The sequence below is a fragment of the Panthera uncia genome, chromosome B1, assembly GCF_023721935.1.
Source record: "Panthera uncia isolate 11264 chromosome B1, Puncia_PCG_1.0, whole genome shotgun sequence".
NCBI classification, from domain to species: domain Eukaryota; kingdom Metazoa; phylum Chordata; class Mammalia; order Carnivora; family Felidae; genus Panthera; species Panthera uncia.
The window spans coordinates 74,001,996-74,074,084 of NC_064811.1; the positions used below are offsets into that span (position 1 = coordinate 74,001,996).

The following is a 72,089-nucleotide window of genomic DNA, read 5'->3' on the forward strand; positions in this document are numbered from 1 at the left end:
TGTTTTTTCTCTGCGTAAGCCTATGACCTTTATCGGCAGTTGTCTTAATTCTTTAAGGTTGGCACAGTACATTTAGAGAAAGCCTCACATTCACTGATGGCTGCGAATCAGCTTAAAGCAAAGCGTAGAAGCTTAGATTGTAGTCCATCCACAACAACAACAATAAAGGAATAGGAAGTAAATGAAGCGACCAGTAATGATGAGGCAAGGAGAGCTTTGTGAGCAGTGGAAGTCAGTGAGGCAAAATGGACCATTTTCCTCCCATTGATACATCTCCTTTGGTTTTTGCTTGGAGCTGCACTCAATTACTAAATAATCCTATGATTCCTTTTCCTTGCCTTGCCTCTTTTTTTTTTTTTTTTTTCCTTTCCTTTCCTTTTTTCCTTTGTCTTTTCTTACATGGTGTCATGGAACATATGACTCCATAACAGGGTTTAGACAAAGGACAGCAATGTCCCTGTAACATCTAAATTTGAATCACCAATTCTGACATCCTCCAAAATCCTGGCATGTGTTGAACTGCCAAACTGATATCTTCCTTTACATATGGATATAATCATCTAAAATTTATGGGATCAAAATAAAACACTCAATATTTACCTTTGAACATGTCCCTCCCCGTGTTTCATCTTGGTAAATGGAAATTGGTTTTTAGGCCAAAAAATCTAGGAGACCTTTTGGGCTCCTCTTTTTCCTTCCCCCTAGCAGTTGGTAGCATCATATCCTGTCAGCTCTACCTTCAACAGACATTCTCAGTCATTCCATTCATGTTTGTTTCCACTATGACCACCTGAATCCAAACCACATCATTTCTTATTTCTAATATCACTTCCTGACTGATCATCTATATCCTGCTATTGTTTCCCTCTAAATCTAATCTTCATAGGGTAAAGGAATATTATTTTTAAAACATAAATCAGGGCATATAAGCCTTCTACATAACCTCTATCTTTGAAATTCTCCAATGGCTTATTTATTGTGATATAAATCCAACCTTCCTGCCATGGCTTAAAGGGCCCAGTTCTTCTACTCTTTTATTGCTTTTCTGACTTACAAATACTTTCTCTTTTCTCTGCCACTACTTTTCTGTCTTACTATCCTGATTTCTAAACTTGCTTATGCCTGACAGTTTTGCATTTGCAAATCTGTCTGGTGAGGATGCTTTCCCCCCAGATTGTTTTTGTCACCTGAGTATCAGCTCAAATTATACCTACTTTCTTTTCACATTTGTTAATCTGTAAAATTATGTTCACAACTTATTTAATTTTTGGTTTACACGCCTAGCTAAGGTATAATTTCAATGAAATCAAGGACTTTTCTTCTTTATTTTTTCTTATATTCAGTGCCACAAGAATGTCTAGCACACAGTAACCACTAAATGTTTGTCATTTGAATAAATACGAATTAGTTTCAGTTTCACAATTTATTCATATAAAAAGTTTAAAGCCAGTGCTGACAATCACGCCAGGCATTGTGAGAGGACATTTGATGATTCTAATAATGTAGCTAGTGTTAAGGATGATGCCCAAGCAAGTGAATGCCTGCATGATACATTTATAATTCAGTTATTAGAGACTTTCAAAATAGATACCCAGGGCCAAGTGAGTGGCTCAGTCAGCTGAATGTCTGACTTCAGCTCAGGTCATGATCTCCTGGTTCATGAGTTTGAGCCCCACATCTGGCTTGCTGCTGTCAGTGCAGAGCCCGCTTAAGATCCTCTGTCACCCAATCTCTCTGTCCCTCCCCCACCCATGCACACTCTCTCTCTCAGAAATAAACATTAAAAAAATTAACAAACAAAAACGAAAACAAAATAGATACCCAAAAGTACTCCTACAAAATTAAATAGGTAAGTTTAGTCATTGCTACTGCCCCAGAGCTCCATGATGCTGGGTTTTATAACAGTCTTATATTAAAGAACATAGTATAAAACCCACATCACAGGCAAGGGAAACCTAAAGAAACATGACACTTAAATGTGGTATGCTGGATAGGATATTAGAACAAGAAAAGGGTATTAGGTAAAAACTAAGGGAATCTAAATAAATTATGGACTTTAGTTAATGCTAATATATCAATATTTGTTTATTACTTATGACAATTCTCCCATAGACAAATTGTTAATTGTAAGGTAAACAGTCAAGGTAGGGCAGGGATGGGAGGGTGTGTAAGAATTCTCCATACTATTTGCTGCTTTTTCTGTAAATCTTAAATTCTATAAGAAACAAAGTCTATTAATTTAAAAAAATCAATTTCTTGCATACTTGCTGAGAATAGCCTTAAAGAAAATATTTCTCCTTGTAAATATTGTGGTAGCACGGTTCTTTAGTCAACTCCATTCTATATTAAGCCATCTTTTGCCATTTTACAGAAACAAAAATTTACTAATGATCTTGCCAATTAAATTGTGTGTTTCACATTGCATAATATTGTAAAGAATAAACTCTTTTAATGATGGTGGCTATAATAGTCTGGATTCTCCAGAGAAACAAAACCAATAAGAAATATAAATATATATTTATATTTATAATATCTCTATCTTAGATCCTCTCTCTGTGTTATATGTAATATATATTATATACATAATATATCTGTCTAAATTTATGCTAAGTAACTGGCTTTTCTAGTTATGGAAGCTAAGTAACTTGCCATGATCTGAAGTCGGCAAGCTGGAGATACAAAAGAGCTGGTGGTATAGTTCCAGTTCAAGTTCAAGTCTGAAGGTTCAGGCAGAGAGAGGTTCTCCCTTACTTAGACTTTTGTTCTATTCAGTCCTTCAGAAGATTGGATAAGTCCTGCCCACATTAGAGAGAACAATCTGCTTTACTCAGTTTGCTGATTCCAGTGTTGATCTCATCTGGAAACACTCACACACACACACACACACTTAAAATAATGCTTAACCAAATATCTCAGCACTCAATGGCTCAGTAAATTTGACATACAAAATTACCCATCACAGTGACTATCTGGGAATTGTGAATTAAAATGAAATTCAAACTTTCACTGAAAGCTAGACTTTTGTAGCAAGACTAGTGAGTAGGAGTTTATTTTGGCACAAGCCAAGTCAGCACCCAGTGTATTATGTTATAACTACTTTCAATTGTTTTTTCCAACACTTGCCCAACATTTCGGTTAAGAAAAATGAAATAAAATAAAAATAAATATTTAAACACAAAGTATATGTGAGTAGAATAAGAATGTATTCTCTAATAATTTCCATTTATGTGGAAGAATTTTCTAAAATAGTAGAAATTTTCTGAAAGGAAATAAAAGGTTTCTTTTTCTTTTTTTGCCATGTGATTTCAAACTAGTGGATAAATACAAATTGAAGAGATAATATAACTTCAAAAAACAATCTATAACTTTAATATTGTATTTACTTACATTTAAGAGAAAAGTCTTTTCAGATGGGTTAACAGTTTGTTGAGTAGGAATGCAAGGCATTGTCTAGAATTTTTGTTTTTAATATGTTTTTGATACATTGGCTAACTTTAAAACTTGGCAGACTATCTTAAACTAGCTGGCATACTATGCATATCTACATTCTGTGAGCCATATCCATTGATTTATCATTTCATACATCCCAGATCATCAAAAACAACTTACCTTCTCCATCCAATATTGGTTCAAGGACTTAGTAATCTAGTTTAACTTGCACATTTTCACACACCACATACTTTCCTTTTCCATAATGGAGGGCAGCCAGAATTTAATTAGATCACAGAGTTCACACCACAGGATATACAGTCTTTTAATTAGTAGCATATATTGTTTCAGATATTTACCTAGACACAATCATTAACACTATGAACAAATCACACAGAAGCCCAGAGTGTTACTGGAAGCATATTTATTTATTATTTATTGTTTTCATTTACAAAAGTACATCTGCATTGTAAGTTATTAGGAGGATATAAAAAGAACATTATTTAAATTAAACGTCTTCTAACACTAATACTAAAGTACTAAATACAATTACATGGTGAAATGTATGTGTTTCTTAGGACTTCGCAACTGCAGACAGAACCACAAAATTCTATGATTATCTTTTTTCTAAACTAGATTATTTTTCTTTGTTTCAATGAGACATCATGCACAATTTATCCTTAATACTATAAAAAAACATCTAAAACCTTACACACACAAAAATAATTTGAATCTTTTCATTCTTCCTCCAAAACATAAACAGATAGTTTTTGTTCAGTTAAAAATGTCCATGTCATTATCATCTCAATGAATGTTTTGTTTTCGCATGATCTATCATCCTTTCAACTTATTCGATTGTAGAAGTATTGAAAAGTTCGTTTTTATATGTAGAACAGAACTATTGCATTTTAACATCCTATTCATTTCATAAAAGAAAAGAAAGGCTTGCAACTGAAGCCCCTAAACACTTCTATAACTAAAATGAAAAAAAAAAACAAAACAGTAAATGGAATCCCTTTGAGATGTGACATAATTGTGGAAAAATGTAAAAGGTACCATCTTCAATTTTAAGATGCAGAATTTTCTTTGGTAAAAACAAATATTTCTGTGTGTCTCAACTTGGAGTAAATTGCAAGATACCAAAATACAAATGATTTAAGAACAATGTTACATAGGAAAGACTATAACAATGCAATCAGTATTGGGGACATTGTGTAAAATGTTCCCCAAACTGTAATGGTTTATTGATGTATTTTATGTCTATTGCTTATTAGTTATTTAAAAGAGGACCAGTTGAATTGATTTTTTAGGGGAGAAGGTAGAAAAATGTTTATAGAAAATAAAACAAAACAAAAAAGATTTATTCAGGAAGTTTTTATAGGAGCATCACTGCCAACATTTTTTGTATGATGAACCCCCCCCTTTTTTTTTCTCTACAGAGGTATTTGAGAGCTATGAGTTCAAATTATTTGCAGGTTATGAAGGAGAAGATGAAGGCATTAAATCAGAAATCCTCATATTTTTGGTTTATTTCAATTATGTGGATCATATTTGGAGAGTGAAAGTGATTTGCACGTTTATTTTGATTTGGTTTGATTTTCTCTAAAATAGAGATTTTTTTAATTTATTTTATTTTTTTAAATATATGAAATTTATTGTCAAATTGGTTTCCATACAACACCCAGTGCTCATCCCAAAAAATGCCCTCTTCAATACCCATCACTCACCCTCCCTTCCCTCCCACCCCCCATCAGCCCTCAGTTTGTTCTCATTTTTTAAGAGTCAAATAGAGATTTTTTAATGGAAAAGAGAGAAGTTTTGTATGATGTTTGTGTTTAAGTGTGTGCTTTAATTTAATATAACTCATTTTTGTAAGCACAAGGAAACTAAACAGCAGATTTATTTTTCAGAGATGCTTCTAAGCCTCATATTTGTTAACTTCCTTTTTACTAGCAGATATCATTAATGAAACCCTCCATTTGAACACATTAACACATTTATTTTTTATTCATGAGTATATTATTTAAGGAAAACTGCAACTTGTTTCACTCAAACCTGGGAAAAGATAAAATAAAGCAAATAAACTAACATGCTCATGCAATTCTAAAAATCTTTGCCAACATTTCACTATATTTCAAAGTTGTAGGAAAACCTTGGTGTTCTACTATTCTCACAGTGAGGTGTGTGTACTCATTTTTTAAGTAGCCATTTTTTGAGTAGCAGACACACGGTACTATGCAACTATTAATTTAGGTTGGCTGTTGAGTCAACTATTACAGACTTTCAGTTGGGTAGGTTTTTTTTTTTTTTTTTCTTTTTGTTGTAATCTATGGAATATGTCACCCGTTACTAAAGGTAAATGTTGACTGAGATGCTAGTGTTATCTTTGGAACATTCAAATCAATTTTTAATAGTAATTAGCAAAGATTACAATTATTCTTGGCTGCAATACTTTAGGACTAAAAATCTTTCTTTAGGTATCATGTTCTATCCACTTTCCATCACGATATAAGCATAGCAACAATTTACCATCTTTTCAAAGGAGCATATGAGAAGCTCAATGACTTACACCATCATGTATCAACGATTTCATTTTATTTCACTCTAGCTTTTATTAAGGTATGATTGAATAAAGGTGTATATTTAGGTTGTACAATCTGATTTTTTAAAAGATGTACATTATGATGATTTAATATACGTATACATCTTGAAATGCAACCAAGTTAACACATCCATTAGCTCACCTCACATAGTTACTTTTCTTCTTTTGGGTGAAAATACTTAAGATCTAATCTCCTAATGAATTTCAAGTATACATCATTTTTTAATAAAATACATTGCAATGTTTTCCTAGGGTGTACCATTTTATGACCTCAGGTGTAATGACTCATCATGAAGAAACAGGAAATAATATAAAAAGGGAATCTGAACAGACCAGTGGATGGCTAAACCTTTGTAATCCTTTTTCACTTTTACTTGCTGCACCATTTTCTTTAAACATGTTTCGTGTAATGTCCCTTTTTGTTTGATCTCTAAAGGAATGTGGTCTCATCTATATGCCATAGTATAGCTGGATGTTTAACCCATCACTGTTGTGCTATTAAACTGTAAGCACATTGTTCAATTTACTTTTGCAACAATTGGGTATGCATACATCCTTACTTTGACCTTTCTTAGATGAGACATTTTGCTGAATGGGTTGTGGGATGTGGTGAAAGCCTGGTACAACCTGCAATGAGGAGGAGGAAAGTGGAAGAGCAATATTGTGTGTACTGGAACGTGAAAAGCTTTAGCCATTAGAGAATAGAAAAGAACAGTTTCTTGAGGAAGGTCAACTAAGAGAAAGTGTGCATGCTTGAATAGAAACCATGAAAAGTTGTTTTGGTATAATAACATTTGCATTGGAATCCTTGCTGACTTGTTTAGTTTTGTTTTGAACCTTTAAATCCATCAAGAGCACTATAAAAATATTGGTCATTTATACCCCTTTTAGCAGGGCCCAAGCCTTACTGATATTCTATAATGCTTTGTCTTTTAAGTAACCCTTTTAAGTACACTCTAAGCTTACATTTTCCTCATGATCTGAGGGTCATGAAATGCATTGAGCCAATAAATTATACTTCTGAGCTTTCAGTACTTTCCATCTGTAGATTTTAGCTCCCTTCACTGCTAAGGTCTTGAGTTTGGCTAAGGATCATCCCTGCCCTAACCTAAGTTCAGTGCATTTCCATTTCCAAAAAATGCATTCCCTTTGAGTGGATATACACATCTGAAAGTGTAGACACACTGAGATTTTACACCACTTACTGAATGTGTCTTGAGTAGTCTGTTGTTCACTGAGCTGTGGCCTCTCCATTTATGTTTTGGTGAACCGTTTCATCTCATAATGATTGACAAAAGGTGCACAAATGACAGTGCTGACCCTGTCCTAAAGTCATTAAAGGGAGAGAGCTTCACGCTAGATAGTTTTAGGTTTCTTGGAATGTTCCAGAAAATAGTAGGTAAAGATCTATAAACAATTAGGCATTGGTGAAAGTCCTTCATCATTACAAATGATATCATAAACACAACATTAGATTGGGGAGATTGGCAAACACTTTTATGGAAATTATCTGCAAGCAATGTTCTTTGGGCCTACTATGACCTCAGGGGATTAGCATAAAGTAGAAGACTATTTGCTGACATACTGTGTCTGTGTGTCACACACACATTTCCACAATGGCTGTGTTTTAACAGTTTATTTGTTCCGTAATTCCAGCTTCTAAAAAATGCAAGCCTGTTGTTCCATGAGCATGCACATATTTGAAAGCGTGCATGAACAAAGACTTTGAGAATTACTGGCCTAGGGCATCCAAATTGTCATTAGCCTACTTTACAAGGGATGTTAATCAAACATTGAGTGGGATGAGATAAAGATAATTAGCCAACAGGAATGTATAGCTAGGTTTCTGGCACAATAAAGAATGTAAGAAAAATATTTTGAAAGCCTAGGGTGTTTTTTTAAACAAATAAACAAATGTCTAAAAAATAATACAGCAAAATTATTTTTCTTTTGTCTGGAAATAGGTTATTTAAAGCTTACATTTTTATAAAATGGAAAAACATTAATGAAGAACAATTTAGATCATTTGAACCCAGTTAAGAAATGGTAATTTCTCTGGCTACTTGCTCAAACCCTGTGGGAAGGTGAGCTGCCCAGCTTTTTTAGGACACTTTATTTAGTTGTTCTCATTTTCATCCTGAGTTCTTCTCAGATATTACTCTGCAATATGTTCCCTTTCTCATTTTTTTTTAAATAGCAACAACTTTCTCAAATATGGCAAGTGAAAATGTTTAATCTCCTTCATCCTTTTTAGCTGACTGCTCTATTCCAATTCTACAACTGCTTGTTCCAGACATTGGAGTATATGTAGGTATCTAGTTGGCATGGTACTTTTGCTTCTGGTGGCAAACGGATGTCTAATAAATCTATTTAAAACGAAGCCAATAATAACAACAAACATCTTCAAGGAGGCCAGTGGTGATTCTGTAGAAAGGTGTGTATATTGGCATGTTCAGGTGGAATCCTAGACAGATTTCATTAAACAGAAGGAAAAAGAAACATGCAATACATATCTGTTCAGTAGTATATTGATGTTTGCAGAAAACCCTTATCAAAATTTAATGACCCTAAAGGTAGATATTGATTTTCCTTTCTCCTCAGACAATATTCCATTTGTGATATTGACTTGCCACAAATGAACGTTTGCTTAAAATACAGTGTTACAATGTTATAGAGCTATCCTGTACAAAAGGCTTGCAGCCCTTTGTGCTCTGGAGGAACAGAGCAGCTCAGAGTTAGCAATGAGATGTAAAACCAAAGCCAACTCTTTCTTTTCTTTTCTTTATATATACAAAAAAAAAAAATGTTTAGCTTAGAATTTGATTTATGTTTATTTCTTTTAGGTGTGGGTTAGAGCTCTTAAGTGTCTTGTCAGAGTGAATTTGGATTTGAAACAGGAATAGATTAGCTCCTTAGTGTCTTAGAGCTGTTGTGACAAAGTGCACAAATGAGATAGTTTATCCAACAGTAATTTAATATCTCACCTTTCTGTGGGCTAGCAGTTTAAGATCAAGGTATAGGTAGGACCATATTCCCTCTGAAGTTTCTAGGGAAAGATGGATTCTAGGCCTCTTAACTTCAGACGGTTTCTTGTCTTGTGACAACATAACTCACATGGTATTGTCTTTATGTGCTTGTCTCCCTCCTAAATTCCTTTTGTTTTTTTTAAATAAGGACATCAGACCTATTTGATTAATGGCCCTAATTCACCCTACTCCACTATAATCTCATTTTAACTTAACTATATTTTGTATGAACCCTATTTACAAATAAAGCCTTAGCTGTTTAATTTCAATTATCAAACCATTAGAACAACAAAATCAGAAGGTGCAATATTGTATGAAACAGCTGGCTCAATCTAGTGAAAAATCATATCATAAAAGAGGTGTGCAGTACTAGACTAGAAGAGATATAAGGTATATAGCCATCAGATAAATTTTATGATCCTGAATTATATTCAATTTGGACAGCTTGCACAGACTATTTCTATGACAATTAAGGACATTTTAAACATAAATTGGGTGTTAGTTGAGATAAAAACTTATTGATAGGAAAAAGTTGATTGCAATTGGGAAAAATCAGTTCACAAAAATAGTGCACAATATATTCTCATATTGTGAAAAAATGTATAAAATCTATATACATAGGAAGTTACTGTAAAGATATACAATGAGGTATATGCAATTATAGCCTTTGGGGATTAAGAAAATGGTGTTTTTATCTTCATATTCTTGTTCACCTGTGTTTTTTAAGTATGTGTGGTGGCATTTTAAAATTCTGAAGTATGTATTATTTTAACAAAAACGTCAAAATAAAAAAATATATTAGAGGTAAGGATAAACAGTAGTGTTGAGCACTCGATAGGATCAATCCCAGTGTTTTTTATGACCTTTCAGGCTCCCAATACTTAAACCCCGTTGTTCACTTCCATATGTGGTCACATAATCAATATCGGTAAGCGCAGCCTTTTCCCAGACTCTGGACTAGTTCTGTCTTCAGTTGAGAAAAGTCATACTTCAGTAGTTTGATGTTAATTATATTAATATTTTCATTTCTTTTTTTAATCCTGAATTTGTGCTCCTCTTCTACCTAAGACAGAATAAATTAGTGCCTTATAGAGTTCTTCCATGATTCCTTGATTTTATAATTTACGCCAGGTTTAAATACAGGCCTGTACTTCATTCTTATCTCCTTTTTGGTGGGGTGTGGGATAGAATTTCTTAACATCCTTGTGTCCCACTCTGCAATGCAATTTTTTTTCTTTTTTCTTTTTTCTTTTTGTCTTCATGTTTATTTATTTATTTATTTATTTTAATTTTTATTTAATTTATTTTTTTAAATTTACATCCAAGTTAGTTAGCATATAGTGCAACAATGATTTCAGGAGTAGATTCCTTAATGCCCCTTACCCATTTAGCCCATCCCCCCTCTCACAACTCCTCGAGTAACCGTCTGTTTGTTCTCCATATTTCAGAGTCTCTTATGTTTTGTCCCCCTCCCTGTTTTTATATTATTTTTGCTTCCCTTCCCTTATGCTCATCTGTTTGTATCTTTTTTTTTTTTTTTAACGTTTATTTATTTTGGAGACAGAGAGAGACAGAGCATGAACGGGGGAGGGTCAGAGAGAGGGGGAGGCACAGAATCCGAAACAGGCTCCAGGCTCTGAGCTGTCAGCACAGAGCCCGACGCTGGGCTCGAACTCACGGACCGCGAGATCATGACCTGAGCCGAAGTCAGCCGCTTAACCGACTGAGCCACCCAGGCGCCCCTCATCTGTTTGTATCTTAAAGTCTTCATATGAATGAAGTCATATATTTGTCTTTCTCTGACTAATTTCATTTAGCATAATACCCACTAGTTCCATCCACGTAGTTGTAAATGGCAAGATTTTATTCTATTTGATTGCCAAGTAATACTCCATTGTATATATACACCACATCTTCTTTATCCATTCATCCATCGATGGACATTTGGGCTCTTTCCATACTTGGGCTATTGCTGATAGTGCTGCTATAAACATTGGGGTGCATGTGCCCCTTCAAAACAGCACACCTGTATCCCTTGGATAAATACCTAGTAGTGCAATTGCTAGGTCATAGGCTAGTTCTGTTTTTAATTTTTTGAGGAATCTCCATACTGTTTTCCAGAGTGGCTGCACCAGTTGCATTCCTACCAGCAGTGCAAAAGAGATCCTCTTTCTCCACATCCTTGCCAACATCTGTTGTTCCCTGAGTTGTTAATGTTAACCATTCTGACAGGTGTGAGGTGGTATCTCATTGTGGTTTTGATTTGTATTTTCCTGATGATGAGTGATGTGGAGCATCTTTTCATGTGTTGTTGGCCATCTGGATGTCTTCTTTGGAGAAGTGTCTATTCATGTTTTTTGCCCATTTCTTCACTGGATTATTTGTTTTTTGGGTGTTGAGTTTGATAAGTTCTTTATAGATTTTGGATACTAACCCTTTATCTGATATGTCATTTGCAAATGTCCTCTCTTAGTACCTTGTAGAGTTCTTCCACGATTCCTTGATTTTATAATTTGTGTCAGGTTTAAATATAGGCCTGTACTTCATTCTTGTCTCTTTTTTGGTGGGGTGCAGAGTAGAATTTCTTAACATCCTTTTGTCCGACTCTGCAATGCAATTTTTACAGTAACTATCTGGAAAGAAGTCAAATTTCATATAAGTCAAGGCCACAGTCTTCCACAATGCTGCCCTCACTTCAGATATCAGCTTCAAGTTCAGAGGTTCTGAGGCCACCCACACTTCTCATGAACTGGCTACAAACTGGGAGTTCCTATTCCCCTTAAGATTTGGTAATTTGATAGATTAACTCACAAATTCAGCAAAGTGCTATGTTTATATTACAAGGTGTAATTAGGACCAACCAAAAAAAAAGAAGAAGAAGACCCATAGTATAAGGTCTGAGAGGGTTCTAAATGTGGAGCTTGTGTGTCCTCACTGTGGAATTAATCCATTTCCCCTTCCCAGATATCAGTGTGTGTCACTCCAGGAAGCTCACATAACCTTTGGGTTCATGTCAGTGGAATTTCATACCTTTGGCATGGTTGATCAGATCACTGGCCATATGATGACACTCAATCACTAACTCGAGGAGGTTGGACTGGTATCACTTATCTCAAATTCCTAGCCTTCTAATCCCAAGGTTGGTATTTCCAGCATGACGAGCCCTCATCCTGAAACCATCTCAGGGCTTCCAGGAATCTCCTCATTAGCATAAACTCAAGTACTGCCCAAGGGACCTACTTACCATGAATAACAAAGACACTTCTATCATTTGGGAAGTTCCAAAGGTTTCAACACTTTCTCACTAGAACCAGGGATAACAACCAACTGAATTTTTTAGTATACAACACAATCGAAGTGTTGAAGCGCAGCTATTTTAAACTAGCCACGCTGTACATCCTGGTCTGCACTCCACTGATGTGATCTAAGCCCTGTTGACTACAACATTAGCCTTATCTGCTGCCATTGTGCTTAACTTGCCCTCCTGTGCTTTCTCATCCCTTCCAGCAGGGGCTTCTCCTTGGTGAACATCGCCATCCTGAAGGACATATTTCCTCAATGTTCTCATTTCTAGAGCTGGTCTATCTCCTCTCCCCCTGCATTCTAAACCTTAACTCTGGAATTAGGATTAGGGAACATTGATTTTTTTTGTCCTCTACCAAAACGGAGTTCAGTTAACTTAGTGTGATATTCTTTTGATTTAGTGGACCCATAGACTCTTTTTTCCCACAAGTAGCTGCCACAAGGTATTATCTTGTAATAAAATCCCTTTATCAGCTAGAAGGGATAACTTTTGAAACAGACCTGTTTTTGTAACATTTCCTACTGTTTAATTATTGCTTTAATATAACTATTACTTTATTATTTCCATTGATTTCACACAGCTATTACCTAACTTTCAAAATCAAGATATGTTTACAGAAGAAGATTGGATTCAATCTGATACATGTTAAAGTCTTGTCTTAAACATGTGCCCATATGTAACTTTGATTAGAAAGTCTCCAGTTTCTAGCTTCGGGGACCTTTAAATATTTGCTAAAAATCCATACATAATGCCTGCTGTATTCAGCAAAGGTGCCTGAAAGTTTAGCCATCAAACCTTAAGCTGTCTGGAGTTGTATTCTGCTATTGGGAACAGCTATAAGAATTACAGTGTTTTTCTTCTGCCAGAAAATCTCCCACTAGAGATTTTTATTGTTGCTGCTGCTAAATGAAGATATTTTATCATAGATGTTTTTCCCCTTATAGTAGACAGTGTTAGAGCAACATTTCCCACAACAACAAAAAGGTTACTTATTTCTTTCTTTCCTTTAACAATCATTATCAGAATTCTGTAGTGGGAATAAATATAATCTTAATGTACTTACATTTGAGTTAATTTCTTTTATCCAAAGTAGCTCTCTATATTTTTGGTAAATATTGATATCACATAATCTATAAAACCATGAACTTATATCTGACAGTGAGACTGACTGGTGTAGGGTCTTAAAGCCTTAAAGTCACATATTTCATGAGCTGAATTTAGCATCTGTATTAATGGCACTTTCTTTTTATAAAAAGAAAATACTGGTTGCGGTTTGATTAAAATAAATGCAGAAATGCAGATGGGCATTCTTGCTATAATTTTGCCTTTTAACAATAATGCAGAAAACATTTTATAAAAGCATGGGTTGTCACTCAACATGATATTTATTTTCTCTTTTGCAACTGTTAGGATTTTGATGAGTATTCTTTGAGTAAAATAATTGATCAGGAGGTTTTGTAAGAATGAAAGTAAGGGAAAATGATTTTGATTTTAAGATACAGTAAAAGCAAGATATTAAACACGAACCCTTCAAAAACTGAGAGAATTGTAGCTTACATACCAGAATTCAGCTTATAAAAGTTATGGAAATTTATATTGTAGAACATTTTCTAGGTGTACAATAAGTCATCTTCAAAAAATGGGAATAGTAATAAAGGGCTAATCACTTGGTGTTAGTAAAAAGACAACTTTATTACAAGAGTCATAAAATATAGGATAACACTAATTGCCACAGGCAGCACCAATTTATCTAGCAGGACTTAAAGATATAGAAGAATATCAAAAAGAAGGAGTCAGAGATTTTATCGTGATGCTGAGAGTGATGAGAGAGGTGTTATTCTGCCTCGAAATTAGCTAAGTGAGTAATTTAAACTACAGACATACCAAATATCCGTGACCGTCTAGGCTCCACGCAAGTTGTGGGGAATATAGTGGTAAACAAAACTAAGCCTCATCCCTGCTTTCATGAAACATGCAAATTAGTGGGGAAGATTAATGCTATTCATATTTATATATATATGTATACATATACGTATATATGTATATATATATATATATATATATATGTATATATGTATATATATAATGAACTCATGAGTGCAAATCTAAAAGTCTGAGAAGGTCCTAAATACGGAGTTTCCGTGACCTCACTGTGAAGTTAGTATATTTAGTACACATGGAATTAGTTCTGAAGGAAAAAAAAAAAAAAAAAAACATAAGACATAATACAGGAGCAGTGAGTTCCAAGCTTTTCATTCTCTAACCCCTGATAGAATTTTGAAAAATTATGTACTCCTCACTCATTTTTAACTTGACATCTAAATTTATTCATCTTAAATTTTATGTAGTTGTAAAGGCTGTTGCCTTTAGCATATGGTGAATCTTGACTAATAAAGGTGCTATATCACTCTTTTAAGTATATTTAATGAAATCTCAAAATCATAATTATGTGATACTCTTTTTCAACATCAAAAAATACAAAGTAACTCTTTTATAACGTTTGAAAAATGCAATTCTTTCCTTTTACTATTTGAATTGATATTTCCACTCCATGACATTTAAATATTTTTGTCAAAGTATAACATATTTTATGCTGATCAAATACATATGTATGAAAATTTTAAAATCTTATTTTCCATGTTCACAAGATGCTAAGTGCTTAAAAATATTTTCTATGCTGACTTATCAATTCAATTAGTACTTTCATACAATTAGTTATATTACAAATTTAGAAAAGTACTTGTAATATATAAAAATTAAAATTTTATGTGAAACACGTCTCATAATGTGCTCATACTTTTCCTATGTATTTAATGAAAAAAGAAAATTATATAAAGCTAAAAGTAAATTGATCAGGCATCCAGCAAATTATTTATTGCTATTAAATGGAGAAAGAATATGTTAAATATTTTTATGGTTAATAATGTAAATATTAAATCAAATTAGATATTTCATAATGCAATTTGTTTTAATAAACTTGAAAATCACCTTATCACATAAGAAATCCTAAATCTGAAAAAAAAAAAAAAAAACTAAACTTTTGTTGGTGATTTTATCTGATAATCTTGATAAATTTTCTGTTCCTAGAAAATATTCTGGCTATATTTAAAACATTTTACATCACTAATCTGCCCTTCTGGCTTTTCTATTGTAAATTTCCCTCCATCTCAAAACAAGCCCTAGAGATGAGTATTAAGTGTTCCTGCAATGAAATAATTTAATTACCTGGAATAAAAAAAAAAAAAAGTTGTGTTTGAAAGCTCTTCCTGATGTTCTCTTGGCTTTCTGCTCTGCTGTCATTCTCACTCAAGAACAATGCATCCTTTGATGAGGGGTGTGGTAGACAGAGGCAATGAAAGAAGCTATATAGGTAAACAAGAGTTATTTGTTATGGTTCGTACCTCCCACATTTTCATATCTGAATTTCTAACATAAAAATAGTTTAAGGGACGCCTGGATGGCTCAGTTGGTTAAGGATCCAGCTTCACCTCAGGTTATGATCTCAGGGTTCATGGGTTTGAGCCCCACGTCAGGCTCTGTGCTAACAGCTCAGAGCCTGGAACCTCTTCGGATTCTGTCTCTCTCTCTCTCTCTCTCTCTCTCTCCCCCCCCCCCCACTCATGCTCTGTCTCTCTCTGTCTTTTAAAAACAGATAAATGTTTAAAAAAAAAATTAAAAAAATAGTTCAAAATACCACAGTTCCAGTGCCTGATTTTACTCTTAACTGGAATATTTATTGCAAGAAAGCACAGGAAGTTTCAAAAGTTCCATGATCTCTATTGGGGAAACTTCCCTTTCATTAAGGAACCAAAAAATTGTAAAGCCCAGGACAGTGCAACATAGCAAGAGTTAATGTGAGCATGAGTGTGTGTGCGTGTGTGTGTGAGCACACGTTCATCTGTGCCTGTGTGGTGGGAGAGAAGTGGTGGGGAGGGGAGAGGGGGTGTACATTTTGAAACTTGGTAGGATGCATTTGGATACTCAAGTGCTTTCTTAGTATTCTCCTCATTAACTATGACTATGAAGTTGTTTCTGAAGCTGAGACCTGCAAACTGATAGCCTTAACGTTATCTATGTTCAAAAATTTTCTGGAAAGTACCGCAGTTTGAGGATCACTGAGCTAGACAGAAAGTGATACCAGGTCTGAAGAACAGGATAAAAATATCCAAAAATAGTCTGATAGTCTTTACTTTCTTATTGTATCACCTGATTAGACTGACTTGATGTAACTGCTTATGTAATAGTAATCATGTGGTCATTATAGTTCTTTAAAAAGGATTAATTGTACTGGTCAAATTTTGTGTCATTTAACTTTGAAATCCTACAATGTAGTTAATATTTGTAATCCTTGTTCAAATCACAAAATCCATTCTGACATTGCCATTCATGTAACTGAGAATAAACTTGAATATTCCTAGAATTTTGCCATACATCAGTATATATAGTAGTATTTGATGGCTACCAGGGAAAAATAAATTATCCAAGATTTGGAAATGGGCAAAAGAATTAGTGGCTGTTCTTTCAGTCCTCAGCATTTCTACAGGATACTCTGGGAATTATATGAGGGTGGGAAGAAAGATGTATTTTTGATTGTCTTTCTATTAAGTAGGCTATTTTACAACTCTGTAGGGGTAGAAGGTAATTTTTAGAAAATTGATAGTAATGCAGTGATTCTTGTCCATAGTAATGCAGATGAATCTTCTCCTGTAGAGATACATTCATTTATGCCTAATAGAAAAGATTACTCCAAACACAATGATTTATTGCCCTATAGGATACTAACTGGTTTGCATCTATTAGCAACTTCATTTCAACATTCCTGATTGCCTGTACATAGAAATTTTTCTATGTACTTTCTAACATCTGTTTTCATCTTCTTTGGCTGTCATAACAAACACCATTAGGCTGTGTAGCTTAAACAACCAACATTTACTTCTCATGGTTCTAGTGGCTAGACGTCTAAGATCATGATGCCAATAGGTAGGGTTTGGTTCTTGAAGAGGGCCTTCTTCCTACTTGTGTCCTCACATTGCCTTTCCTTGAGCATGCAGCCTGAGAGGGAGAGAATAGGAGAGAGGCAAAGAGAGAAGGAGGGAGGGTGGGATCTATTTATCTGCCATCTCTTCTTGTTTTTTATAAGGACATTAATCCCATCATGGAGGCTCTACCTTTTATAACTTCATCTAAATGTAGTTACCTTCCAAATGTCCCACCTCCAAATGGTGTTACTTTGAGGATTAGGGTTTCAATATGGAAACTTGGGCAGGACACATAAAGGCAGTCCATAGCAATATCTTGCTGGTTGCCTCATCAATTGTGTCAAATAGTCTTTGGCATTGACCTTGACATTTTACATTTCCATTAGAGTCATATTTTTGTTTTGTTTTGTTTTGACATTATGACAGAGAAATATCAGGGGAAGTAAGCACTGATTAGTAGACTGTGGAACCATTTATCAAAATATCAACAATGAGGTATTAAAATGTATCCATCATGGGGCACCTGGGTGGCTCAGCCAGTTAAGTGACCAACTGTTGATTTCAACTCAGGTCATGATCTCACAGTTCCTGAGAGTTCGAGCCCCATATTGGGCTCTGTGCTGACAGTGCAGAGCCTTCTTGGGATTCTCTCTCTCTCTCTCTCTCTCTCTCTCTCTCACTCTCTCCCCTCTTCTTCCCTTCTGCCCCTCCCATGCACACGCTCTCTCTCTCTCTCTCTCTCTGTCAAATAAATAAACTTTAAAAAAATAAAATGTATCCACCATGGACTATTATTATTCTCAAAAAACAATTATAGCCAACTAAGTGCTACAAAGATTCTTTCACCATCCTTCCTTGCAGCATTTCCCATTTATGGTCCTAAATCCTTTCTTTTACAAACTAATTTGATAAAGGAATAAAAAGATATTCATGTTGTTCTTTGGGTTACTCTTCAAGTTACTACAATCATGTTTCTGTTTCTAATCACACACGGCATCTCTGAAACCACTTTGGCAAAGGCCACTAATGACTTTCTAATTTCCAAACCTGGGCATTTTTGGTCTTATTGCTAGCTACCTCTGATTCTTTGAATATGTTAAATGCTCCTTTCTTCTTGAGAGACTTTTCACCTTTAGCTTTCTTGTCCTTTCTCTATCTTGGCTTGCATTTTTTCCGTGACTTCTCTTCAAATTTCTTATTTCACTGGTTTCGGTTCCAACCTATTAGGCTGATACAACTAAGATGTGGAAACCATTTCAAAGTTGTCTGTTATCTTAATGGTACCTAATGAATCCCACCTGTCTCTCTTTCTCTGATGCACCTTTGCAATGTAATGTTGTTTGTAATGGATCTTGTCTGGCTTTGTGACTTGCTTAGGCCAGTAAAAAGTGGCAGATGTGACAATACATGTGATACACAGTCTTTGCCTTAAGAGACGTTGCAGCTCCTACTTTGCCTCTCGGGACACTTTTTTTTTTTTTTTTTTTTTTTAGAGAGAGAGAGAGAGAATAGTAGCAGGCAGGGGAGAGGGTCAGATGGGAAGGAGAGAGAGAGAGAGAGAGAGAGACAGAGAGAGAGAGAGAGAGATCTTAAGCAGGTTCCACACTCAGCATATAGCCCAATACTGGGCTTGATTCCTCCACCCTGGGATCATGACCTGAGTGGAAATCTAGGGTCGGATGCTCAATTGACTGAGCTACCCGGGCATCCCACCTCTTGGGATTCTATCTTGAGTCCAACATAGAAGGAAGATGGTGTAAAGGAGGTAAAGCCACACAGAGGAAATAAACCAGTCCAAGACCTCTGATTGAGGCCATTTAGTATCTTCCAGTTTTGCTACATTGCTAGCTGAATGCAGCTACATGAGTCTAAGTGAAATAAGTGGAAAAACTGCCTAGCCAAGTTATAGAACTATGAGAGATTATACATCATTTTTGTGTTAAGCTACAAAATTTTAAGTTGTTATGTAGTCATAGATGATTGATACATAATTATATTATGAAATCCCCAAATCTCTGTCTCCTTTCCCTGTGTGCAGTTCTCTACTGAGCAATTCCCAGATGTTCTACAGATATTTCAATGGCACCATCTTCAAAACTGAAATAATGATTGTGTAGTTTCTCCCCTCTACTCCATAATTCAGTGCTTATTTCGTCTGCAGTTTCTCCCATGTCTGTGAAGGATACCTCCCACCCCTAGTTGTTAGAGCAAGCGTAGAGAATTGTCTATGCCGCTTTTTCCTCCCATCCTTCATTTCTCATCAGGTGGCCAAGGTCAAGTGACTCTACCTCCCTAACATTACCCTAGTCTCTATTTCACTTTCCTATTTTCACCTCTTTGACTTAGATCCTACTTTCCTCGTGTCTTCCTTAGACTTTACACTTCTGATGGCCTCTCTTGTTATCTACAGAATTGTGTAATTTCTCTTTTGTGCTGCTACAAGTTTAACTTTTCTAAGATGCAAACTACATATTTTCTGTGAAGTATCCAGATTGGATGGAGGGGCCACCAAATGTGGGGCTCTCTGATCGGGTGGAGGCTGGTGGCACAGGCAGTGAAAAAATTTACCCAAGGCAAAATAAAAGAGATAAAGTTTACTGAATATGCCACAAGGGAGCAGGGGGCAGGACAGCAAAGGAGAGACTGTGAGGAAGTGGTGGTGAGGGGCCACGGTTATAGGGCAGAGTGACGGAACTTGGGGACATATGGAATTTTCCCCTTTTTGGTAACCTTAGGAACTGTGCCTGGTTGTCATTGGTCAATTAGGGCCAATGGTTATTTTGAGGGTTGCTATAGGTTGCTTAATGAGTCTGTTTGCATTCAGCTCAGTGGTCTCGTGGGCATTTTTGGCTTGCTCTACATTATCATTGTACTTAGTTGATTAAAACTCACTACTGCCTACAAAATTAAGTCTAACCTCTTCATCAAAACAAAGATCATATAAATCATATAAAATCATAAAATGATTTATCTTGAACTACCTGTCCAGCTTCCTTCCTCCACTATTTACTATCCTGTAGCCATGCTGAACTTCCTGATATATTGAGATAGACTTTCTCGCACTGTATCTACTCAAGCTCTCCACTTTTCCCAGAGTGTTCTCTCCTCTCCATTGCCTTTAAAAGTTCTCAGGGTAAACTGGCATTCCTGTTTAAAAAAAAAAAAAATATTAACGGTACTCCATATCCATATATATTGTATGATCAACAGCTATGTCTGTTTTGGGTATTTATGTACCTATCCACTTCCCTGTATCATAGTCAATATTCCCCAAGAATCAGAGCTCCCTGAAGGCAATGATTCAGTTGCAAGTAGGTGATTTGGTAGAAACCTGGGATACTATCGTAGAGGAGTGGGAGAGTGAGACAGTGAAGAATAGCCAATAAAGTGTGAATATCAAGGTAGATAGCACTGTGGGCAATTGGAGCTTAATCCTATAGGAAAATTCTGAAAAATTGTAGAACACAAGTGTTAAAATTATCTCTCCCAAGGGATGAGAGCTATGGTATTTATATTCTAACTTCAGTCATTAAATATCATTCAAGGAAACTATGTGTGTGTGGTTGGGGGGTGGTTCACACACATGCAAGAGTGCACACATGCATGCACACAATTATTCCTTTGGTCTTCCCTAAGGCAAGGACAGAGTAATCTACCACTGCTGATTAGGACCTCCAGAAAAGGGATACAGATTAAAGCCAGCCCCATACATTGAAATGGAATGGCTCCAGGGATAATAGAATGTGCTACACCCTGTTATGAATTCCTTTCTGGCAGGAACAAAATGCCCTATTTGTCACTGTATTTCCAGTGCCTAAACTAGTCAGTGCCTTGCATTATATTGGGACCACATGCATGATTGTGAAGGAATAAATCATAAAATGAAATATCATTGGTATCAATAGTAGATTACAGTTAGCACTTAGTGAATATTTTCTGTATGCCAAGCACGGCACTGTTCGTTATAGGCATAAGTACATTGGACCGAAGTGAGGCAAGAAGTAGCAACTGGAATTCTTTTTGCTGGTGGAAATCTGAGGAAGAAAAAACACATCGGTGAATCAATCGACTTGATCAAGAATCAATAATTTCAAAAAGTAAGGATCAAATAACATTTTATTGAATCACAAGAAGCCTAGGCATTTCAGTTATTCACAACTAATAGTGTAGCGTGGCATTTACGAGGTGGACTCAGTTTTGACTGAGTGTCTTGATCTAGTTGCTAGTTTCATCACTCACCAACCGTGTGGCCTTCGTCTAGTTATCTCATATCCCTGTTCCCTGAAAGAAGCATAATAATACTTTCGTAAACCATGGGATTCTGATGGCCATATAAATTAACAAATCCAAAGAACAGAGAACATTGCATGGCGCATTGTGAGTACTTGAGAAGGCTAGATACGCTTAGTGTTTCTTAGAGGAGAACAAACTTGTTTTCAAAGACTCCAGGGCTACTGATCTGTGTATCCAACAAAAAGTAAGAGCTGTGTTTGAAATGTATGTTTTATCTGTAAAATTCCTGTGCCAGTGTTCATCTGTTACTTATTACAGACTACAATTGATTGTAAAATTACATATGCTATGTTTATTCTGTGAGATCAAATAGCTATGCCTTCTGAGGTGTGCAAACTCAAGTTTGAGAACCAACAGCACAAGCTATCAGAAATAATAAGAAAAACATGGTAACTGCTGTGGGGCTTCCTATAAATAGCTACACACCAATAAGCAGTCTTCATATTAGGAAAAAGACCTTTATCTGTGTTATATTTGTCTTCTGTAATTATGCACAACCACACCTAATTAAAACAGTGGCCCTAGGCCATATACGTCTTGGTGTTCCAATCCTGCAGTGCCTAGTGGGAAGTTGGAGCATAAAGGAAGTAGCTGACAGGTGGATAAACAAGTGTGTTTCTGCCTGAGAAACATATGCAAAGACCAGAAAACTAAGAGAGAGGGACAATCAAGGACTGGGTTTTATGGGTTATCCTATCACTCCTTTATGACAGCAACCTTCTTTCACATGAGGACTGATACATTTTATATATTTTAGCTGATTTCTTCTCTGTAACGACTTTCCATGAGGAATGTCAAAGTTGAGAAGGCCTGGCAAGACTTTACAAATAATGGATATGGTTGTCTTTTGTTTGGAAATGATAGCACACATGTGAGTTGGCATTAGATCCTTAATGGATACTGAGGTTTTCAATGATAAATTTGTCTTTAAATCCTAGAACAATAGTTCATTTAGTTCAGTAGTTCATTCTAATAGAAGATACTCATTCTCTTGTGAGTGTGCTCAAATCAATCTGACAATAATGATAAAAGCATGTTCCATTTCGTTTTTAACTTATTCTTCCTCCAAGGTGGTATTCTATTCTCTGCAGCATTCTTCGTGTAAACTTTATGCATCATCTGCTTTTATTTTTCCACTTTAGAAAAATTTATTCAGAAGCCAATACCTTCTGTTGTAATGTTTTATAGCAAAAACAAGTTCAGGAGATGATTGAAAATGTGACACTGGAGGAATCCTAAAGTCCTCTTCCTGATAGTCATGAAATTTCTGAAAAGCATCTGCTACCTGCGTGGCGTATTCCCTCTGGCCAAGACCATCTTTCTCTCTCTGTGATTTTTTTTTTTTTTAATGAAAATATAGTACTTCAAGGGCAGTATGCACCATCTAAAGGTTGAGAAGGCAGAGATGTATTCCAATTCTAGAATTTAGTAAATGATATAAGAATACCATACTGTGTTTGCACATTTGGACAGAAACAGCATTCAAAAAATTATGCCATAGAGAACAACAAAGATCTTCAGGCTCACTTATTCTGTTTCTCAATTCTGAGAAAGAAAATGAATTATTGAGCTCCTATGAATTACCAGAGACTTCACATAAGTTTTCATTTGGTCTTCACCACAATCTTATTTAGTTAATATTACCTGCATTTTACTATTAAAGACTCTTCTTCCTTGGTCATACTAATGATGAGAGTCACAATTTAAACGCAGGAGTTTCCCTCACACTGAAGCTTTTCCTGATATCTTGTTATCTTGTTAGTCAGATCCAGTAGGTAATTAAGAAAAATTAAGTCATGATATGTGCTAAATAATTTTCAATGGAAAAAATAATGTACGCCTCACATCAGTCTCCAAAGATCTTCCTACAGAGGACCCTGTAAGGTGGTAAGAGGGTGTACAGAGAGTTCCCATAGGTGGTAAGTCACATGTGATGACCACTGACTCAGCAGGGGTGGACTTTGAAGGCACTGGTAGGACAGCTGCATGTTTCACTTTCTGTCTACAAAAAAAAAAAAAAAAAAATACTTTTCTTTAAAAATACTGCCAACTATTTTCCTATGGAATGAGGACCATCTCATTTAGATGGAAAACATCTATCCCCCGTCTAAAAGAAGCAAAGCAGTTTAGGGGCACTAGATTCTTTTGCTTAAGGTTTCATTAGCAGCTCTCACCTTGCTCTTCTATAGTATCATTTTTGGTAAGCCTCCATTTTTTTGACTTGTCTGACTGAAGTGTCTTTCTTAAGATTTATTAAAATATGCTGTTGTAGTTGCTGGTCTTTTTAAGTCACTCCTCTGAAGGAAGCATTTACCCCTTTCTGATGACAATGGCTGCTAAGAACTGTTCTGGGGATCGTTGGGGTCCTTTTAAAGGGTTTCAGTGTATCAAGGCCAGCCAATATTTTATTACAAGTCTCTCATTAGTGTCTTTCCATTATAAGATTTGCTTTCCCCATGAGATTTAGTTAGAGCTCAGATTTTGCACATACACAGTTACACTCTTACATACTTGTTTACAAATGTTTACTGGGCTGGGGCACCTGGTGGCTTAGTGGTTAAGCATCTGACTTCAGCTCAGGTCATGATCTCATGGCTGGTGGGTTTGAACCCCACATGGGGATCTTTGCTGTGACAGCTCAGAGCCTGGAGCCTGTTTCCAATTCCGTGTCTCCCTCTCTCTCTGTCCCTCTAGCATTCGTGCTCTTTTTCTCTCTAAAATAAATACACATTAGAAAAAAAGAAAAACACACACACACAAATGTTTACTGGGCCTTGAAAATACGTTTTACACACTTTTCTAGGCAAACCTGAGACACTTTCTGGAAAACCAAACCAAAATAACAAACAAAACCCAGAGATTCCATTCTCCTGAAGCTTAAAAAAAGGTTGGATAAAGGAGTAGAAAAACAGCAATAGATGTGATAAAGAGTAAGGGAAGACAAAAAAGAATGAGAGGTTATGGCTTGAAATTTTAAATAAGGTAGTTACCTCACTGAGAAAGTGAACTGGAACACAGATTTGACTGAGATAACAAAATTAGCCCTGAGAATATCGGGAGGGAACATGCAAAGGCCCAAAGACAGGGTTGTATTGGAGGAATAGCAAATATGCCTGTCTGGCTAACGTTCTGTTAAGTAGGTGTGGTAGAAAAGCATTTCAGAGAGATGACTGGGGTTGAGTCACAAAGAGTAGTTTTTATACTGAGGGAAATGGAAAACTTTGAACGGTTTTTAACAGAGTAGTGACATGATAAGACTTACATTTTGCTTTAATTTTTTTAAATTTATTTATTTATTTTGAGAGAGAGAGCGAGAGAGAGAGAGAGAGAGAGAGAGAGAGAGAAACAGACCACATGGGCAGAGAGAGAGCAAGACAGAAAGAATCCCAAGCAGGGTCTGTGCTGTCAGCACTATACCCAATGTGGGGCTTGAACTCATGAACTGTGAGATCATGATCCGAGCCGAAGGCTTAACTCACTGAGCCCCCCCAGGAGCCCCGATAAGACTACATTTTCAAAGCACCACTCTGGCTACTGTGTTGAAGATATTCTTTGGGAGGACAAGGGCAAAAAGAATATTTTAGTAATTAATGGTATTTCCTCCCGAGGGAGTAGCAGTGAAGGTAAAACCCAGAGATTTTCTGACAGATTGGATGGATGTTAGAGAAATGGAGGAGTCAAGAATAACTTCAAGGCGTTGGCCTGGGCAACTGGAAGGATACAGCTGTCATTAACTGGTTTCTTATGAAACCAGTTTTGGAGGGGAGATAGGTTTAATTTTGGATATGTTAATTTTGAGATATCTTTTAGTAATGTAAGTTGTGAGTCATTTAGGTAAAATAGGCATTTGAAAAATATATATGTGTACTCCAGATGGAGTTCAGGATACAGGTCTGGCCTGGAGATACATGTTTGGGACATATTACTAGAATAATAATACTTAAAGCCAGTTCTCTGTGCTTACTTTTCCATTACCACTTTTCCCTATTAAAGCACAACAGACTATCTCTTCATAAAGAGTAGCTAAATACTGTATTTCTTTCTTTCTTCTTCTTTTTTTTTTTTTTATCTTGCGTTTTTGTTTCTCTCCTTCTGCCATAATAGAATATCCAGGTGGTGATGTTTTGTTTTGTTCTCTGCCATACCCTCAAGTCCTAGAAGAATATATATGGCAAATACTTGCTGTCAGGAAATAATTGTTTCCAACCACAGCCAGACTTCGGAATACCCCTTAAATTACTAGGACTGAAATTCTTCCCAGAAAGTTTCCCATGTGTTTGTCCTTCTACCTACATTGTCTGGGACCTGATCCAGAGGCATTTTCATTTAGGTCCTCCTTGTCATCATTTTCCTGAGATTCAGATGCTGGATGATTCCTTGATATCAACAATTTCCTTCCATTTCCATTTTCTCCCCAACAATCTCTGAATTTAAAATACCCTTTTGGGGTATTTTTTTAGAATCACGAATTCAATCTTCTGGAAAACAATTGGGAAAATGTATTTCTACACACAATTATTATAGCTCTTTTAGACTTGTTTAAATTATCTAAAACTAAGAAAGTCTTCGTTAAGTCAAAGAGGTTAAAAGATTTCCTTGAGTCCTATGTCTTCCTTTTAGTTTGCTAAGGAGGCTGCTCTTGGTCTTAAGCTCTCTAGAGTGCAATATTTGCTTTACGAATTGTAAATGAATACTTTATATACACCAGCTGAGAGCCAAAGGCTGGTAAAAATGGAGGAATTTTTACATTTACAAATGAATCACCTGTGTTAACAAAACGGAGGAAGCATGGTTTTCCATCCCTGCCTCTAGTCACCTTTCCAGTACAATTGATTTCTATTGCTTAGTAAATTTGCCTTGTTGAGAGACAATAGTCAAGCTCAGTTTATACTAAATTCAAGGTCAATTTTCCATTATTAATAGTCAGAAAAGTGAAAGGTTGAATTGTTGTGTAAGAATGGTTTTTAGAAACTTGATAAGTAAAGCAGAAATAAATTCAGTCTGAAAATTTAAAGCAAGCTTTGGAATTGTTTATTTGTTTGTTTGTTTGTTTGTTTGTTTATTGTAGCTTGTCTTATAATTCACAGCTTCAGTCCTCATTTTTCCTTTGTTATTTTATAGGTCATTCTCTGAAAAGTTAATCAATTTGATCTGGAACACTAAAGTAGGTAGTGGCAGCGGTTGCTTTTGATTTCTGTCCCATAAATGTTTCCACTCTTAGTCTTTTTCACTGCAGGTCCGAATAGGAAGGCTATGATAATAGCAGCTTAACAGTTTTTCTTGGTAGTTTTATTTTGGTTTCTATTTTGGTGAATTTTGTCACTATTGATATTAATCATGAATGAGAGAGGGTCTGTAATTTGAAGTCATTTGAGAATTTATAGCATAAATGGTTAGATTTTATTCCACGGCCTGCATTTGACAAAAGGCATTCATTTTAACAGCTCAGTGCCCATGCCATATGGGAGGTAGAAATTACAAGAAAGGCACTGAATACAGCTTGATCTAAGCAATCAGGGATTTCTTTTTTCTTTTCTTTTCTTTTCTTTTCTTTTCTTTTCTTTTCTTTTCTTTTCTTTTCTTTTCTTTTCTTTTCATGTTTATTCAGTTTTTAAGAGACAGAGAGAGACCCAGCACGAGAGAGAGAGAGAGAGAGAGAGAGAGAGAGAGAGAGAGAGAAACACAGAATCCGAAGCAGGCTCCAGGCTCTGAGCTGTCAGCACAGAGCCCGAAGCAGGGCTTGAATTCATGAATCTTGAATTAACGAACCTTAAACTCACGAACCATGAGATCATGACCTGAGCGGAAGTCGGATGCTTAACCAAATGAGCCATCCAGGCACCCCAGCAATCAGGGATTTCTTAGAAACCTAGTGTACTCAATAGCAGCTGATCTTTTTTATTATTTGTAGTTGTGTTATCTGAAGCCAATCAGTTTAACTTATTTTCTTTATTGTTCATGAGATACTTTCCCTCTTAAAATTCTGCCTTTATTGGGAAATAGATCCATTTTGCTTTCAGCTATAGCTTGGTTTTCCTTTTATAATTTTTCAAAAATGAAATTGTGCTTATACTTAGATTCTCAAATATGCTGCTTTCCCTCCAGAGTAGAAAGAGCCTGTGAACATGAATGTTCTGCCATCTCCCTCATCTCATGGTCTTCAGATCTCATATGCACAGCAGCTCCTCAGAGAAGCCTTCCAAGATTTCCCTGACCAGTCCAAATCCTATTTTACTCTCTTCTCACATCATATATTTCCATAGGAAATGTTTCCTTTTACAAGTACAACTTTTGGACATCATTTGATTAACATCAGTCTACCTCTCACAAATGGAATTTCCGTAAGGACAGGAAACATGGGCTCTTACTCACTATTTTATCTCCAGCAAAATGGGATAAATCAAGGAGGTTTCAAAATAGGCACTGAATGAATATTGAATGAATAAATGAATTATTCAAAATGCTGAGTACAGAATCATTTATAGCAAAAACAATGCTTTCCCAAAATTGTTTTACCTTGAGCAGAGTTACAAGTCTACTAAACTATATTGACACAAGAAAAGAAAAAAAAAAAAGAAAAGTACAATTTCTTTTTATTTTTCTTATTAAATAATCTGATGTTCTTCAGGAGTCTCTCACTTCACTGATTTGTCCCTGGGCTACATGAGTGGCTCAATTTAATTCTTTCTTGGAAATTCATCCCAATTCAATAATTTAGTCAATTTTAGATATCTGAGTTTCTATAGATATCAGCCCTTCCCCATCTCCCTAATAAGTCGGTACCCAAATATTTGTTACAAGTTGATATGATTTAAAAATTTTGTGAAGATAATTTTATGAAGAATTGGTTACTAAGATGACTACTTCCAAGAGCAATTCCTATATAGATTTTATTCTCAACTTCTAAAGGAAGTGGCCTTTTCTTCTCATTTTCATTTCTGTTTCCCTATGATCTAACACAGTGGCTAGCACATAGTAATTGCACAATAAAAATCTTATTAAATGAATAATCAAAAACACATTATATTAATCAAATGAAAAAGAACCATAGATATTTATGTTTTTACAGAAAATTTTATGTTTAGCTATTATTCAGAATGTGTTTTCAATGTATGTCCTTGCTTTGATTTAAAATATAGGTCTGAAAATATTTCCAATAGCTTCAGTAGACATACAGCCTAAGGCATATGCCAAATGAATGAAAAAAAAAAAAAAAGGTAGTATGCCTGGAATACTAATCTCATGTTATTTCTCCAGCAAAAAAGAGCTCCTTGATCAACTAAACTATAAAGATAGAAATAGGAGTGGTTAGGCAGTTGGCCCTAAAACAGCCTTTTAGCATGATATCAAGAAAACAACATGGCAGCAAAAGAACACTTATTGTCTCTTTAAGATATGGACATATCCCTATAGGTAGGGTTTAAGTACCAATAGTAAATAACTAAACCTGTAAAAGATGAATATCCATTAGACTTACGTAGGCACTGGAAAGCTAGATCTAGCTATAGCCAACAGGAAGAAATCCAACCAGGCTGAAAGGGCAGAGTAGCTGGCAATTATGAGGACAGGTGTTTGGTGACTGTCCATGTTGCCTTTTCAATATAGATAAGCAGATGGTCTCTGTTATGAATAAGTGAAGAATAGTAGTTCTTAAGCTTTAGTGGTTACCACCCAGAAAGCCTACTAAAAATGCAGATTCATAGGTCTCATTTTTAGACATTCTGATTCTGTCAGTTTAGGTTATGCCCGGGACTCTGTATTTTTAGCTAGTACCCAAGGAAATTGTGGCGCCCCACCCACTTTTTCAAAAACACTTAAGATCTCTAAAACATTAATCTGTTTTTCAAGTAAATTGAAATTTTACTGATGAAAGATGACCTAACTTACACATAATGATATAAATAGAAGTAATCTGGATGAAGAATATTTAAAAATATATATATTCAGGCTATTTAGCTGAGATTAAACCTTGAACCATTTTTTTATAAACAAAAAAAAAAAAGATTGTCTTTCATGTAAAGTTCCAACAGTCTAATCAGTCTAATTTGAAGCTTTCAGCCCCACATTATAATCAGTTTGGCATAAATTTTCTGCTGAAGAGAATAAGAAAGACATTGTTGGCACAATAGCTTATGAGTATATAGCCCCATGGGGCATTCCTTACACAGAATTCGCTTTTCCTAAGACTAGAACTCCTTTCGCTATGCTCTAAATTCCTGCCTCAGAGACTGAGGGACTTTCCTCTTGTTTCTGCCTTTCTGAGGTCTGACTTAAAGGAGACAACCTTGATTATGTACCCTGTTGCCTTCTACATTCCCCATCGTTATGCAATGGACACTCCACGAAATACAGGCTGAAGAAATGAGTGAATTTTTACAGACAACAACATTAAATTTCACTTATGATCATTTCAAATTCATAAATATTTGTGCTAAAGCTGAAGATAATCTTAAGATAATTTAATACATTTGCTCACTTTACAGTGGAAGCAACTGGGATAGATATGCCTAAGACAACTCAGTGTCTTTATGGTGACTTTGTCCATATGGTGTTTTATTTTGCATTCATCTGTTCTCTCTCCCAAATTATATTATTTTTTTCTTATGTTACTTAATACTTTTACATTTTTATAGTATGGAGAATATCAGTCTTTAGGGTCTATCTCAAACCAGTTTGCTATTTTTTAAAGTGTCAAAATGATTTAATTGCTTATTTTGCTCAGCAAAGGGTTTAGAAGGGATCTCACAGATGTTATCTGTGTTCACATATTTGTTTATATGAGTAAAATACTGGGTACCGGTTTTAAAAACAAGTTCGATTTTTTTAAATTTAAATTTCCAATGAAATTAAAAATTTTTAAACTTGAAAAATATTACATATAGTAATATTATTTTACTTAGGAATATAACAGTTTATGTTTTGAATACATATTCATCAGCAGATATATATATATGAGTATAAAACGGCAATGGTAATGATACATTTGGCTATGAGTAATAAACAAACAAAAACTGTACCACTGTCATATGTATAAACATACAATTTATCTGTTTCAAGCACAGGAAATATGGGACTAGCAATCTAAGGCTGTAACAGTGCCTCAGTGAAATTAGTAAGGTCCTGGACTTTTTCTTAGGGTTACCATGCGTTACTGAGCAGTTTAGGTCCTGCAGCAGGACATCTGTGTGTGAAAAGGGGACTGTGAATGGTTCAGACTTCCCTTTTCCAGAGGGAATACCTTACTTCTAATTCCCAAGGTACCAAATGGGTTAGCAGTAGTCTTCTCTTTCTTTCTTCTGGTTTCATTAACATAATAGGTGGCTTTTGTCATCATCCGCACAAGAGAGGCTATTGTACATCTGAATTTTTGTGTCTGGATTGGAGGCAGGAAGGAAAAAGAAGGGTCCCAGGGTTTATTTCCCAGAGAATGTTTACTTAGAAAATTTGACAGGCACCAACCGCTGCCTATAGCTTATAGCCTAGAATTGTGCTACATGTCATTTATAGATGCTAAAGAGCTAGAGGGAGCAAATATGTTTAGCGGGCACACCCTGATACCTGTTCAGGGAGGTGGGGGGCAGGAATCAAGATTCCCTCTGTAAACAGGAAGGGAGAACAGGTATCAGAAAGGCAGCAGAGGGAATGACTAGATGAAGAAAACAAAATGAATATTAGCTGGGCGCCTGGGTGGCTCAGTGGGCTGAGCGTCTGACTTTACCTCAGGCCATGATCTCACAGTCTTTGAGTTTGAGCCCTGCATTGGCCTCTGTGCTGACAGCTCAGAGCCTGGAGCCTGCTTCCAATATTGTGTCTCCTGCTCTCTCTGTGCCTCTCCCCCTCATGCTCTGTCTCCTTCTTTCAAAATTAAATAAACATTAAAAAAAAATTTTTAAAATGAACATTAGCCTTGTGTCAAGGTTAATAGTGCCACAGATTTTCAGCATGAAGATCAAATCTCAACAGCAAAATTATGCTGAAATAAAAGTCTCTTCTTTCATCCATTTCTACTCCCAAAGCTGGACAGAGCTTTCCAGACTTGGCTGCCTGCCATATGACTAATATGTGAACCAATTCACTCATGTTTACTTTTAAACTACTTCAGTTCTCGTAACAATATACATGGCAACACTCTGCTCAGTCTTCACAGCAAAGAAAGAGTTTGGAAAATGTAATTAAATATTCATAGTCTACCATAGTATCATCACAGAATAAAAGATTTATTACTTTTGGTTTGAGAAATGAAAATGTTTATCTATTGATTAAAAATGTATGAATCATTTTAGAAATGAATGTCTGTTTTCAAAACTTCTGGATTTTCCTTTGAGTGAGTAATTTTTTTTTTTAACAATGTAAAATTTGCTTTTCTGACTTTTGATTTCTAGAATTTCAAGACTTAGAATATAGAATAAATACATATATTTAAAATATTTGTATATAACTTTGCTCAGTAAATAAGTCTAGATTTATTGGATTAACATATGAAGAAAAACAGAGTGTATGAGTGTGGTTTCACATCATATAGAGCTTTAATTTATCTTCCCCAGAAAGAATGGTAGTTAAAATACCTATGAACATTAACAAATTGAAAGATAAAGGGAAAATATTTTTGATATATTAAACTTATATCCAGACATCTTGCCAAACAATGTTATTAATTTTAAAAGTATAACATTATCTGTAAGTAATGACAATTTTATCCTAATATCCTGAGGCTTTTATTAATTATTCCTGTACAATTGTACTAGCTAGAATTCATAATGCAGTGTTGAATAGAAATAGCATGGGTAAATTTATCTCATTTCTGGAATGCTTTTAAAATGTCGCCATTGGGTATGGTATTTGCTGTATTACATAGTTCTGTGAGATAAACATATTAATTTTTTGTTTCTGATATTTTAATGTACTAATTATATTAATAGATTTGCTAATTTTGAATCAATCTGTCATTCTTAGAATAAACACAATATATCAGATATTTTCTCTTAGCATTTACTGGATTTGGTTTGCTATGATTTTCTTTAGGATTTTGGTATCCACATTACATGAGTAAGATTCCTGTGTAAATTTGTTTCTTGATTTGACTTTCTCTGGTGGGTTGAAAACAAGGTTATATTGGGCTTTCGTAGATGATATTGAGTATATGTACAGGGTGATGTTACCTCTTTTTCATTTCTGAAAGAGAATGATTGTTGGTATTATTTAATATTCACAAGAATTCACCTGTAAAAATGTGAGCTTCTGGTGTTTTTCTGGGAAGATTTTATATTCATTTTTTAAATGACACTTATTTAAAAAGATACAAACGTATTTTTATTTTCTTCCTGAATTGGTTTTAGTAATTTTTATTTTGGAATTTTCCATTCACCTAAACTTCAAATATATTGTACATAAAACTGTTGATAATATTTTTATCTTTTACTTCCTGCCACATTTATAGTCCTGTCTTGCTTTTAATTTCTAATGCTTTTGCTTGCTTCTCTCTTTTGATTTTACTTATTTTCCAGAGGCTTGCTAATTTTATTAGTCATTCTACTTAATTGTTCCTCCTTTGTTTTTCTTTTCATTGATTTCTTCTTAAGAGTAGTATTTTCTATCTACTGTGTAATTTGGGTAATTCCATTTTTTTTCTTGACTTCTAATTTTGGATTTTTAACTTATCTCTTAGCCTTTACTTCTTTCTAATGTAATCTCTTAAGTCTATATGTTTCCTTCTATAAAAGTACTGCTTTTACTGCATTTATAGGTTTGATAAGCAGTATTTTCACTATCATCCAGAGGTAGGACTTTTATAATTTACAAGTCTATTGTTTATTTAGAAGTACATTTAATTTTGTTCTGTTACTTATCTTTTTGCTATTATTATTGATGATAAGGACGTAGTGGAAAATATGGGTTTGAAATTACAGAGATAGATTCAAATTGGAGACAAACTTTCAATAACCAGTATCCTGGCCATTAAGTACAGATTTCACTTTCCAACCACCTGAATCATAGAATGTTAGATATGGAAGGGATCTTTGAAGTCTTCCAGGGCAATCCTTATTTTACATTTGAGAAGAATGACATCCAGAGGAGTTGAGTAACTTTTTTAAATCTTTCATTGCTATTTCCTCAAAATAGTCCTGTCTGAGCTATTTCCCTCCATTGTTACATTCCACTATAGACACTTCAGTTTAATTTTTGTTTTGTGTTTATTTTCATTGTTTTTCTTCAAAATGCACATTTGATAATCCGACTGTAGTTCTGGAATCATGCTTGCAAACTCAAGAAAAACTTAATATGTTTACAAGGGCCTGTAAAATCTGGCCCTCCCTGTCCTTCTAAGCTCATCTTGTTTCAGTTTCTCCTGGCTCTCTGCTCTGCCATTGTGACCTTTTCTTCCTGATTCTTCTCTGCCTCCACATACTGCAGGACACTGGCACTTAGCCTTTCTTCCATTCCTTTTACCTAATTAATTCCTATTTGATTTTCAGATCTCAGTCCTTTGGCAGGTCCTTAGGAAAATCATCCTTCACCTCCTTGTCAACTGACCTTTAAAATTTGCATAAAATAATGGAAACAGAATCTCTATAAGTTTTTGTTTTTTGTTTTAATTTGGATATTTATTTTCACATTTAAGAAAAATTTGATTATTTGATACAGTACACCACCCACTAGGCTATAAGCTCAATCAACACAGGGACCCGAAGTCTTTATAACACAATATGGATATTTGTTCACTAATAAGTGTTGTCAGGCTAGACCTGAAATCCAACTACAAATCCTGTATCTTTCAAATGTATCAGTCTATATTATCAATATAAACTCTTTGCAAAGTATTTCTAACATAGGGTTGTTTTCACCTCCACCCAAATTAGGTTCATATATATAAATACCTTAATGCATTTCCAACAAACTGAAGTCAATAAAAATGAATGATAATGAGACATTAGATTCTCATTAACTTATTGAAATTTTGATAATTTCTAAAAGTGTGCTGTGTTGATTTACTTAACATGGTTTTCTTTGTGTTGAAACCAGTTAGGTCATTAAAAACTAATTAAAGTGTACGATTAATCTTATTTTCTGGTTCATGCTATTTTAAAAATAATGTAATTAGTTATAGCATAATTGAAAAAATTCTTAAATCAAAATAATATTTTCCTTGCTAATCAAAGTATAATTTTCTTTTTTTTTTTTAACCTGGAAAGCATTGCTTACATATTATCAAATACTATTGCCATCATTATCTGCATTATTGAGTGCTCATAAACCCTGTGCTACATTTATAAACTATAATACTAGATTGTAAGCACTTTTCAATTAATATTAAAGAAAGGTTCTCTGGTCTCAAGGAATGTATAATTAAAAGAGAAATATATCCAAGTAGGAAAATTTTAGAGAGGTAGACAGTGGTGGAGGAGGTGAACCCTAGGCTCTTCTGGTCTCACAAACATAACTAGTTGGCTATCAGATCATCCTAAATAACCTAGTTATCAACCTGAAGACTGACTAAACAAACTCCATAACTAAAGGGAGAAAAAAGTCCACACTGAAGAAGGTAGGAAGGGCAGAGATGTGGTTCAGGAGAGAAACACGGTGCTGCAGAGTGAGGGGAGCCATGGTCATGGACAAGAGTGAGAGAGAGAGGAACATATAGGGAAATACACAAAGAAAGCATTTCCCCAAAGCCATTGGCTTGGAAAATGAGAAGGGCTGAATTTCATGCATTCTTGCAACCTGCGGGGCTTAAAGCCTGGAGTTTTAACGGTAAGCCGGAGTGGCTGGGGTAGAGCCTGAAGGACACTGCTCTGCTCCTGGAGAGAAGGAGGGCAAACAACCCAGAGGCAGACAGTGTGGAAACAGAGATCTGAAAAATGCTTGGGGCACACAGTGGGGATATTATCATGCTTCTTAGAGTGTGTCCCTGAGAGGCAGCATTCCCAGAGACGCCTCTCTGGGGAAAAGAGGAACTGCCTGTGCCCATCTCCTCCTGCACACCTCTATATAAACACAGACCCACCTGAGAGAAGCAGCTCAGTGCAGACACTGATTGGGTAACTTGCTAACCCCAAGCCCCACCGGCCCTGTGCTCTGGTGGTACTTCCCTTCTCAGTCAAGCTTGCCTTAGTCCCAGCATGGTGGGTCCCTTCCCCAAAAGACCTGCACAGGACCCTGCCCACCCCAGGTCTCTAAAGCCTGGACTTCTAAAGGTCAGTAGGTTTTACTGGGATGGAGCTCTGAGGGCACTGCACTGCTCCTAGAGAGAAGACAGGCAAAAAACCTAGACACAGTGTGGAAACTGATCTGAAGGATGACAGGGTCACATAGGGAGGAGGTTACAGAGGCAGCATTCACAGAGATGCTTCTCTGGGAACAAGAGAGTTGGCTGGTACCATTTCCCTCCCCCGCCCCTCAGCATAAACACAGAACCACCCAAGGGAAGCAGCTCAGCACCATCACTCGCTGCCTAATTTGTTTATACCAAGCCCCACATCCTTGTGCTCTGGCAGAACTACCTTCCTGGTCAAGCTTGCCTGAGTCCCAGTGTGGCAGGGCCCTCCCCCAGAAGACCAGCAGAAACCCCTGCCCACACCATGTCTCCCCACCAGTGAGTTCTGCAGAGCCCCAGTTCAGGTACAGTTGGTGTCAGGTCTCATTTCACAGGCAGACCAGAGAACATCTAGTTAAAACTCACCACATTCAGGCTTGGGGACCAAACACTGCCCACATTAGGCAAGTAGAGCCTCTGTAGATGACTGATGTGAAGGACAGAGCAGCCAAAAACACAATAGCGTAGCACACATGGCACACACCAGAGACACTCACTGAAGCACCATACCCTGGAACTATATGACTTCTGCATAAGACCATTATGTTCAGGAGCAGGAGAAATAACTGGCTTTTATAACATAGAGAAGGAGGCAGAGACTTAGACAAAATGCAAAGATGGAGAAATTTATTCCAAATAAAATAACAAGATAAGGCCATGGCCAGAGATGTAAGCAAAACTATATAAGTAACATGTCTGATGAAGAATTTAAAGCAACAATTATAAGGATACTCACTGGGCTTGAGAAACGAATAGAAGACATCAGGGAGACCCTTATAATTGAGATAAAAGAATTAAAAAAGAATCAATCAGAAGTGAAGATTGCAATAAATGAGATTGGAAACACAGTTGACGCAATTAACAGCAAGTTGGAAGAATCAGAGAAATGAATTAGTGACCTAGAAGACAAAATTATGGAAAATAATGAAGCTGAACAATAGAGAGAAAGAATTATACAACAGGAGAATAGATAGAGTGAACTCAGTGACTCCATCAAATGTAATAACATTTGTATTTTAGGAGTCCCAGAAGAAGAGAGAGAAATGAAGGCTGAAAATTTATTTCAAGAAATAAAGCAGAAAACTTCCCTATTATTTGGAAGGAAATAGACATCCAGATCCAGGGGGCACAGACAACTCCCATCAAAATCAACAAAAGTACACCAATACTGAGACATATTGTAATTACATTTGCCAAATACAGTGAAAGCAAATACAGTGATAAAGAAAATATCTTAAAAGCAGCAAGACAAAAGAAGTCCTTAACTTACAAGGGAAAATCTATTAAGGGTAACTAGAGTTGTATCAAGGAATTTGGCAAGCCAGAAGGGAGTGGCATATTATATTCAAAGTGCTGAATTGGAAAAAAATGGCAGCCAAGAATACTCTACCCAGCAAGGCTCTCATTCAGAATAGAAGGAAAGATAAACAGTTTTCCAAACAAAAGCTAAATAAGTTCATGATCACTAAATGAGCCCTACGTGAAATATTCAAGGGGACTCTTTGAGTGGAAAGGATAGACCAAAAGTTACAAAGACAAGAAAGAATCAAAAAACTCTCCAGAAACAACAAAACAAGTAATAAAATGACAATAAATACATATCTATCAATAAATATTTTGAATGTAAATGGACTAAATGCCCCAATCAAAAGACTGGGGTATCAGAATAGATCAAAACAAAACAAAACAAAAACAAACAAACAAAAAAGACCCATCTTATGCTGTCTACAAGACTCATTTTAGACCTAAAGACACCTGCAGATTGAAAGTGAGGGGGTGGAGAAATAATTATCACCCAAATGGATGTCAAAAAAAGCTGGAGTAGCAATACTTACATTGGACAAATTAGACTTTAAAACAAAGACTGTAAAAAGAGACAAAAAAGGGCATTACATGATCATAAAGGGGACATTCCACCAAGAAGATATAACGAAAGATATAACAACTGTAAATATTTACACCCGCATCATGAAGCACCCAAATATATAAAACAATTAATAACAAACATAAATTGTTAATTTTTTATTAATTGATAATTAATAACACAATAATAGTAGGGGACTTTAACACCCCACTTGATGGGCAGATTACTAAACAGAAAATGAACAAGGAAACAATGGTTTTGAATGACACACTGGACCAGATGGACTTAACAGATATATTCAGAATAATTCATCCTAAAACAGCAGAATACAAATTCTTTTCAAGTGCACATGGAACATGCTCCAGAGTGGATCACATACTAGGTCACAAAACAGGCCTCCACAAATACAAAAAGACTGAAATCCTGCCATGCACCTTTTTTGACCATAATACTACGAAATTAGAAGTCCACCACAAGAAAAAAAAAATTTGGAAAGAACACAAATACATGGAGGTTAAAGAACATGCTACTAAATAATAAATGGGTCAACTAGGAAAGCAAAAAAGAAAAAAAAAAATACATGGAAACAAATGAAAATAAAAACACAATGGTCCAAAACTTTTGGGATGCAGTAAAAGCGATCCTAAAAAACGAAGTATATACCAATACAGGCCTACCTCAAGAAGCAAGAAAAATCTCAAATAAGCAACTTCACCTTACACCTAATGGAGCTAGAAAAAGAACAACAAATGGAGCCTAAAGCCAGCAGAAGGAAGGAAATAAGGAAAGAATAAAGATTAGAGCAAAAATAGGCAATATAGAACTAAAAATATAATAGAATATGACAATGAAACCTGAAGCTGGTTCTTTGAAAAAAGTAATAAAATTGATAAACCTCTAGGCACACTTATCAAAAAGAAAAGAGAAATGACACAATTAAATCAAACAAAAAATGTGAGAGGAGAAATAACCAATACCACAGAAATACAAAAATTATGAGAGAATATTGTGAAAAATGATCTGCAAACAAATTGGGGAACATGGAAGAAATGGGCAAAGTCTTAGACACACATAAACTACCAAAAGAGAAACAAGAAGACATAAAAAACTTGAGCAGACTGATAACTAGCAAGGAAATTGAATCAGTATTCAAAAATAAATAAAACAAACACATAAACAAATAAAAGTCCAGGGCAAGATAGCTTCCCAGGGGAATTCTACCAAACATTAAAGAAAAGTAAATACCTATTCTTCTCAAACTATTCCAAAAAATAGAAAAGAAAGGAAAACTTCCAAATTTATTCTATGAAGCCAGCATTACCCTGATAAATAAACTAGATTACAGACTGCACTAAAATATAGAATTACAGGCCAATATCCATGATGAGCACAGATATAAAATTCTCAATTAAATACTAGCAAATTGAATCCAACAATGCATTAAAAACATCATTCACTTTGGGGCACTTAGGTGGCTCAGTCAGTTGAGTGTCCAACTCTTGATTTCAACTCAGGTCATGATCTCACATTTCATGGGATGGGCCCCATGTGGGGCTCTGTGCTGACAGTGGGGAGCCTGCTTGTGATTCTCTGTCTCCTCTCTCTCTGCCCTTCCCTCTCTCTCTCTCAAAATAAATAAAAACATTAAAAATAATCATTCAACATGACGAAGGGGGTTTTATTCCTAGGTTGCAAGGTGGTTCAATATTTACAAATCAATCAACCTGATATACCGTATTAGTAAAACAAAGGATAAGAACCATGTGATCATTTCAATAGTTGCAGAAAGAAAATGTATGGCAACTTACAACATCCATTCATGATAAAAACCCTCAACAAAGTAGGTTTATAGGAAATATTCCTCAATATAATAAAGACCATATATAAAAAAATCCATGGCTAATATCATCCTAAATGGGGGAAAACTGAGAGCTTTTCTTCTACAGTCAGGAATAAGACAGGGATGTCCGCTCTAACCACTTTCATTCAACATAGTACTGGAAGTCCTAGACACAACTATGAGACAACAAAAAAATAAAAGGTATCCAAATCAGCAAGCAAGAAGTCAAACTTCCACTCTTTCTCAGATGACATGATACTCTGTACAGAAAACCCAAGAAACTCCACCAAATAATCCTAGAACTGATAAATGAATTCAGTAAAGTTCCAGAATACAAAATCAATATACAGAAATCTGTCACTTTCTGTACACTAATAATGAAGCAGCAGAAAGTGAAATTAAGAAAACAATTCCATTTATAATTGAACCAAAAATAATAAGATACCTAGGAATAAATCTAACCAAAGAAGTGACAGATGTGTACTCTGATAATATGAAACATGGATGAAACAAATTGAAGATGACATAAAGAAATGGAAAAATATTCCATGCTCATTGATTGGAAGAACAAATGTTACTAAATGTCTATACTACTCAAGGCAATTTACACATTTAAAGCAAACCCTGTCAAAATACCAATAGCGTGTTTCATAGAGCTAGAACAAACAATCCTAAAATTTGTATGGAACCACAAAAGACCCTGAATAGCCAAAGCAACCTTGAAAATGAAAAGCAAAGCTAGAGCCATTACAATTCCAGGCTTCAAGTTATATTACAAATCTATAGTAATCAAAACAGTATGGCACTGGCACAAAAATAGGCACATAGATCAATGGAGCAGGATAGAACCCCAGAAATGAACCCACAACTATATAGTCAATTAAACTTTGATAAAGCAGGAAAATAATATTCAGTGGAAAAAAATATAGCCCCTTCAGCAAATAGTGTTTTGGAAAACTGGACAGTAACATGCAAAAGAATGAAAGTGGACCACTTTATTATACCAAACACAAAAAACAAATTCAAAATGGATTAGAGACCTAAATGTGAGACCTGAAACCATAAAAATCCTAGAGGAGAATGAAGGCAGTAACCTCTTTGACATCAGCCATAGCAACTGCTTATTGGGTATATTTCCTAACGCAAGGGAAACAAAAGTAAATATAAACTATTGAGACTTCTTCAAAATACAAATCTTCTGCACAGTGAAGGAAACAATCAATAGAACTGAAAGGCAACCTATGGAATGAGAGAAAACATTTGCAAATGAAATACCTGTTAACTGTTAGTATCCAGAATATATAAAGAACTTTTAATACTCAACACCCCTAAAAAGAATAATCTAATTAAAAATGGGCAGAAGACATGAACAGACATTTGTCCATAGAAGTCATGCAGATGGCCAACAGCCATATGAAAAGCTGCTCGACATCACTCATCATCAGGGAAATACAAATCAATGCTACAATGAGATATCACTTCACACTTGTCAGAATGGCTAAAATCAACAACAGGTGTTGGTGAGGATGTGGAGAAAGGGGGACCCTCTTTCAGTGATGGTGGGAATGTAAACTGGTGCAGCCAATGTGGAAAACAGTATAGAGGTCCTTCAGAAAGTTAAAAATAGAACTATCCCATGATCATGCAATTGCACTACCAGGTATTTACACAAAGGATACAAAAATGCTGTTTCAAAGGATTACATGCACTCCAATAATTATAGCAGCATTATCTACACTAGCCAAGATATGGAAGCAGCCCAAGTGTGCATAAACTGGTGAATGGATAAAGAAGAAATGGTATACATATACAATGGAATATTAGTCATAAAAAAAGAATGAAATCTTTCCATTTGCAGTGACATGGCTGGTGCTAGACAGTATTAAGCTAAGTGAAATAAGTCAGTAAAAGAAAAGCATATACCATACGATTTTCCTCATAGGTTAATTTATGAAACAAAACAAGTGAACAAAGGGGAAAAAAGGAGTGGAGGTGGCAAACAAAGAAAAGGACTTTTAAGTATAGAGAACAAACTGATGGTTACCAGCTTGGAGGTAGGGAGGGGGATGGGTAAAATAGATAATGGAGAATAAGGACTACACATGTGATGAGCACCAGGTGCTGTATGGAACTGTTGAATTACTATGTTGTACACTTGAAACCAATATTACACTATATGTTAGCTAACTGGAATTTAAGTAAAAACTTTAAAAATATGGAACATTTTTGATGTAAATACTAAGTTAACTTTAAGTCATTTAGGAACAGGGTTATGTAAGAATAAATACACTGGAATAATGGAAAATAATCATTAATGCATCTGTAATTCTCTAGGTACCAGAGTCTCTAGTTCCTTTTGTTATGCAGCTATTGGAAAGTTTTGTTTTTCATATAAAAACTTTTCAATAGTCGCATATAATAAATTCTGTATGTTCCAATAAAAAAAGGGAGAACACTTTGCCTCAACTGTGATTACTTATTATAATGCTACAGAAGGAAGTAGGAAATAAACAGTAAGAGTATTAGCAGTTGCAATGTCCATCAGGCTTAACAGTGGCTTTAATGGACAAATACAGGTTGGTGGCATATCAACTTTTTATATTGTTTATTTAGTTTATAGTCCCATTGTCTATTGCCATGCTGCTAAATAACTGAGTGGAATCTGAACCCACTTTTTATATAGTAAAGTCTTGACATTTTTCCTGTAAAGTAAAATAAAGCTTTGTTTCTTGGGAGAGATACTCTCTCTGCTCCATTAAAAATGGTGATATAATATACATTATTCTGTAATATGGATAAAAACTTACTATTCAATGTTCTACGTTGAAACTTCAGTTCCAAACTGCTTGAGAGGAACAAATCTAACTCTCGTGGGAGAATGTTTCTCCTTGTTCTTGTGTTAGATTTTTATGCTTATAAGCATCTAAACATCCATTCTTGTCACAAAAGCAATCTTCACCAAACATCTGCAGAAACATTTGGAATGCTATTGTTATGAGAGGAATTGTCCAAGTGTACATGCTTTTATAACATACCATTATGGTTGGATTGATAGTCTTGAAAAAAAGAATTCTGAATACAGTATAATGCACTATCTTAATCATCTGTCACTGTATATCAGATAAAATAACTTGTTTATCATAGAACTCTTCAGAATGGAAATGTGAGTTGTCTTCTAGAGTTGCAAGTGTTATGTCACCTGAAAAATTATTCACTTGCAATCAACTTATTTGCTGAGGAAAGCATTATAAACTCTGGGAAGGACTCTCGCTATCTGTAAAACATTTTTTCCTTTTTAGTCTGAAGGCAAAGATCATGTTACTATTATGTTCATTTGCTCTCCCTCTCTCCCTCCTTCCTTCCATTATCAAGGCTAAAACACAATGCGGATTTTCATTTTTCAACTTACCTTCACATTATGTTGTGTCTCCTATTTTCTTCAATCATAACTTTCAGTTCTTGAAGTGGAGTAAGGTAGAACACCACCTTGAGTTCAAATATACAATCATATATACCCAATTTAATTATGGTGCTATCATGTATATAAATAAGTGATGTCATCATTTATATAATAACAATGATGCAATTTATATGTGTAATTTGTATAATACTGTTAAGAAATTTATAGTTTAAAACAACTGATTAAATTTAGCTATTAACTAGGAGCTGGGATCTGATATTATAGGAAAATAACACATGAATAACAAAAGAGCGAGGCAGAATGAACTGTTTTCTGATTGATTGAACTTAGGTTTGAGTGATTACATTAAAACATTTCATATTAGTTTTTAAAATAGATTAAGTGGCAGCCTTTCTGCATTTAAAATAAATTTTACTGACAACAAAGGTAAAACAATTACTGAGAAGTTATTCATGTGTTTTGGAAAATAAGCACAATCTAACCATTGCACTGAATTTTAAATTTTTAGGATTTTGCTGAGTTAAATCGAACAATTTAGCAACTAAAAAGAGTTAGATTGAAAGGATATTCAGTGTGATTTTTAAATAGTCCAAAATTTATATAAATTAAGTAATGAAAACTTTGAGAAAATGGAATAGCTATTCTATGAGATTACTGAGAATGTTGATTCTGCACACTTAATGCCAAAATCCTGGGGCGACTTTGTTAGACAGTTGTACCCCCATATTTATTCCAAGTCTCTTTATTTCTAATCAAATGTTACTTGCTCATACCTTCTCAAACCCAGTCTTTTATTCAGCATCATAGTTATCTTAATTTCACATGCTTCTCAGGGAACGTGTGCCTGGGTCTTGCCTATAAGTCTATCCATAAGGTTTTCCTTAGATGTATTTCTTAATACATTAAATAAACTAAAATATTCAATAAACATCTACATGCAATGTACTGTATAGTTTGCAGTTTTGGGTGGGGAGGCATGAGGAAAGCAGTTGCTGCTATCCAAAATCAGCCTAAAGAGGAAGTTAAAAGGAGAACAATACACACACACACCCCAAAAAACCCTACAAAGCAAGGTAGAAAACACTTTACTGATGAGAGAAGTCTGAATAGATATGCATCATTTAATTTCTGTTGACAAACAAATGCATTTTTTTTTTTTTTTTATTTTATGGACAGAGAGAGACAGAGCATGAACTGGGGAGGGGCAGAGAGAGAGGGAGACACAGAATCGGAAACAGGCTCCAGGCTCCGAGCCATCAGCCCAGAGCCTGACGCGGGGCTCGAACTCACGGACCGCGAGATCGTGACCTGGCTGAGGTCGGACGCTTAACCGACTGCGCCACCCAGGCGCCCCAACAAATGCATTTTCATGTGTGTGTGACATGTAGTTGAGTGGGACAGTTTTTGTATCCAGTCATATATGTGTGTGTGTTGGTTTCTCTATAATGAGATTATATCTGTTTCTTGTTTCTTTCACATGTAAAACACACTTACTGGGGAAGATATATTTACCAGGTAGATAAAAGCCAACATGAGCTGGAATGTGAAAGAATGTAAAATCAAAAAAAATTTAAGTGTTTGTACATCTTGAATCTACCCTAAGGGTTTTCCCACTGGGATGAAATAAGGCTTCTAAATTTATTTTTTTTTGTATGTTTTAAGTCTATTTATTTATTTTGAGAAAGAGAGAGACAGGAGTGGGAAAGGGGCAGAGAAAGAGGGAGAGGGACAGAGGATCCCAAGAGGGCTCTGCACCAACAGCAGTGAGCCTGATATAATGCTCGAATTCATGAACCTCGAGATCATGACATGAGCCAAAGTCAGACACTTAGCCAACTAAACCTCCCAGCTGCCTCTGTAATCTTTTTTTTTTTTTTTGAAAGTCTGGTGTTATTATGAGGAAAAGTAGTATGTATTCTTTGTAATATCACAGGAATTAGAATAGTCATTTCTGAGTTGGGATTTTTAAGCCTGGAGCCTCCATATTCTACATAGGCTATAAGTGTTCTAAGCCAGTGGGAAAATAGTTCCTACAGTAAAGGAGGTAAAGGTCAGATAAAGCTGGAGAGGAGTCACAGGGAGAAAATGAGGCCAAAATGTACTTTCTATTTCCCCACCCCACCCGTATGTGAACTCCCCTACCCTGTTACAGAGAAAGCAGCCATCCTCACTCCCTGGCCTCCCTCAATTCCCTGGGAGTTTATTGTTCAAGGGGAAAATACATCAGGAAGGGAGGTCTGAAGGAGAGGAGAGAGGACCAAAAAGAGTAAGCAGGGCATTCATATTGGGCATTTTCCCAATGTCATGAATGAGACAGTCACTCATTCTATTCATTCTGTTGGGGGGAATAAATAAGGCAGGGTTAGAGAAAGGGATCTTTCTCTCATAGGGAATGGAGTGGAAATTGTTTCCCTTGACTAAGCACAGAAGGAGCATTATAACAATTATCCACAACATGAGCAAAGAGAGAAAAAATGAGAACTTCTCTCAGTGGTACTGGTTTTATGCCTATAGGAAAAGCTGGAAAAATTTCAGGTGAAGAAAGACAGCATTGAAGCTGTCAGGCTGAGTGTGATTGTGGACAATGGTGGTAATTTCTTTAGCAGCATCACAAAGAAACAGGGACATAAACATGCTTAAATCATGTAGACTGGGAATTGATTCAGGGTTTAAAAAGACAAGAAAGATTGCCAATATGCGACCATCACTGCCAATGATGCAAAGTCGTTTGAGTTGTGGATACATTTTCACAACGTACCATACATAAAAAATCACAAAATCATTTTCTGGCCATATTTTACTTCCCATTCGCTGTGTTCTCATTCCCACCCCCCTACTTCTATTATTCATAGCTTTGGTTGCAGATTGAAAAGAGCAAATTCAGCAGAGCCATACTTTTATATAACATAGCTGAGAATAAAGGAAGAAGGTGTGTGTACATAGTAAGAGAAGAACAGATTTGAAATTCAACTGTAATGGTGTTTGTGTTTATACACATTCATTAACTGTTGTTAAGATCTCTATTTCATCAAGTTACATTTTAACACATATAGCCCAAGAGTAATTATATATGCATTTTATTTCTGTGCACCTTGCATGTGTATCATTTACTCTACTTTGACTGAGAGTATGTTTGAAAATTAGAACTTATCTTTACCTATTGATAGAAGTTGATGAGATGCAAGTATTTAATAATCTATAAATCAATTAATCCTATAGAGCTGGTCAATAAAATCATTTGTCTTTAGTACTTAGCTACTACTGCACAAAAAGATAGCCCGGTATTTGCTATGCTATGTCTTTTCCTTTATACAATTAAAAAATGTTTACTTATTGATTTTGAGAAAGAGAGATTTTGCCACATGTGAGCAGGGGTGGTGCAGAGAGAGAGAGAGAGAGAGAGAGGGAATCCAAGCAGGCTCTATGCTGTCAGCGTAGAGCCCCATGCAGCGCTCAGAAACTCACGAGCCTTGAGATCATGACCTGAGCCAAAATCGAGTCTGTCTTTTCCTTTAATAAACTGCTGTAACTGGAGGCATAATTAATGTAAGGAATATCTTTGATAAAATGCTTTTTATATACAGTAAAGACTCAGTACTTTCACTGGAGAAGATATGGAATAGACTAACTTTTCAGATAAACTGGCATAACATAAGGGGCACCTGGGGGGCTCAGTCAGTTAAGTGTCTGCCTCTTGCCTCTCCCTCTCCCCATGCTGTCTCTGTCTCTCTCAAAATAAATAAATAAACTTAAAAAAAATGACATGACGTAAAGGGCTTAAAGCCTAAGCTGATTGATATCATACATATTTCAAACAGATTGTCAATATTAGTTGAATAATAACTGTTTTTTTGTAATTAGAGTTTAAGATGGAATAAGGCTTCTAGATTTGTATTTTCATAAAAATATTACTATATTACTATTGAAATTAATATCTGACTTCAAAATTGCAGAAACATAATGTTAAACTTAACTGAGCTCTAAATTTCTACCATCAAAGAAAACTATTAGTGCCTGGGTAATATAGTATTTTGTGTTGATTTAATTATTAAGGAATATATTGAGGGCACCTGGGTGGCTCAGTCGGTTGAGCGTCTGACTTCGGCTCAGGTCATGATCTCTCATTCTGTGAGTTCGGGCCCGCGTTGGGCTCTGTGCTGACAGCTCAGAGCCTGGAGCTTGCTTTGAATCTGGGTCTCCCTCTTTCTCTGCCCCTCCCCCACTCATGCTCTGTCCCACTCTCTCTGTCAAAAGTAAACAAACATTAAAAAAAGGAATATATTGAACGCCTTCCCTTATTAGCTATATGGATGCATCCCCTTATTTAAAAAATGTAAATAAAGTACATATGGACTAATTTTAAAACAGGGTCATTTGTAGTACCTTTTTCATAGAAATCGTTACACAATTACGTTGATGAACATAGTAATTACAGTTCCGCACAAGAGACAGATGCTGGTTTTCTAACAATTATAAAATGTGTTCCATTTTTAGAAAAAGTCAGGTTTAGATTGCTGATGCTATTGTTATGATGTTAAGAGAAGAGAGTCTATCTTTCTTGAAAAATTATGACAAATGTTTTTAAAGGAATTTATTTGAACTGAATAGATGTTTGAAAAAGAATGCTTGGGGTGCCTGGGTGGCTCGGTTGGTTAAGCGTCCGACTTCAGCTCAGGTCATGATCTCACGGTCCGTGGGTTCGAGCCCCGCGTCGGGCTCTGTGCTGACAGCTCAGAGCCTGGAACCTGCGTCAGATTCTGTGTCTCCCTCTCTCTCTGTCCCTCCCCTGTTCATGCTCTGTCTCTCTCTGTCTCAAAAATAAATAAATGTTAAAAAAAATTTTAAAAAAGGAAAAAAAAGAAAAAGAATGCTTATTTCTGATATATGAATATCCACTGTGAAGTTTCCTAATTTAACACACAGACATTGACGCCAGGTAATATACAAAAGAAGCATATTCTCTTACTGTGTCAAGTCTTGTCTAACTACCTTATGTTACTAAAGGCTGTATCTGATAGAATTAACCCTGTCTAGTTCCTTATCAAAATTGGAAGTGTATTAGACAGCCTAGCCCTTTAAGAAATATGTCTGAAAGCAATCTGCTTTGTTTTTCTGTTTTGATGTCCAGTTGTTCTTTTCTATCTTGTGAACTTGGGCTGCAGCTTCACCTCACCCCTGATGACTCTGACTGGTTTGCCTGCTGGCCCTTTTGCATTCACCTTGTTCCTCATTCCTATTCTGGATTATTTCTGAGTCTGAATTTGGACTCTAAGCTCCAGCCGGGTGAACCTGGATAAAACCATCTTGTTTTGTTCCTACAGGCATTTCCTCCTCAATCATGATAGCTGTAAACACAGACACTCTCAAAAACTAGGGAGATTTTTTTTCAACATTCTCTGGGAGAAGATTAGGCCTTTTTGTGTTGTTGTTTTTTTTTTTTATTTTAACTTTTTTTTTTTTTAACGTTTATTTATTTTTGAGACAGAAAGAGACGGGGCATGAACGGGGGAGGGGCAGAGAGAGAGGGAGACACAGAATTGGAAGCAGGCTCCAGGCTCTGAGCCATCAGCCCAGAGCCCGATGCGGGGCTTGAACTCACAGACCGCGAGATCATGACCTGAGCTGAAGTCGGACGCCCAAACAACTGAGCCACCCAGGCACCCCAGATTAGGCCTTTTTGTAAAGTTACTAATGTATGAGGATTTTATATTAAAAAAAATTAACTCATGATGGGAGACCCTGTACTTTTTAAAGACTGTATTCAAGTTTGTTATTGTATAAATTTTAAATTACATAGCAGGGAGGTGTGTGTGGTGGTGGAGGTGAGATAAAAACAATATTTTCAATATTTTAGGTCCAGTCTCTAAGCACCTAACCAAACCCAATAGCTTTGTCCTTCTAGTCCCCCTAAACCCCTTGAGAATAGCCTTGATCAGATTAAAGATTGTTTAGCCCCTTCGGATTGAATGCTGACTCTACCCTGTAGGTAGATAATCTTATTATCTAGATGAGTTTTGTAAATCTCTCCAGATTGTTTCTGAACCTTCTTTCTCTTCAGCCTAGACTTCCCTAGCAGCCTTTGCAGCCAGGGCTGTGCTGTCTTCCATTACATATTATAACACTTATTACAAAAGCTAAGTTGAGAATACAAGAGTTTTATTAATGATAATGCTACAAAACATAGGGTGAATCCTCTGTGCAAGGCATGCGCTAGCCTTATGAAGGAGGGTATAGCAATATGCACTGAAAATTGTTCTATTTCAGATTCTTTAAGGCATATTCATAAAAGTCCAGAGAATTGTCCCTTGGGACATGACTTTGGGCATTAAGAAAACAACTCTAATTCTGGAAGAATCAAAGTTCAAGAGTCATCATGTGATACTTTTTAGAAATTAGGTGAGGGCAGTGAAAATAACAAGATAAATGACCACATAAACAAGTTGACCTATTATAATTAATAGAAGAACAAAAAAGGAAGCACAGGTTTTAAAATGTCTTAAAGTGCCTTGAAATAAGATCAAAATGTAATTATGTTAAATAAGCTAAAATGCACTTAAAATCTAAGTTTACATATAATTACTGGCTTGTAGGTAAGAATTGGAACAAATGCTGCACATTAAATAATGTAAAATACTTCACATAGAACTTGGAACCAGTTAATGCAGTTTTTCAGTATTTCTCTGGTTAAATGTTATTAGCATATTCCCAAAAGTAAAGATCAGAAAACTGGAAACCATCAAAATTCCCTGTGATGTCCACAGGCTAGTGCACTTTTGCCTTTAAATATAAATTTTTATCTGTCCTAAGAAAGCACAGACTTTTTAAGTGCCACTTGGCAGTCTTTTGAAAAACAGGCATTTTGACCAAAAATATTGAATTTACTTGAAGACTGCTATTCATTTACCATTCAATTTTTCTTCTGCTTTCCCCATCATACCGTAAAAAGAGTTTGAGAACTATCTTTTTAAAAAATTTTCTTTGATTTTTGGACTCCATCAGTGCTTCACAGCTTTGGTAATATAATAAGTTTCTTGTATGTCATACTTAAAAAGATAATATCAAGAAAAGGCAATATTAAAATAATCTGTTATAAGTTGATTTCTATATAGTTGCATTTTCTCAATTGTGCGATAATTCTAAATATTCTAAGAATGGTGCTAAATTTTTAATTCTCTAAATTTTTAAAGAAATAATTATAAAATGACCCTTTCCTTGACAAAATGGTGGAATACGACTTGACTAATCGCATCATACACTTTTTGGATCTGCATCTAGTCTTTCCACTGCTCAAGTTTCTATCCATAAAAGAGATATATAATGAAAAAAGAATTATTACAAGGGAAATTGGATTTTCTCAGTGATACCAGCAAGGTATACTTTGCTATGGATATATACAAAAATCTTTATTCAGATGATATTCCACATGCTCTGAGAGAGAAAAGAACCACAGTGGTTATACAACTGAAACAGCTTTGGGCAGAAACAGAACCAATTGTGAAGATGTTTGAAGATCCAGAAACTACAAGGCAGGTGCAGTCAATCAGATGGTTAGATGCTGTTTGACTACACAGAAGACAAGCATAGTTTTAGACAGGAATATTTAGATACACTCTACAGGTCTGCAAGATTCCAATATGAATGTGGGAATTATTCTGGAGCATCAGAGTATCTTTACTTCTTTAGAATGTTGGTTCCAGCAACAGATAAAAATGGTTTGAGTTCACTCTGGGGAAAACTGGCCTTTGAGATCATAATGCAGAATTGGGATGCAGCTACGGAAGACCTTACATGATTAAAAGAGACCATAGGAAATAATTCTGTGAGGTCCCCTACTTGAGTTTCTTCAAGAGCAAACATGGCCATCCACTGGTCTCTGTTTTTGTCAACCACCCAAAGGGCGTGATAACATTACTGATCTCTTCCTTTACCAGCCACAGTATCTTAAAGCAATTCAAACAATGCATCCATATTTTCTATGCTATTTGACTACAGCCGTTCATAGCAAAGATATTTGAAAACACTGAACGGTGCTAAAAGATCTGGTTAAAGTTATTCAACAGGAGTCTTACACATATAAAGACCTAATTACAGAATTTGTTGAATGCTTGCTTTCATGTTAACTTTGACTTTAATGGGACTCAGAAAAAACTGAATGTGAATCAGGACTTGTGAATGACTTCTTGGCGGCTTGTCTTGAGGATTTCATTGAAAATGCTAATCTCTTCATATTTGAGACTTTTTGTCGCATCCACCAGTGTATCATCATTAACGTATTGACAGACAACCTCCAGAAGATACATGACTCCAGAAGAAAGGTGGATTGTAAATTTGATTAGAAATGCTAGACTGGATACCAAGATTGATTCTGAATTAGGTCATGTGGTTATGGGTAACAATACAGTCTTACCCTATCAGCAAGTGACTGAAAAGACCAAAAGTCTTTCATTTCGAAACCAGATATTGTCCATGAATATTGAGAAGAAACTTAGAATAGTAGGTCAGAGGCTCCTAACTGGGCAACGGTGGACTTTGGCTTCTGTTGAAGAACTGTAGAAGATGAAAAAAACTATAAAATAAAGATGAAATAATAAAATCATTATATAAAGGATGATATACATTTTAGAAACAACATATTGAGTATAAATTTTGGGGAATTTGAATAAAATTGGCTGTGTTTCAAAAAAAAGAGAAAAGAATATAATAAGCATCCAAGTACAAAATAATTAAAAAATTACTGAAATCATGAGAAAAATTAAGCCAGGTTATTTTTTATTTCAGTGTTTGTGTTTTTTTCTCTCAAACCTCCCAACTTATTCTAATATTACATTATTTTGATAGTAATTTTGAAACCAATATTTATTGGATGATAACTATTTATCAGGTCACATACTACATGCTGTATATTCCTTACAACATATATCCTTACAAAATCCATACAGTTTGCGTGATTTTCTTCCCTTTACAAATGAGAGAATAATGCCTTAAAAGGTTAAGAAAGTCAACAAAGTCATGATATTGTAACTGTTAGAGGTAGATATTAAGCCCAGCTTTTCTCCCAGAGTTCATGCTTTACCTAATAAACAATTTATTCATTGTACCATAAGATACTATTCCTATTTTTGTTCTTTTGTTTTGTTTTTAAGGAATCTATCTAGTCAGCCAACCAGTTCTGAAAGATTGTATTAACTCATGACTAATTTGTTTTGATGTTTCCATGTAATGAGACATTTTATGGAGATGACATTTTATGTAGTGTCAGTATATCAAACATGACTGAAAAGAAGTAACATTTATCTATGAGTCCTCTATAAGTATTCTATCCTATAGAATTCTACTTCAGTGCTAAAATTATTTTGGTTTAGGAATCTTCAAATTATATCAGGTGAGTACATCTTTGTTTTAAGAAGACTTGATGTCCTAGGGAAAAAAAAAAGAAAGATAAAATCATTCAAAATGGATTCTAAATTAGGTTTTAGTACTTGCCGTATTACCAGTATTATTAGTATTATTAGTATTATTAGTATTATTAGTACTTGCCGTACCTAATGGATAGGTAGTAAATATTAAATTAAATTAATGAGCATATTAATTAATTAGTTTAAATTATTCCTATATAGAGCCTTTTTTTTTTGGATCATTTAAGAAGTTTTGTTTTTGAATCAAATTTTTCTGTAAGTGAGTGAAAGCCAAGTCCTAGTTGCTTAATCAGAGTGAATGTTAGGAGTAGGGCTGACTTGAGGCAGCTGTATTTAGAAATAAACAGAGCTCTCAATTTTTGGCATCTCTTAATGTCCTGGCTCCGTTTTTTGCTGTGTTAGACTCCAGTCTCTGGCTTTGCATGGTAAGAACATGGCAGCAGTAGTTGAAACACCCCACATCCTTCATATTTCTGTCCAAAGGCAAGTACTACTTTTTTTCATTCCCAGTACCTACAGCAGAAGGCTTATGGTGTTCTTTTGGTTCTGAAAGCATAAATATACACTAGTGAACCAATCCCAGTGGTTAACAAAACGGTAGTCCTGATTTAAGTATAAGTGAGTTCCACAAAATATTTTTGAATTAAATGTGAGGCAGAATGTTTTCCCTCAGAGGGAAACTGGGATATGGTTTCATGAAGGATAATTAGATGCTGGCTGAGAAAAACAATAGTTATCTATTGTAGCCTTCAAGGATAACATCTATGACTTCATTAATTTGAGGATTATAATTTTCAGTTTCTGAAATGCCTAGTTCTTACTCATCTCAGAAAATTATGTGTTCATAAGAAAGAGAAAAAAATTTATCTTAAAATGCCATTAACGTGGTAAGTCATCAAGTTATACAAACTATCTTTTGCCATACTTTGATGAGTTATTAGAAAGAATCATAACTTATCCTGGTGCCCTAATTTAATGGAAAGTGTGCAGTGTGTTCATCTTTTTTATTGTTAATTCTGCACTTCTTGAGATACTGACTTCACGTTATCTTTTTATTTCATACACAGGAATTTCTATATCAATTCACAGTGGGTACCAGAATATGAACTTGTGGGAACTCAGTGAAATGGAACCCGATCAGTTTAAATTTCTTTTAAGTATTTCTGTCTGGCTTTAATAATGTACAATTAATATAAAAAACCATTTAGCTTTTATCAGTTAGTCAAGATCTGTTGGCCTAGTTTCAAAAGTTGGTCTCCTGGGCATAATGGACATAATTGAAACTCCTGTTAAATTTTTCATTTTAATGAAAATATTAAATGACTTGTGGAGTAGCGTGGTAAATTTGCAGCCCAGATCTCAGAGGGCTGGGCTGTGATTTCATTCTGCTGTCTTCTACTATTTTATTCTCAACATTTACAAAGTTTATTAAAACAATTTCAGTCCAGTCCTTTGGCTTTGTTTTTATATCATTGCTTTCCAGGGTGACTTAGGTTTTTATTTTATTTTCATAATTACCTCTTTATAATTGAAAACTACAAAAGGGCATAGTTATCAATGGGAAGCAAAATATACACTGAATAATTCTGCGTTTTTTTTTTCTTTTCTCAACTGTGGATTGAATACAGCAATATAGGGTGATATGCTTGGCACTACAAAGAACTATGGATTTTAAAAAGTTCTAATTTTTAGGTTCAGAATATAATGAACTACAGTTATTTTTAAAACTAGTTTTAATATTTTCTGGTAGATAAAATTGAATACAATTGAAAGTACCCTTTAATATTTAGGGTATGTATTTAGAATAAAATGATAGTTCCTGAGTACATTTCTTTCATTTGGAAATTATAAAGCTTTTTACTTTGCTTTTGGCATTGTATGTCTTTTTCAGATTATGTTTAATATTCTTGTGAGTCTACATTAAAGTAGGAAAGGGCACAGGATAAGAAGGAAGGATAAAATTAAATCTTACCAGGAAGTAAATTTTAATTCTGCATTTCTATATATTCACCTGTTTTATGGCATAAAAGTGAGTAGGCTTAAAATCCAATGATTAAAAACCTTCATTAAGTAAATTTAGCTGAAGATATTTAGATAAATTTCTGTAGAAAGAAAACATAAATTTTACCAATTAATAATATGTTCACTTTTGTTTTATTCTTTAATAAATACATCAGTACTTATTGATAGTGTTAACTATATCTCAGAGACCAAGCAAGAAGAGTCTCAAGCAAGCTGTGAACATTTCTTATTTGATATTCACAATACGCTTGCAGAGTTTATAATAGGGTCTCATTTTACAGAAAGTAAAGTCTCAAATAAGTAGCTCACCTGAGGTCACATAAGAATTGGAGTCAGAATTCAAATTTTTGATATGGAATCTGAAGCCTGCCTTTAAATCTATATTGACTCATATTATCACCAAATGTTCCCAAATCTAAGTCCCTAAGTAGCTATTTGTTTGTGTGAAAGATAAAGTAAAACGTATAAACAGTATTTTTAGGTATTGTAGAGAAATGTTGTGATTTAAGATGAATGATTTTAAAATAAATTTATTATTTGAGGGGAAGAAACTAACAAAGACTTAGGCCCTAAAAGTGGAAAAATTGGGGAAATATAATTTTAATATTTTAATTATTATATAAAGCCACAACTATTCTGAGAAGTTTAGTGCACAGTATCTATTGTTTCTCTTACCGCAGAGCTAATAAGCCTTAAATATGAATATTTGTTCTTAATATTTAAGGTTTATTATCTCTGCGGTAAGAGAAAAGCAATGATACAAAAGAAATATGTAATAGAAATAATTAAACTTTAGAAGATTAACTCTGTGTCAAGCACCGCCATAGGCATTTAACATGTATTAACACTTTTGAATGTTTATTTATTTTGAGAAAGAGAGTGTGAGACTGGGGGAGAAGCAGAGAGAGAGAGAGAGAGAGAGAGAGAGAGAGAGAATCCCAAGCAGGCTCCACACTGTCAGCACAGAACACGATGTAGGGCTTGATCTCATGAACCAGGAGATCATGACCTGAACCAAAACAGGAGTCGGATGCTTAACCAACTGAGCCACCCAGGTGCTCAACACTTTTAATATTTACAGCAACACTATAAGATAGTTAATATTACCATACTCATTTCTAGATGAAGAAAGAGAAACCTGGAGAGGCTTACTAAGTTAATAAGGTCCTAGAGTTAAATGAGAAATGGTACAATTTAAACCTTGGCAGCCTGGGGGCGCCTGGGTGGCTCAGTCGGTTAAGCTGCCGACTTCGGCTCAGGTCATGATCTCGTGGTCTGTGAGTTCAAGCCCTGCATCGGGCTCTGTGCTTACAGCTCAGAGCCTGGAGCCTGTTTCAGATTCTGTGTCTCCCTCTCTCTGACCCTCCCCCGTTCATGCTCTGTCTCTCTCTGTCTCAAAAATAAATAAATGTTAAAAAAAAAATTAAAAAAAAAATAATAAACTTTGGCAGCCTGATATACAGCTAGATGTATTAACCATTATTTTATACAGCTGTATTCAAATGGTAAGTGCTAATACCTTAAAAAGTCAGCAAAATATAAGCATTGAAGTATATTTTTACCACTGTTAAATATATTGAAGTTTCTCAGGTCACCCCGTATGTATGACATGTCTTCTCCATTTTGTTCCCATTAAAACAAAATGAAACAGAAGATAGATTATTCAGCATTTTATGTTAATGATTCAGTTCTATTATTCTCATCATCTGACAAGAAATTCTTGACTCAACATAGAGTTCTACACATATAACTCATTAAAATTGATTTCATATTTTCTTCTAATATTATCAATCACATGTAGGTGATAATGCCCTATTTCCAGGCATAGTTACATGTACTTTCCCTAAACACTTTCCCCACTGATAAATGCATCTTTCTTTTATTCATTTTATTTGGTTTCCATGAACAAGAATTATTTGATTCATGCTTTTCATGCATTTATGTTGTTATTCAAACATCTTGGTTTATTCCCTACTTCCTTATCTGAACAAAGTAACAAATTAGTACACTTTCAAATATAACCAAGTAAATGACATCTGGGTACTTTTGCAAGCTAATAAAAGATAGTGAGGATTTTTGAATTAGTTAACATCTTGTGAAATAGTATATTTTAAATAGGGGCACCTGGGTGTCTCAGTTGGTTAGGCCTTTGACTCTTGATTGGGATTGTCTCTTTCCCTCTCTCTGCTCCTCCCTTGCATGCACGTGTGCACTCTCTCTCTCTAAATAATAAACTTAAAAAAAGTGAAGTTTTAAATAATACATTTTAAATATGTATTACAATTTTATAGCCAAATATTTTTACTATAGTAAAATATCGCCTACTTGATAGTAAAAAAAAATAAAATAAAAATAAAAATTAACACTTTTTCTCTTCTGCCAAATTTCTTTTGCTATTAAATTTTTTTTAATGTTTTAATTATTTTTGAAGGAGAGAGGGAGACAGAGCATGAGTGGGGGAAGAGCAGAGAGAGAGGGAGGCAGAGAATTTGAAGCAGGCTTCAGGCCCTGAGCTGTCAGCACAGAGCCTGATGTGGGGCTAGAAGTCATGAACTGTGAAATCATGACCTGAGCCGATGGGACGCATAACCGACTGAGCCACCCAGGCTCCCCTCTTCTGCCAAATTTCTTCTGAAAATTGCCTTGTTCTCCATTTTAGCACCTGGAATAACACCTGGAACACAGTATGTGCTCAATAAACATTTAAAAGAATTTAAATTGGGTGCCTGGACGGCCAAGTGGGTTAAGCATCAGACTTCAGCTCAGGTTATGATCTCACGGCTTGTGGTTTTGAGCCCCATAAAGGGCTCTGTGCTGACAGTTGGAAGCCTGGAGACTGACTGCTTTGGATTCTGTGTCTTCCTCTCTCTCTGCCCCTCCTCCACTCATGCTCTGTCTCTATCAAAAAGCGATTAAACATTTAAAAAAATTTAAAATAAATACATTAAACAAGAATTAAAAAAATAAAAGAACTTAAATTGTATTTAACTCCTTTTTCATTAACTGAAATATAATCCCACTTCATCTGCTTGATGGTTCTTTCTGGTTTAGCTAACTTCTCTTTGCATAGAATATTAATGAAAAGTGATTCTTGTGTTTAAAAAAAAAGCCTTTCTGTTGCATTTCTGTAATAAAATATACGGCAAAATAAATTAGACCTGAGCCTACCAGTTTTCATTTGGGTGAAGTGTTCAGATATTTGTTTCCATTACAATGAAAAATTAAACATATAAATTACACACAAGTTGTTGTTATAACACACTTGAAACATGAAAGCTCATGTAAATATTGTCATTTTTACAAGTTTAAAAAATTTTTGAAGATATTAGAGTTCTTCTTCTCAGTATTATTTAAATGCCTTTTCTGGCATAAGCAGAAAAGGACTATTAACTGATATATAACAATAGGAAGCAACTGTTACCAGAGAAAAATGCCCTATAGATAGCATTTATGAATATTTTTCTTATATTGGAAGAAAGGGTTGTTTGTTTATTTTCACATTTACTGTTCAGTTTGAGCACTTTTGCAGTTTAAAAACTTAACCAAAAGGACATGGATAGCATAAACATTGACAAATACATAAAAGTCAGTTTGAGATTTAGGACAGTTGAAAAATACTAATAATACTAATGAATATAGAAGTACATATTGCTTTGTAAATTCAAGACTTAATTATATTGCCATTTTAAAAAATATTTTATGGTATTATGCCACAATAGTTTACTTTGTTTTTTGTTTTTTTGGTTTTTTTTTTTTTGGTTTGTTTTTAAACATTTTTTTAAGTTTTATTTTTATTTATTTTGAGAGAGAGACAGCATGAGTGCAGGAGGGGATAGAGCAAGAAAGAGAGAGAGAAAGAGAGAGAGAGAGAAAACCCCAAGCAGGCTCTGCACAGCCAGTGGGGAGCCCAATGCAGGGCTGGAACTCAGGAACTGAGAGATCATGACCTGAGCCTAAACCAAGAGTTGGGTGCTTAACCAAATGAGCCACCCAACCACCCTAGGCTACTTTGTTAATAATGTTGCAGTGTTATAGTGTTAATAGTTGGTTTCAATAACATGACAAAAATTGCCCTGATAGAATACATAATGTTACTGTTTTATATGGAAAATAAAATAAGCTACATGTAAGATGTATGTAGGAAAATAAGAAATTATTACTAAAGAGTAAAAATTCCACAGTGTTCAAAACCACAGGATTTTGAGGGACTTTTATACGGATTTTGTATCATGCACTTATTTATACTGCATCTTGTTTTAAATGCAATTTAAAGCCATTTGTCATGGTGCTCAGTGCTTTCGATGGGCCTGAGGTGAAGTGTCCTCTGGTTGTTTACTTCCCTGTGTTGAATTGAAGGCAGAAAGAGAACCCACAAGGTAGAGAATGTTTCCTTCCTGATACCATCTACATAATATATTTTTTTTTTGTTCTCTTGGCCAAGCTATTTTAAAACGATACATGAGTGATACACAATACTGAATTTACTTCATACTTTCTTTCCTACTTAAATATATAAGTAAAAAATATGGCTAGAAGGTTGTTAAGCTGCCACCATAATTCTAATACTTATTTGCTAAAATAATATTAATTTTTTAATATATTTTGGTTTAAAAAATCCTTAATCTTTGAGTTTCTTTCGTTGGTATTGAGATGAGTAAAGACTTTTTTTTGTTTAATATTCCTTTGAGCACTAAGTACTATTTGTTGAGGTATAAAACAGATTCTGACATACAATGTTTACTTCAAAAATGAATGAATGTTGTAATATACTGTGAAAAGTTATGTCAACCTTAAATTATATTATTAAATCACTTGAGAAAATGAAATATGGGGATATTTTTTTCCCTTTGATCATCTTAGGTATAGTCTTATTTTTAAAAGTTTCAAATTCTCATAGGAAAAATATTAGGAACAAACTTAAACCAAATTATGTTTTAAATTAATTTAAATGTATGATATTATAATAATGTTATTTTTTCATTATTTCAGTTTATAGGGAAAATATCTGTTCCATTTTTGTTCCAAGTGCCCTTTCTTTGAGTTTGTTAATCTGAAATTAATAATTTGGTGAGTCCTCCAACATATTCTACTCTATTTATTAATTACTCATAATATAAATGATGACTACATTCTGACTAGCTCAAATGCAATGGGAAACACTTAAGTAGCAATGGCATAAAGTCACCTTGAGACAGTAGATATGATTTGATAAGAGCTATATAGTGATTTATATGCTTGAATACTTTTGATTCTCCTGTAAAGATTACCAATTCTTTTTTTTTTTTTTTTTTTAACAACATTGCTCATTTTATAATGGGCTTAGGAAGTTTTATTTAAAAAAAAGAAATACGTTATAATGGTCATACAATGGTTATACAATTCCACATAACATGGTCAATACTGGTTTCTTAGACTAAATAATTGACGCTGCACATTAATAGTAACAGGTATAATTGTCTGTTATGAGAAATATGATGTGTAACAAGGAGTTAACCATTTGAAAGGCTATTCACCTAAAGGAACAAAATTTATTGAGAATCTACCATGTGCCAAGCACTCTTCTGGCCACTGGAGACACAGAAGTGAACAAGGCATAATGTTTTCTTGGAGCTGGTATCTAGTGGGAAGATGGGAGGGTACACTATAAACAAACAATAATGTACAATCAGGTAAGAATAAGTGTTAGGTTGAAAAATTAAATAGTGTATGGGAAGACAGAAAAAGCTATATTAGGGTGCCTGGGTAGCTCAGTTGGTTAAGCATCGACTTCAGCTCAGGTCGTGATCTCCTAGTTCGTGGGTTTGAGCCCCACATCAGGCTCTGTGCGGACAGCTCAGAGTCTGGAGCCTACTTTGAATTCTATGTCTCCCTCTCTCTCTGCCTCTGTTTGTGCTCTATCTCTCTCTCAAAAATAAATAAACATAAAAAAATTAAAAAAAATCTATATCAGATAGGGTAGTCAAGAAATTCTTCCACAGAGACAAGAATAAAGGGAGAGGGAGCCAATGTGAAGGTCTGGGGAGCAACAGCAAAGCCAAGGCGAACTCAGTATCTAATGGGAAAAAATAACTTCTACACATATGATGGCAAAGCCTGCTACTATTAAAACTATATGAATATTGGATTCTTTTAGAATAATTTTGTTTTATTTCTTCTTAAAGGTAAATTCATAGTAAATTGGAAGCATTGATTGTGATTAATAATAGACAACAAAATCTAAAGCTGTCAGGATCTCAGAGCTCATAATTAGGTTGCAGAGTGGTGAGGGGTGGGGAGCACCCCTGTAAAAATGGCTGAGCAGTCTTGCTCTGCTATAGTGAAATGATGAAAGCCAAAATAATTTTGATTTTGTTTTGGGAAATAACATGATGCTAATTACTGGTGCATAATTTTCATGCCAGCCGTACACATCAACAAGATTAGCAGTCATCGTAGCACTAGCAGGGGTTGTGGTGATGGTGGTGGTAATTTCAGTGCTAGTGGAATCACTTGAAGGAATGTCATCTTTGTGCTAGAAACAGTGCCAACTTCCATGATCTATTTTTATTGCCCCAAACAAACTTTAACATGTGTGCTGATCTTATCCCTACTTACAAATGAGGATACTCCAGTTAGGAGAGTTAATAAATCTCTTACGGTCACAGTATCAGAACATTATCAGGGGGCAAAACTCAAACTCAGTGTCATCTCATCACACAATCTGTGCTACTTTTAAGGAAAAGTGTCATAATGATTTGTCATGCAGTGGCATTGTGGAGTGTGAAATTGAAAGAGTACTGAGAAATTCTCGGTTTTAGAGTTGATTATGCTGTGTTTTTGATGTGTGAGAAAGACACCTCTTTACACTGTGTCTGTGAAATAAGCGTGTCATTGCCATTTTTTTTTTCAGATTTCTTCTGATAAACAAATGAGTAAATGTGCATAAAGACAATATGAAAAATTTATTTAAACTCAATAGACGTTAAGAGTACTCTTAAGTGCTATTCACTGTGTTATGTGCTGAGGATAAAAACAGGAATATGTTAGAGACCAACCTTCAAGCAGCAAATAATAAAACAAATAAAACTGGGTTCCACCCAAGTTCAAGAAGAAAAATTGCATGTGTCAGACACCATTCAGGCTTAATAAATGTAGTGGACATCTGTAATTCTTATACCAAGCCACCCTCTTGGGGTGACTGATTTCTTCACTTACTCCAGGTCCCTTTGTTTTGGATGGGGCTCACTCTAGCCCTGGGCTCTAGGAATAGGCACCATAACTCAGGCTCAGTCAATGAGAGGGCCATAGCTATAGTGACTGATTTAGAAAGATCATGACACAAGTCTGGATGAAGAGAGGGACAGAGGGAGAGACGAGAAAAGTGAGAGAGAAAACATGAATATTTAACATATTGTTCCAGCTTTTCTTGTTCATTGGACATTTCATCTATATAAGCTAACAAATTCCTGTCTGCTGAGAACTAAGCAGGTTACATATGAGCTGGGAATTTTTAATATACTGAAAGACTGATTCAAACAGTATGACTATGTGGATTCATTTAAGATGAAGTTAATGTTGAAGTTAATAAGATGCTTTAAGTTTTTCAAGATGATGAGTATTTAAGCTAAGTCTTAAGAAGCAAAATCTAGAAACCTGACACCAAATTTTATCATGGAGAAGGGGAAAGTGCCTTTACCGAGAGTCTAGCAGATACTAGGCAGGAAACTAATATTTTACATCTACATTTTATTAGCTGAAAGAAGGAAATTACTTATATATTTCTTATTATTAACTTTGCTAAAATGTATATTGAGACATTCACTAAATCTAAAAAGTGTGAGGAGTTTTGGTATTTTTTATGGTCTACACAAATCATTAGAAAAAGTGACATGGTATGAATTTTACTCTAGGAAGATACTTCCTGGTACAGAAAGAAGAATGGACAAGAGGCATGGGAGATTAGAACAAGCAACATTGGGAGAAAGTTCTTAAATTAGTTAAATTAAAAAAAAAAAATTACAGGGACGCCTGGGTAGCTCAGTTGGTTAAGTGTCCGACTTCTGCTCAGGTCATGATCTCACGGTTCTTGAGCCCAAGCCCCGTGTGGGGCTCTGTGCTGACAGTTCAGAGCCTGGAGCCTGCTTCAGACACTGTGTCTCCCTCTTTCTCTGCTCCTCCCCAACTCGTACTCTGTCTGTCTGTCTGTCTCTCTCTCTCTCTTTCTGAAAAAATAAAGAGTAAAAAACAATTTTTTAAATAAAAAAAAAATTTACAGAGAAAGACTATTGCTGAGAGATGGTTGGAGCCTTCAGCAGCATAGCACCAGAGGGAATGGATATAAGTAAGAAAGATCTAGGAGATGTTCTGGAGTAAGAATCATCAGGCCTGGAGAACTAAAAATATGTAGGCTATGGTGGAGATGGAATGTGTTTCCATGGATATATGAGAGGGTAGAGGATTTATTAACAGAGGCAATATGTAAAGAGTGAAGGGTATATTAGCAGGGAAGAGGGATATCTATGAGAACACTAGCCAATGCTGATTTAGAACATGGATTTGGAGAGCCTGAAGTGTTTTTTTCTGTGAAGACTAGCATTTGTTCATGCATCATTTAAAAAAAAAATTTGTTGAGCATTTAAATACAAGTCAAGCACTTCTCTAGACAAATTTCCTGCTCTCACAAACCTTGTATTCTAGTGGTAGGATGCAGAGAACAAAAATTAAATGAATAAGTATATGTTATATCAAGTAGTAAAGAATTATAGAAAGAAATATAAATCATAGTCAGGATTTGGGGCTGTTATAATTCCGGTTAAGGAAGGAATCTCTGAGAAGAGATCTGAAAAAAAAAAAAAATTGAGGGAGTTAGCCATAAGGATATCTAGGATAAAAAAATTTCAGACCTTGAATTGCATTTAGTTATGTACTTGACTGCAGTGTGAAGTTCTGAAAGGGACTGTTATACTTATCATTTAAAAAAAAATCTAAGTTTGGTTTCAGAGTGTCATCATATCAATCCTGGATATCCGCCTTAGGCTTTCGAGAAATTGTCATATGCCTGATATGCTCTCTCTTTATCAGTCACAAGGTACTCTTCTATTTTTCCAACCAATTTTCATTCAGGGATCATTTTCTTCAAGAAGTCAGGGTAGATCAAATACTCTCTTTCATACCCCAAAAGATATTTCTAGCATAATACCATAGAGTTAGGAGTCTATAAAATTCTTGAATACATGACCTATGGTTTACATGTATCAGAATGACTTAATGTCAATAAAATTTTGTTGAATTGAATTAGAAATAGGAATAATCTAGATTGACTGAAGTATAGAATATGTACAGGTAAAAGAATGACACAAAATATGAGGAAGAGAAGACACAAAATATGAAGTTTCCAAAGATAGCTAAGGAAACAACTGGCAAAACAGCTGATTCAGTAACTAAACCAACTTGTCAAGGAATGAATCAAACATGAGAAGAAGGCTGCTGCTGCTTTATAGTGTCCTCTGTTTTCTCCTCTTTTCCTTCTGTCTAATTAAGTAAAGCTATATAAATATAGCACAGAGCAGTATCTGACAGATACTTATAGCTCAAAAAATATTCACATTTAGAGTCAGCTTTTGAAAGAGAACCCTTGAAATATATTTACATCATTTTCTTTGATTAAAGGAGTCAATGAATACATTAGATAGATTAATTAAGGTGTATGCACATATGTATTTTTTGATCAAAATCTTATTGCTGTATTCAGTTTAAATGGCAGGAGTACTTTTTTCAGATAAGAAACAATCTCTTTTTTTCCCCTTTTTAATTTAGAAACAACTGACTTTCTAGTTTGGGATCATATGACTTTGGATGATGACAGAGATGTCATAAATGAGATTCTTACTAGAGTCCCCTGATTCAGGTCTTTAGTCTAGTGCATTGGTCAGACCCGAAAGTCTCCTTGATGTCTCATCACATTTTGGTACAGTACTGACATATTTTAAATTTAACTCCATGGATTCCAGGATACACATGATCTTTTCAGAAATGATATATTATTATAAGAACTGCATAATCTTTGTGCAGAAATGTTTACTACAGTCAACTGCAAAACCGATATTACTATTCACTCTTTATATAATTATAATTTGGTTTGTGATTTTGACCTTGTTTTAAAGATTTTATTTTATTTTATTAAGTAATCTCTGCACCCAGAATGGGACTTGAACTTACAACTCCGAGATCAAGAGTTGCATGCTCTACTGACTGAGCCAGCCAGGTGCCCCTAACCTTGTTTTAAATAGCATAATTCAGTAGCAGATTTTATTCAGTTTGAAATGAAAAGTTAGCTTTTTTTTTTATTTGAGATACAAAAATTCTTCTATATCTTAAGTAAAATGTTGTCATGATATTATATAATTATATCACACTTTAGTAACTAGAAGGATTCTTTCCAGTGCTTAGTTATTATTTACTTTATTGGAGAGGAAGTGTTTCTGGGATTGGCAGCCTGTGGCAACTCCTCCTAATAAATGTAATTAGCTACCCCAAAAGAAAAGTATATTAATAATTCCATTTAGCATGTTCCTCACTGTATGATGTAATATGGAGAACTATTTCTCATGTTTAGTCTAAAAAGATTTTTAACACAGTTGCTGGGTTAACATCTTCAAATATTTTATTAGATTTTTCTTTTTCTAGTACAGAATATCCATAATTCAAGTTATTAATCTGTTTTTACCTATGATTTGTCAAATAATTATTTTCTATTACTCATTGCATTTTCCTAAAATTTTGAAGGTATTTGTAATAAGGTGAATATGACTCCAGCTATCACCATTAACTCTCATTTTTTCCTCTGATGTGTCTTCCTTAACAAGATTGTACAAAGATAGAGAAGACTATTAGTATAACCCTCAATCTCACAAAAAGAATCTTCTAGCTATTATAAAGTTAACCTGGTATCAATATAGGAGACGAATGGTAGATAATATCCATAGGGCAGATAGTAAATAATGTATTCTGCTTCCATCAAATTATATTCATAGTTTAGTGTTTATTATATTAAAAATTTAGTGTTTGAGTCAAGTTAACACTGCATTTCTGCTGCTGATAAGCTTTAAAAGATATTAGTATTTTAGTTGTTTGAGACAGGCTTTCAGTGTTTTCCCACATATATATTTATGGGTCATTGAAGGAATATCACTGTAGTTTATAAACAGGCTAACTTGAAGTAAACAATAAATATAATCATGCATGCATGCCTGTATCCATCCATCTGTCTGTGTATCCATATATTACATATATACCTATATGTACATGTATACATGGGTATATACGTACATATATAAAATTTGTATATGTATATACGTACATATATGTACATGTATACAAATATTCCTTTTCTGACTCAGCAGACTAGTAGGTATGTTTCAAGAGACAGGGTTATGTTTTGCTTACTGCTTCACTAATACAATGAACTCATTTTGGGTGCTCAATACATTTTTGTTGAGTTATTAATGACAAAGAGGGGGTAGTGAAGAGGTTGGCTGACTGTTAAATTAGATATTGGATAGTTAAGGTCTGATTTTTGATATTGTTGGCTCATTGCAATAACTTTGTTTATTCTCGATAATGTAACAGTGTGTACCTTTCTAGCAAAAGTATCATGAACTGCCTTATATAATTTTGATTTCCTATGTAAAAGGCAAACATAAAGTATTATTTTTCACAATACATCAAATCTTGTATCTTTCATAGCCTACTATACACAGTAGGTGACTATTTTTTTTATTTTTTTTATTTAAAAAAAATTTTTTTTTAACATTTATTTATTTTTGAGACAGAGAGAGACAGAGCATGAACGAGGGAGGGGCAGAGAGAGAGGGAGACACAGAATCGAAAGCAGGCTCCAGGCTCTGAGCCATCAGCCCAGAGCCTGACGCGGGGCTCGAACTCACGGACTGCGAGATCGTGACCTGAGCCGAAGTCGGACGCTCAACAGACTGAGCCACCCAGGCGCCCCAGTAGGTGACTATTTTAATTAAACTAAAATTTCCTTTAGAGAAGGTTTTAGCAAACCGATGAGGTAATCACTGTGTTTTGGTTTGGTTCAATAGAATCAGACTCCTTATAACTGAATTCACAATGCATACGTTTGTAAAACAAATTGAAAATACGGTAATTCACAAAGAAATGTTAGTGTGATATTTATTTGAACAATTTATTCTTTCCTTAATTAATTCATCTAATAAGCTCTTACAGAAGGTCTGCTATATGCTGGTCACTTTGCACAGGGCCACTTTGTGATGGTTGGGATGGGAGAGCTCCATAAACCCAAGAATGCAGCCTTCATAGGGAGTTAATGTTCTGGTTTGGCTTTTCGACATGAGTCTAGAGTGCAACACAGCTGAGCCCATAGCAAGTTCTCAGTGGATGTGCAAATGGTGTTATTGGTATAATTTACGCAAAGTTGTGGATTAATAAGGCCATAATTTTCCATCCTTGTTTCTTTCTTTTATGAGTTATTTGTTTATTACCATGAGTAGGCATGAATGTTTTAATTTCATTTGGTGCTGTCTTCACAGGACACTTCCTGTTTTTAAAAAGCTTTTAAATATGTTCCATTCCTGTCATTTTCTGCAATTTATTATTTCAACAATGTTTTAAATAAAAAAAATTCAAATATCAATAAAAGGTAGAAAAACTAGTGTAATAAATTTCCACATATGCATCACCTGGCTTCAACAGTTATCAATTTATTACCATTAATATTTCTTCTGAACGTCTCCCTATTCTACCTACTAAGTCTTTTGAAACAAATCCTGACAGTATATCATTTATCTAGAGATATTTTACTTTTTTTTTAAGTTTATTTATTTATTTTGAGAGAGAGAGAGAGAGAGAGAGTGAAAAATCACAATATTACTATCACACCAAGAATATTTAGCCACACTTTTTAAATAACACCTAATATTCAGCCAGGATCCACACTTCTCAAATAGCCTTATTCTTTTTTTGTTTTTTTTTTCAAATAGTCTTATTTTTTAAGAGTGCATTTGAACCAGGATCCAAATAGAACCCATTGAAATTAATTGATATGTTTATTTAATCTCTTTTAATAGATTCACCTCTGTCTCCTGATTCATACTGATTGCTTTAATTCAAATTTGAACTACAGAGTTTTTACATATTCTTACTGAACTTATATCTGTATCTCCTTTCTCTCATGTTGAATATTCTAGTTCTTAATAATATTTGCTCATCATTGAGTTCTCTATTTGCTTTATCTTATACTGTATAAAATATAGTTTTAGCATTCATGATTAATACCATAATAAATAATATAATTGCCATATATGATTTCTATGTTTTATTTGCTTTTGCATTTACTTAGTAATTGAAAGTCATTCTGTAACTGAATTTGCATTGATCATAATTTAGAAAGAAAAAGTCAAAATATAAGCCATATATATTATTTGGAGTCTTTAGGTTTTATAAGGATGATATTCATGGAAGTTCCTGGTAAAAGGTGGTTTTTTGTTTGTTTTTTTGTTTGTTTGTTTGTTTTTTGTGTTTTTTTTGGTTTTGTTTTTGTTTTTTGGTTTTTTTTTTTTTTGTAATATACAAGCACCCTGGCAATAGAATTGGAACCTAAGCATTTCTTGTGATTGTTTTCCTCTCACTCTTCCTCTAGTCCCTGTTCTGAAATCTGCTTCTCTTTTCACTTTTGCTGCCATCTCTCTTTACCAGTAGGTTTTTTTGCCTAGTCAAAGTTTCTGCTCCCTTATAACGTTGTCTTTACAGGGAACATCATGGCCACTCTCACATGTTACCATATCATGGATTTTCATCTTTACCTTCCAATGACTTGTTTTCTCAATATTACCTGGCTCTCATCTTTTGGTTATTGTTTCCTATAAGTTGGATGTCCTTGAATCACATGCTCAGAATCTATTATTATCCTGTGGGGCATCACCTGGAACTGGCCCTTAAGTAGTTGGTCTGAATATTTTATGGAGAACTCTGTGTGTGGCAGACATTCTAAAGCGAGACCTGGCAAGTCTAGCATGATTTCAGGAAATGTTTTGAATAGCAAAAATGTCTTACATTTTTACTTGGTTTGGATGGCATTTATTCTCAGCATCTGTTATTATATAAAATATGTGAGACTAAATGCAGTATATAAAATTTTCTTGTGTGGCTATTTGTTAAAATAATAGTAATTTTTTTCCCGTGGGTGCATGAATTTTAAGGAAATAATTTCTTAGTTTGCATGACACAGTTTTGTTTCATTGTTGCCAGCCCTTTCTATTTTCTCCCTGGGATGTCAGATGAGATAACTAGAACTCTTATGACAAGCATGTGGTCAGATCCATAACTGGCATTGAAGTTTGTTCCTGTTCAACAGCAGCTAATATTAAATTCAGTGTCTCAAATATTTACTCACAGTAATATGCTCCATTTAGTCTGCGCTGTGATTTTTGGCTTCTACTTAATAATAGTTCTATGCCCTTTAGCAAATATAACAGCAGGAAGACCATAATGTTCTAAACAACAGACTTTGTTAAATGTGTAACGTATTTTTTCTTTCCTGTTTGCCTCTACCAGTTTAATATTGCTTCTGAAATTCTTGGCAGATTTACACTTTTTTTTCTGCTTAAAAGCATACATTTTAGTTGTTTCTCTTTTTAAAGCACACCAGATATGTGTTATATGATCACGCTTCCAACATGCTTCATTTTGGGGGAAGACTTTAATTCACCCTCCCTATTGTCTCCAGTGTTCATAATTATCATATGCTTTTACTAATCAAGCATTTATAATTAAAATATTTTCATTCAGTGGTGATTTCATTTATTTCAATCAGTCTTATACTGCTGAGGAAAAAGAGAATGACTATGAAGTTCATAAAATTTTCCCTGAATAAGGTGTAAAGTTAGTCCCTATTCTTTCAGAACTAATGAGTTTACTCTGCTGTAGGTCCAAACTTGTCAATATACTACAAATAAAGAATTAACTAATTATAGAAAGGAAAAGTAAGCATGAAGAGGTGCTATTGATAAGGAGATGCTTCCTAAATCCTACCAGTGTGGGAAAACACAGAATCCTTTGGGGACAGATTGCTTTATTGTTTACAGCAATCCTCTCCCTTAAATCTCCATTCATTACCATTGGACTTTCTGTGTGATCTGTAGGCAGAATTTTTATCCCTGTCCGTTTGATTTTGGATTAGACTCTGTAACCAGTTTTGGACAGTGGAATGTGAGTGGGTATGATTTATGTCACGTCTCTGCAGTGGGGTTAATGGGCATAGCTAGCTTCTATCATTTTTTTTTTTGTTTTGTGTTTTTTGTGGGCTTTTTTGTTTGTTTTTTGTTTTTGTTTTGTTTTGTTTTTGTATTTTTCCTTCTTCCATGAAAATGGCATAGTCCCAAAAGAACTGCTCCTTCAGCCTGGGAAACATAACAAGACAATATGTAGATCAGAGATGCAGCAGACAAGTAATATGAAAAAGTTATTTGATATTGTAAGCCACTGAGGTTGTGGGGTTATTTGTTACTTCAGCAAAGCTGAGTAATAAAATTCATCATTTTTACCTGTTGTAGGAATTTTTGAACAATTCTTTTCTTTGTTGTTATCACTGTCTCCAGAATAATAATTCCAGGTTTAAAGTTTCTTTAAGCCCTTTAAATTTATCTTTCTTGCATATCTTCCACAAAGTAATTTGTTAATAAATGTCTAATGGATACAAGGCTTGTCATCAATTAGACAGACCCTTTAAATTAGACATTATCCAGGTGAAAAGTACTTCATATTATCTCAATTAATCAGTAGTTTTTGAATTTTGTATGAGTGAACAATTACTTCAAAATACAGTATAATTAAGGAGAAAATGTGGCGTAGGAGGACACTGGGCTCACCTCGCCCTGCTGATCCCTTAGATTCCACCCACATCTGCCTAAATAACCCAGAAAACCACCAGAAGACTAGCAGAACATACTCTGTGGAGCCAAGTGTAGACAAGAGGCCCACACAAGAGGGTAGGAAGGGCGGAGAGGCGGTGCGCGCTACATGGACTGGCTGGAGGGAGCCAGGGAGGTGGAGGGGCAGCCCGCCCGGCAAGGCAGAGCCCCCAAAGTCTGGCTTGCAAAAGCAGAGGGGCCAGACTGCGTGAGATCTGACAACCAGTGGGACTTAACATCTGGAATGTTATAAGTCAACAGCTCTGCCCGGAGAGCGGGAGGGCGAGAGGACACCAGGAGGGAGAGGTGTTGAGCCCCTGAAGACAGAGCGCAGCTTGGCGGGGAACAAAGGCACTGGTAAGCACCATCTCCCTCGCCCATCCCCCAGCCAAAATCCCAAAGGGAACCAGTTCCTGTCATGGAACTTGCTTGCACTGCGCAAACACCCAACGCTGTGTTTCTGCGGACCCATCCCTCCAATGGGTCTGCCTGCCTCCCTCCTGGTGCTGCAGGGCCCCTCCCGCAGGGGACCACCGACAGAAAAGCGAGCTGAGCCTGCCCCTCCTGCCCTGTGCGTCTTGCAGATCCACCCTGGATAATACGCCAGATCCCATTAAAGCAGCACCACAAGCCTGGCAGTGTGCAAGTAGCCCAGACAGGGGCCACACCACTCCACGGTGAGTCCTGCCCCTGGGAGAGGGGAAGATAAGGTACACACTAGTCTGACTGTGGCCCCAGCGGTGGGCTGGGGACAGACATCAGGTCTGACTGGGGCCCCTCCCACCAACACAAGTTACTCAAGACAGCACAGGGGAAGTGCCCTGCAGTTCCACGACACCCCAGGGACTATCCAAATAGACAAAATGGAAGAATTCTCCTCAAAAGAAACCCAGGAAGTAGAGACACCAACAAATTGATCAAAAATGATTTAAGCAATATAATGGAACAAGAATTTAGGATAATAGTCATAAAATTAATTGCTGGGCTTGAAAAAAGTATAGAGGACAGCAGAGAATCTATTGCTACAGAGATCAAGGGACTAAGAAATGGTCATGAGGAGCTTAAAAATGCTATAAATGAGATGCAAAATAAAATGGAGGCGACCACAGCTCATATTGAAGAGGCAGAGGATAGAATAGGTGAATTAGAAGATAAAATTATGGAAAAAGAGGAAGCTGAGAAAAAGAGAGATAAAAAAATACAGGAGTATGAGGGGAGAATTAGAGAACTAAGTGATGCAATCAAACGCAACAATATCTGTATAATAGGAATTCCAGAAGAGGATGAGAGAGAGAGAGAGAGAAAGGGGCTGAACGTGTACTGGAACAAATCATAGCTGAGAACTTCCCTGATCTGAGGAAGGAAAAAGGCATTGAAATCCAAAAGGCACAGACAACTCCCTTCAAACATAACTTGAATCAATCTTCTGCATGACATATCAGAGTGAAACTGGCAAAATACAAGGATAAAGAAAAAATTCTGAAAGCAGCTAGAGATAAACATGGTATAACATATAAAGGGAGACCAATAAGACTAGTGACAGACCTATCTACTGAAACTTAGCAGGTCAGAAAGGAATGGCAGGAAATCTTCAATGTGATGATCAGAAAAAATATGCAGCCGAGAATCCTTTATCCAGCAAGTCTGTCATTC

The 72,089-nt window shown here is 35.2% G+C and overlaps 1 pseudogene; it reads left to right on the forward strand.

The window, feature by feature from the left end:
- Positions 1–48,574: 48,574 nt before the first annotated feature.
- On the forward strand, positions 48,575–52,552 carry LOC125923679 (eukaryotic translation initiation factor 3 subunit E-like; annotated as a pseudogene).
- The last annotated feature ends 19,537 nt before the right edge of the window (positions 52,553–72,089 follow it).